Here is a 72089-nt window from a genome sequence, read left to right as displayed (position 1 = left end):
CAATGGTGAAAATATGAGAAACAATTCTAAAAAATGTCATGCAATTACAAGGTCACGTGTCCTTGTTGAGTGAGCTGCCACAAACTGAATTTTTATAGTTTGAAAACCTCACTTGCAAGGTTAAGTGGTACCAAAAACAAAAATGTGTTAAAATAATGAAATAAAACATCCTCACCCCAATCCAATGCCTTCACTATTATATTATGAAAGATATAGTTGTGAGAATATTGATATAAACAAAAATGTGTGATATTAACTAGATAAATGCAATTTCAAGGTTAAATCTGAAAGAATTAAACATGTTGATAATCAACAGTACATTGGTATTTACAACAGATTACATACACATAAAAAAAATTACAATAGATTACATATACCTAACAAGCATGAACATAAGTATAAACATATGTTATAGATACGTCTACATAAAGATGATGTAAAACTAATCATTAGACATATTCAATATGGTGTAACTAAAAATAATCGTAACTTGAACTTAGATATGGATTTCAAGATTGAATTTGAGAGCTTTATTATGATGAATTTGAAATGACAATATCAAATTAGTTATTTGAAATCCTTCATGCTAATGATTATAATGGCAAAATATTTGTCTTCTTGCTCTATTTTATCTTCCATTTAGTTGGTCAATCTCTCATTGATTTTTATAAAGTTTAATAACCTCAAATGCTTCATTTGATATCCTTTTATCGAAACAGGAACCAAGTGTAAGTAGAGCAATAGATAAGCAATGTTATCATAGTTATGCATTCAAAAGATTGAACTCCCTCTAACATTTTCTAGTAGTAGTGTTCATATATTTTAGATCACAAAGCATAAAATATTGAAGTGTGATTTTTATATAAAAAAAAGATAGATAAATCTGAACACCCTTTTAATTGAATGGCTAATCTAGCATTAAAAGAAAAGGATTGAGGGGAATGTAGGAGAACACATTCTAGACAAAACCTCTAACGAAGTAAGGAGGATTAATGATCCTACTAAAAAGAAACCAACCAAAAACGTAGACTAATTCAAGAAATTACGAAGAAAATAAGCATTAAGTAGCTAGAGTACAGATTGTGAATTTAACATATCTTTTAATCTGATGATAATGAAATTAATTCCAGATTGACTAAACAGAATGAAGCATAGGTAATTGTTGAATCACCTGCAACATCCTGGCCATCATAAGTCCCCCGGTACACGGTACCATATGTCCCATGAGCTATAGCATTTTTTATATCCAATTTAGCTAAATCAATTTCCCACTCTTCTCTCTTTGAATGAACTTCCCTGGCTATGACATTTCCCAGTATTTGGGATCATCTTCAATTGCCTAGCTTATCACCAACACAAAGAAAAATTTAAATAAAAATAAAAACTTCAATTGCCTGAGAAGAAAAATTTTTAATAAAATTTTATTAAAAAAAAAACTCCAAAAACTGACCTAAAAATATTGTTCACAATATAAATAGCTAAAAAAATCTACTTGATAGGCTCCATTACTAGCCAGATTTCCTAAACAATGAAGTAAGAACCTAGTCTAGAGTCTCAATTAGTAATTACATATTTGAAATGGTGCATGCGTATCTGCTGAACATGATAAACAGACAATGAAGTTCAAAGAAAAAATTAGACAGTTTTGCACGGTAACTATGAGACCCAACCAGACATTTAATTAGTAGATGTGCAATCAGCAATCTTACCATAACGTGCTATGAACTTCGGTGAAGTATCAGAAAAAATTTGCTAATAAAGAAAAATTTGTACCTCAAAGTCGTTCCGTTGCGCTTCGGAGACCTTAAGTGCTTTGACATCAAAGGAATCGATCCGAGGGCCTGCCAAATGAGTCTTTGCTCGGAATTATCATCGTCGTCCGAATCCATGCCTATTCGAGGTGTCAAATCTTCATCATCCTCCTCGTCCTCGATCTCTGACTTGTCCTCGTCCTGAAATACCGATCGAGATTCAATCGAATCCATTCCCGTTCTCTCTCTCCGATCCATCCTCCACCATACTTTCTCTCTTTAGATTCCAAGCTGAGGCTGAGATCGATTAAAGGCCGCGTCTAATCTGTGAAAACTGATGCTCCATTTGTGTGTGCACAACTATGAGTGTGGAGATTGGAACCCTAGAAACTGGTGCAAAGATTGGTGCAAAGATTGGCGATTGGGAGAAAGAGAGAGGGTTTTCTATTCTAATATTTTAAACTTTTTAGGTGTTGAAAATTTCTTATCTTCTAATTTGGCGCTTATTAATTTTCATTTTGGCGCCTTGGTTTTTCTGGTCACAAATGAAAATTTGAGGGAGCTTTTGATAACGTTTACTTTTTAGTTTATGTTTATAAAATTTTTATAAATTAATTTTTGTTTATTTTTAAAAAAATATAAATTACACATGCATTTGGTTTGAATAAAATATTTATAAAAAATTAAAACATAAACAAAAAAATATATTTGTCTAGGCTTAAAATATTTTTATTTATTTTTATTATTATTCATGACAATGAGATCATTCACATTATAATTGGAAAAAAAAAAATTGATTGGAAAAAATTAATTAAAAAAATTAATTGAAAAAAAATTTATTTGAAAACAAAAATAATTAAAAAAATTTTGTTAGTCAAATTTTTAAATTTCTATTTAAAAACTAACATAAACAAATGATTTGACAAAAAAATTAATTGACAGAAAAGGAGTAGTGGTGGCGGTGGCGAAGGAGATTAGTGATGAAGTTGTGGTAATGGTATGGGAAATGGAGTGGCGCGCGGTAGATGAGAGGTAATAGTAGTAGTAGTGGTGATGGTAGTGGCAGTGGCAGTGGTAGTGGTAGTGGTAGTGGTAGAGGAGATGGGTGGTGAGACAGAAAGATGAGTGAGAAACAGATAAATGAAAGAGAGAGAGAGAAAGAGAGACGCGGGTTGCTGTCGTTAAAAAAATTTATTTTTTATTAAAATAATTTTTTTTGTAGTTAATGAAAAAAATTTCATTTTCTTTTAGTTACTAAGATTGAAAATTTATTTGTTTCATTTTTATTTTAATTTAAAAAAATATTATTATTATTTTTTATTTGGTAGAAGTAGGGGTAATATTTTAATGAAAAATATTCTCCACTAAAATAAAAGTTTATTTTCTGTGGTCAATGAAAAATATTTTTCTACGGCCTATTTTTTTTGGTTAGTAAAAATCATGAATTATTTTTTTGTGGTAGAGGAAAGGGAGCGACATTAGTGGTGGAGGTGGTGGATAAGAGATGGTGGTGGTGGTGGTGGTGATGGCAAAAAATATTAGTGGTGAAGTTGTGGTAGTGGTAGTGTAGATGGAGTGGCAGGGGTGAAGGAGAGGTAATGGTAGTAGTAGTGGCAGTAGTGGTAGTGGAGTGGTGGTGATGGTAGTAGTAATGGTAGTCGTAGAGGTGAAGTGGCGACAGTGGAAGTAGCGGTGGTGGTGGTGGAATGACGTTTGTAGTAGTGGTGAAGGTGGTAGAGGAGATGGGTGGTGAGAGAGAGAGAGATGAGTGAGAGACAGATAGAAGAGATAGAGAGAGAGAATAGAGCGGGAATGGAAAACAAAAACAGGCGGGAATAAAAAAATATTTTTTTTTGGTCAGAAATGAAATTTAAATAACAAAATAATGACGTTTAACTTTCTTTTTTTTTTTTTGCGACGGGAGTTGCCGTCGTCAAAAAAAATATTTTTTGTTAAAATATATATTTTTTTGTAATTAATATATATATATTTTTTGTAGAGGATAGAGAGTGGCAGTAGTGGTGAAGGTGGTGGATAAGAGATGATGGTGGTGGTGGTAGTAGTGGCGAAGGAGATTAATGGTGAAATTGTGGTAATGGTAGAGTAGATGAAGTGGCAAGGGTGAATGAGAGGTAATGGTAGTAGTAGTGGCAGTAGTGGTGAAGGTGGTGGATAAGAGATGATGGTGGTGGTGGTGGTGGTGGCGAAGGAGATTAGTGGTGAAGTTGTGGTAGTGATAGAGTAGATGAAGTGGCAAGGGTGAATGAGAGGTAATGGTAGTAATAGTGGCAGTAGTGGTAGTGGTGGCAATGGTAGTAGCAATGGTAGTCGTAGAGGTGAAGTGGCGACAGTGGTAGTAATGGTGGTAGTGGAATGACGTTTGCAGTAGTGATGAAGGTGGTAAAGGAGATGGGTGGTGAGAGAGAGAAAAATGAGTGAGAGACAGAGAGAGGAGAGAAAGAGAGAGAGACAAAGACAGAGTGATGAGCGAGAGAGAGAGACAAAGTGGTCGCTAAAAATGCATTTTCTTGTAGTGGATAGATAAATCGAGAGGGAGCTCAGTAAATAGAGAAGACAGAAGGGAGAGAGTGAGCAACGCGAACATAGTGGTAGAGAAAGAGAGAGAGAAAGAGAAGAGAGAGAGAGGGACAAAAAGATAGAGAGTGAGAGACAGAAAAAAGATAGAGAGAGAAAAAAGATGAACGAGAGAGAGAGATAAAGAGAAGAGAGATGAGCGAGAGAGACATAGAGAGAAGAGAGATGAACGAAAGAGAGAGAAAAAAGAGATGAGCGAGAGAGACAGAGAAAGATGAGAGAGATAGAGAGAAGAGAGATGAGCGAAAGAGACAGAGAGAGAAAAGAGATGAGAGAGATAGAGAGAAGAGAGATGAGCGAAAGAGACAGAGAGAGAAAAGAGATGAGAGAAGAGATAGATGAGTGAGAGAGAGAGAGCGAGAGAGACAGATAGACAGAAAGAAAAGAGTGATGAGTGAGAGAGAGAATGAGAATGAGAAGAGAGAGAGGAAGATGAAAAAATGGGTGAAAAGATATAGACAAAGAGAGAGGGAGAGAAAAAAAGAGCGAAAAGAGATAAACGAGAGAGAGACAGAGAGAGATGAGCGAGAGAGATAAAGAGAAGAGAGATAGAGAAGAGAGACAGAGAGAGATGAGAAAGATAGACAGAGAGAAAGATAGAGAAAGACAGACAGACAGAGAAGAGTGATGAGTGAGAGAGAGAGAGAGAGAGAAGAGAGACAGAGACAGAGAGATAGAAAGATTAAAAAATGGGTGAAAAAGTTCCGTGTCTAAAGCCTCATTTTCTAGTAATGAGTCATCTCTATCATTCATGGGTAGAATAGAGGCGCGGATTTGGGAATTGTATATTTTATATAAAAATCAAATTGAAATATTTTATACAATCACACCTATTTAAGGAGTGTGATTAAAAAGTAGTAATATATATATAATCACACTTTAATTAAAATGTGTGATTAAAAATATATATATATAATCACACTTATTTAAAAAGTGTGATTAAAAAGTAGTAATATATATATAATCACACTTTAATTAGAAGGTGTGATTAAAAAATATATAAATAATCACACTTTAATTAGAATGTGTGGTTAAAAAATATCTATATAATCACACTTATTTAAAAAGTGTGATTAAAAAGTAGTAGTGTATATATAATCACACTTTAATTAGAAGGTGTGATTAAAAAATATATAAATAATCACACTTTAATTAGAATGTGTGGTTAAAAAATATCTATATAATCACACTTATTTAAAAAGTGTGATTAAAAAGTAGTAGTGTATATATAATCACACTTTAATTAGAAGGTGTGATTAAAAAATATATAAATAATCACACTTTAATTAGAATGTGTGATTAAAAAATATATATATAATCACACTTGTTTAAAAAGTGTGATTAAAAAGTAGTAGTATATATATAATCACACTTTAATTAGAAGGTGTGATTAAAAATATATATATATAATCACACTTAATTGAAAAGTGACATAAAAAATAAATATTATCACACTCAATCAAATTAAGTGTGATTAAAATATCAATCTAATTTTTTTTATCACACTTTCAATAAAAGTGAGATTTTTTTTTTTGTCAAAGTGTGATCTTTAACTATTTTTGTAGTAGTGAACTATTCTCACATTAGTCTCTTTTGATAAAAATATAAAATAAGCCAAAACAACCTTAGGGTTGGTTTGGGAAGTGGGTTGGCTTTTTAGCTTTTTGGCTTTTTTGGATATTTTAGCCTGGGCTAAAAAGTTTGGTTTGGGAAGGACTTTTTCGCTTTTTAACTTTTTTTGTGAGAGAAGAGTGTAATGATTATGGATTAGATGTGATGTTTTGTTTTTTGTGGCTATTTTGTTTTTTGTGACTAAAATAACCAAAAAAAGCCTCAACCAAGGCTTCCCAAAAGTTTGAAAATGTTATTTAAAAACAAATAATAAAAAAACTAGTTTGATCAAATAAATGACAATAAAAGTTACTTATTATTTTTATCAAAATCATACCTATTTTTTTGAAGAAAAAAATAAAAATATATATTTTGAAAACTTAACTAAATATACTATTAATTTTAATTTTGAACCTTACTACAAGACCATCTATATAGACAGATGATATCAATATTCCAATCCAATCTAGCTAAGATAAATCCTACCAAAATCCCACTTGTCCAACAAAATTGGCTTTATCTATATATAATTTTTTTAATTTTTCTCTATCCTCATCCCAACCATGCTAATCAGAGACTTTTTGTGGTTTGGTATCCTAATTAACAATTTTTATTTTTTTATTTTTTCAATAATGAGTTTGTTTAAGGATGATCTTCTATAGGCTTCTCTTTTTATTTTAATTTGGCAAACTCATCTTGACAAACAGAAGTCTTTGATTTATTTTTGTTTTTTTTTTTTAATTCTAATCTTGACAAATTGCTATTTTTTTGTTTTCTTTATTTTCATTTGACAAGATTAATCTTAACCAGGTTTATAATCAAAACTAATGGTTATAAATAGTATTCGATTGAGTTTTTATTTTTAATACAAATCGTATTTGATTGAGTTTTTATTTTTAATTTTTTTTTCAAAAATAGATATTACTTTAATCAAAATAAATACTAACAAAATTTAAGTTTGCTTTAAAAATAAAAAATATATATATAAAATGATGAGTATTTTTATTTTTATTTATTTTACCAAACTCACTTTGTTTTTAAATATAATTTATAGGTTACTTTGGCTTATTTTATAATTTTTGTCAAAAGAGACTGATGTGAGAATAGTTATTCCTGTCACTAAATATTTGTTTAGTCTTTCATGATGGGTCCAATTAATCAACGTGTCAAGCTAAATAGGCATTCAGTCATTCCTTCGATCGTTTCTTAGGATCATAGCATTATTGATGTCAATTTCAAACGCACCTGGGCAGAGAGAGAGTGATTGAGACCGAAAGCAAAATATTCTTAGTTGTTGAAATGGTGAAATTAAATAAATAAATTATGAAGAAATCAAATTATATATAAAGAATATATGTTGATAATTTCAATTAAATTTCAACAGAAATACACAAAACAATAAAAGGGTAAAGAGACGAAATCGAAGCCTGCACGGAAGCAGTTTCTTTAAAACAGATTTCGTCGCCTCACGGGTCGAGTGCTTGAGGAATCCCAGCGTCTGTCTCTCAGGATACGACGGTCAAAACCAGCTACGGCAGAAGCACTTTCTGTCTAGCTTAGCGAACAAGAACAGTGGTAGCACTCTCTCAATGTAGAAACTTTCTGGCAAACTGACTTATAAAATGGAAGCAAAAATTTCTATATTGAAACTTGATAGGAGGGTCTCAATTTATACATGTAAAGGGGAGAGAAGAAGAGCCTCCAGCCTTTAAGGCTAGTCATTAAAACACCAAGCATCCATAGCCCCTTTTCAAAATATGAAAGTTTAAATGTCCAAAGGATTCACACCCTTTAGTCAAGAAAAAGGATTTAAATACTCTTTAAAATTCTATTCATGAATCTAACATCATGAGACAATTTCTTGACAAATTCTCATTCAAAATCCAATGATTTTTGGCTCACTTGAACCTGACACAATAAAAAGTTGAGACCCACTTTAATATTTAATTAAAATCACCACACTTTAATATTAAATTAAAATCACCAAAAATCATTTTTTCCAACAATTCTTACATCATGCCAATGGCTGAATAAGTTTTTGACCACTCCTTTTACCTGGCTAGCATAATTTGAGCATGATTTATACATGGAATTATTAATATTCCTTTTTCTAATTTGCGAGACTAAGAGCATCTCCAACGGTAGTAAGTATTTTACCTATCTAAATATTACTATAAAGTATATATCTTATTTTGCCTATCAACTGTTTTATGTTTTTACTCCAATCATACTTTTTATTTTAGCTATTTATCCAAACACTATTAATTTTATAGAATGTCACGTCAACAACAAAGATGGAGGGAAATGATCCTAATGATTGAATACATTTTGCCTAGCGTTGAAGGCTAGCTACATGTAGCTAGTGAATATGAGTTGAGCCAAAATGCCTAATCATATGCCTAGTGCATTGGAATTGAAAAAAGTAAATCACACTGGACATTTTAACTAACAAGTATTATATGCCTAGTGTATTGGAAATGTTCTAAACAAACGAATTATAATTGAGAAGTTACGCAAGTGCAGAATCATTGCAACCAATAACAGCAAAGCAGCACACATTGCTCTGAGTCACAGAAAATAAAATAAATCAATGAATCACTAAGCCATTTTTAGCACTAGCAAGGGCAACACGTCATATTTCTCAAATGTGAAGGCTACTAAGCTTTTATTTATGCAAGCATGATATTTTATGACATGAAAATAAATAAATAAATAAATTCATGAAAAAAGCTGAAATGCCCATGAACCCATATAGATGCAATGTAACCATAATGCACTTTAAAGCATATGTTGGGCTTCCATTCCGTTATATTCTAGCTACAAAATCCCATTACAAAATAAGGCATCCAACGACTACTTTAAATCATAATTGTCAAATCAGAATTCGTATCATGAATCGAAATAGTCTTGTACTGAATCGCGAATCGAATCGAATCGTGAATCGTCGGTTACTTTTTCTAAATTATTTAAAAACATATATCTACACATTTAGATGCTAAATATATCTTATGAATATAAAATATTTAGACTTAAATCAATAAAAATGTTATTTTGAATAATAATCACGTAGTTTAATAGGTAAAAAGTTAACAAAGGTTCCTATGTAAAATCACCATATTATCTTTTTTTTCTTTTTTAGATATTTCTTATCAACCATTCTTAATAAAGATGTATTATCACCATCTTGCCTTTTTTCTTTTTTAGATATTTTTTATCGGCCATTCTTAATAAAGATAGTAATCAAATAGACAAACTATCAATTTTCAAAGTAACAATAATTAACAACAATATTGATATTTGGACAATAAGCATATATATTTTTTTAAGTAACAGTGAGCAAATAATAAGAATGAATTATTTAGAAACTTTTATTTTAAAGCCTAAAACATTTTAAAAAGTATAACTGACCTCACACATGTAATATTTAATTTAATAAAATAGTAATAGATAATTCATAGTGTAACTTTAATCTTAAACATCTTTAGAAGATATATTATAATTTTTTAAAAAGAAAAAAAAATGAGAAAAAATGTTAAAAATATGTTAAGTCTGATTGAATCTGATTGGATCCTATTAAAAACTCTATGATCACTAAAATAATAATAAATCATGTATATATGTTGGTTATTTTGGTATTGAACGCTATTAAAAGTTGTATTATGTCATTTTCACTAAAAAGATGGAGAAAAAAAGAGTCGAAAATATGTCGTACACAACAATTTCAAAAATTACATGAATTGTAAAAAGTGAATCGAATTGTAAATCAATTGTGAATCGTGTGATTCACTAAATATTCACTTCCAAAATAGATTCACTCATAAATTCGTATCGATTTTGTAAAAATTACAAATTGAATCGTAAATCGAATTGTGAATCGTAAAACAGAGTTTTGAATGCTTTCCTTGGAGTTGTACCAATCCAAAAGTTTTACTGTATTTAGGACTGTGTCAATTAAGGCATAATCACAAGAAGCCAACTATTTATTTCTGGAAATACTGTAGTTAATCAAGGTAAATGAAGACTTTGAGGGCAACATATCTTGGCTATCACACATTATCAATCTAGGTGATAGATTTAGGTTTTATTCCTCCCAAAAGGGACACATCATGGCTTCCTTCCACATTATAGACACCATCAAATCTTTCTTCAAGATGATATAGTAGTTTCCGTATATCAAGGTAACTATCTACAGAAATTAGGGCTGTGTGTGGACCCAGAACGGTTAAAAGTGGTTTCTGCAAATCAAAATTTCCGAGTTCATGGTCGGTAGTGATTTTGAATTGTATCCACCCGTCGAAACCACATTTTTAAGAAGCAAAAGATAAAACAGTTGTTTCATTATCTTGGCTGATGCGATTGTAGTTATTAACATTCATGTCTAAGTGGGTTTCATGACATTAGTTGTTGTAATTGTTGTTGAAAATGATTGGAAAAATTTTGAGTAAAACAGAAATTTTTTCTTAACTTTGGTCTAATATTTAGGTGGAACCCTTACGTCGATTTTTACGGCTCAAAGTGGTAACACGTTCTATGACGCGTTGTGATTCACGTGGTATATTTGGTTACTCAAAACCATTATCGAGTGAATAAGAAATTGAAACCAAAGTGTGCTCCATGGAAATGGAGTTTAGTGGAAAATCCTTAGAGGTTGAAAAGTGGCGTGTCCCACATTAATTTGGTGGGAAGTTTTGAGTGAATTTATAAGGTATGGGATTGGAACTTGGGGTGTGCCCCAAGGGGTACCCAAGTGTTGTAGGGAGGGAGGCTATGAGAAAAATGGGCTAGACCCATTGGACCCAAACGCGTGCGCCGTCGTCGTTCGGTCGGGCTGGCTAGGGTTGGGCTTGTTTGGCCCAATACTAATCTTTTTGGACCAAAAACATTTGAGTTTATTTTGAAATAAAATCTATCCGTTTTTTATTTCAAAATTCTGGTTGGAAATTAAATTCAAATTTTGTAATGCACCTCTTCAGAATTTCTATCCAAACCGAATCTATTCCACCCGAACAGATTTCAAATCTGTTTAATTTTCAAATTCAAACAGATTCGGTTATCTGTCCAATTCAAAACCCAACAGGTTCAGCACCTGTTCAAACAGGTTTGCACCTGTTTAATTCAAAACCAGCAGCCACCAATCCATCTATAAATAGGCAGCCCTCATTTGATACATTATTCACAATTTTCGTCCATAATAATTCTGCTATTATTCTTACATATTGCTGCATTATTTTCCTGTGAGAAAGAGTATATACACTTAGTGTGTTCGTCGTACGATTAAATTGTAGTGCTGCATTTATTCGTTGTTAGATCATTTTATCCTGAGAGATAAACGTCCACATTCTGAAAGTACCGTGGAAAGGACGAATCTGTCTTAAGAACACAGTGTCAAACACTAGACTTGATCAAATTATTTTTCAAGAATTAATCAAGTAAGTTATTTAATTTATTTTCGGTGTTATTATTTATTTAAATCAGATTTTAATTTTGTTTTTGTAACAAAATAAAATCTGTTTTTATGTATTTATTTTTATTTCTAGTTTGATTTTTTGTAATCAAACATTTTCTCTCATTTCTTATTTTCTTTATATTCTGTTTGTCATTTAGTACCCAAACAGAATAAATTATTTTAAATACAGTGAAGATTGTCGAACAATCTTAAGACAGAATCGTGTAGATCTTTATTGTATTTAATTTTCTGTGTTTTCACAAAGTGATATTCTGGTTGAAAAATACAAATAGCATTTATAAATTATTTGACAGATAGTAGTAATATACTGTCTATTTTCTTTGACAACTAGTAGTAATATACTGGTGTCATTAACAATTGCAGAATACTGTAGTGTTGTAGAAAATTATTATGGTATTTTATTTTTCTGGTTTTAGTAAGAAGGAAAATAAAATTATTTTGTGTTATAATTTATTTTCTGGTTTTAGTCACTAAAAAATTAATTTGTGGTTTCTTTTTCTGATTTTTGTAATCAGATATTATGGCTACAGCAACTGAAATTGCAACTGGAAGTGGTACTCCAAATGTTATACCAACACCAGTCCCTATCCAGAAACATGTTCAAGTACCAATAAATCATGGAGAAAAATCGAAAAAATTTAACGGTACTGAGTTTAAGAGATGGTAGCAGAAGATGTTGTTCTATCTTACAACTCTAAATTTGGCCCGGTTTCTCCATAAAGAGGCTCCAGCACTTAAAGATGGTGAAAGTGATCTGTAAATTGTTGCTGCTGTAGATGCTTGGAAACATTCAGATTTCCTATGCAGAAACTACATCCTCAATGGCCTTGATAATATGTTGTATAATGTTTACAACCCTCTGAAGTCAGCAAAAGAATTGTGGGATTCTTTGGAGAAGAAATACAAGACAGAGGATGCCGGCACGAAGAAATTTGTTGTTGGTAAATTTCTGGACTTTGTTATGTTAGACTCCCAAACGGTAATTTCTCAAGTTCAAAATTTTCAAATAATTTTGCATGATATTCATTCAGAAGGTATGTCTCTTAGCGAGTCTTTCCAAGTCGCTGCTCTAGTGGAAAAGTTACCACCGGCTTGGAAAGATTTCAAAAATTATTTAAAACATATACGCAAGGAGATGACCATAGATGAATTGATTGTAAGATTGAAAATTGAGGAAGATAACCGAAAGGCTGAAAAGAGGAATGGGAAAAATCCTACTGAGTCCAAGGCGAATGTGGTTGAACAAGTTCACAAACCACATAATAAAAAGAGGAAGTTTACTAGAGATGGTCCTAAACAAGGTGACAACAATGACAACAAGAAATTCAAAAGAAAATGTTATAACTGTGGCAAGATTGAACATCGAGCTTCTGACTGCCGCCGCCCTAAAAAGGATCACATAAGTACAAGCAAGAAAACTACAAATCAGGCCAATGTAACTGAACTAGATTACATCTCTGACGGGGTGAATGACATCAACCTCATTGCTGTGGTGTCTAAGACTAATTTGGTTGGAAATCCCAAAGAGTAGTGGATTGACACTGGAGCAACTCGTCACATATATGCGGACAAGAAGATGTTCACTACCTACAATGAGGCTGCAAATGGTGAACAACTTTTCATGGGAAATTCTTTTATTTCTACTGTGGCTGGACAAGGAAAGGTGATCTTAAAGATGACATCAGGGAAAGAACTGACCCTCAACAACGTACTGCATGTACCTGATATCCAGAAGAATTTGGTTTCTGGGTCTTTATTAAGTAAAAATGGTTTTAGACTTGTATTTGAGTCTGATAAATTTGTATTATCAAAGAGTGGTATGTATGTTGGTAAGGGATACATGAGTGATGGTTTCTTCAAATTAAATGTAATGACAGTTGTACCAAAAGTTGTTATGAATAAGAATAACACATCTTTTGCTTATATTCTTGAGTCGAATTTATGGCAAGGTAGATTAGGACATGTAAATTTTGATGCTTTGCGTAGATTAATTGGTTTGGATTATATACCAAAGTTTGAAATTGATCCTAATCATAAATGTGAAATTTGTGTAGAAGCGAAACTAACTAAGGCTCCATTTAAATCGGTTGAAAGGAAAACCAAACCTCTAGAATTAATTCATACAGATGTATGTGATCTTAAAATTGTTTAAACTAGAGGAGGTAAAAAGTATTTCATAACATTTATCGATGATTGCACAAGATATTGTTATGTTTATTTACTTAGAAGTAAAGATGAAACCTTAGAAATGTTTAAACTCTACAAAACAGAAGTTGAAAATCAACTTGGTAAAACCACTAAAATGGTTAGAAGTGATAGGGGTGGTAAATATGATGCACCATTAAATGAATTTTGTGCACAACATGGCATTATTCACCAAACTACAGCACCCTATTCTCCTCAGCAAAATGGAATTGCTGAAAGGAAGAATAGAACCCTAAGAGAAATTATGAATGCCATGTTACTAAGTTCAAGCTCACCACAGAACTTGTGGGGGGAAGCAATATTGTCTGCTAATTATGTTCTTAACAAAATACCCCACAAGAAAACCAACAGCACTCCTTATGAATTGTGGAAAGGTCGACCACCTTCCTACAAATACTTAAAAGTGTGGGGGTGTTTAGCAAAAGTTGAAGTTCTTGTTCCTAAAAAGACTAAAATTAGACCAAAAACACTAGATTCTGTGTTTATTGGTTATACTCAGAATAGTAGTGCATATCGATTTCTTACTTATAAATCAGAAATACCTGATATAAATGTGAACACTATTATAGAGTCAAGGAATACTGTGTTTTTTGAACATGTCTTTCCTTACAAGAAAAGACAAGAATTAAGTTCACAGAAAAGAACTTATGATTGTACACAAAGTCAAGAGACTAATGACAATCAAACACAAGAGTCAAGTAATGGTCTCGACCAACAGGATTTAACTGATGATGAACCAAGACGAAGTAAGAGAACGAGAACATCAAAATCCTTTGGTCCAGATTTTCTGACATACCTGTTAGAAAATGAACCTCAAAGCTTTAAGGTGGCAATGACAGGTCCTGAAGCACCTTTGTGGAAAGAGACTGTTAATAATGAAATTGAATCCATTATGCAAAATCATACTTGGGAATTGGTGGATCTTCCACCAGGATCTAAACCTCTTGGATATAAATGGATATTCAAAAGAAAAATGAAAGCAGATGGTTCAATTTACAAGTATAAAGCAAGACTTGTAGTTAAAGGTTACAAACAAAAGGAATGTCTGGATTATTTTGACACATATTCTCCTGTGACAAGAATAACATCCATTCGCATACTTATTGCTATAGCAGCGTTGTTTACTTTAAAAATACATCAAATGGATGTTAAGACAACCTTCTTAAACAGTGATCTAAATGAAGAGATCTATATGGAACAACCCAAAGGGTTTGTAGTACCGGGGCAAGAAAGAAAGTTTGTCGGCTTGTAAAATCTCTTTATAGATTAAAACAAGCACCTAAGCAATGGCATGAAAAATTTGATTATGCAATGCTTCCTAATAGGTTTAAGATAAACGAATGTGACAAATACGTCTATGTTAAAAACATTGACCAAGGATATGCCATAGTTTGTCTTTATGTGGATGACATGCTTATCATTGGAAGCAGTCAAAACATGATCAAATCAACTAAGCAAATCCTTAACAAAAATTTGATATGAAAGATATGTGGGTCGCAGATGTTATATTAGGAATGAAAATTACTAAAACATCTGACGGATATGTATTATCTCAATCACATTATATTGAGAAAATTCTTGGTAAATTTATTAAGGATGATATAAATGTAGCAAGAACACCTGTAGACATTAGTCTTTATTTATCGAAAAATAAAGGTGATGCGGTGTCTCAGTTAAAATACTCCCAAATCATTGGAAGCCTAATATACCTAATGAATTGTACTCGTCCTGACATAGCTTATGCAGTCAGTAAATTGAGTAGGTAAACTAGTAACCCCGGAGAAGACCATTGGAAAGCGATCATTCGGGTTCTTTGTCACGCCCCACTTTTTATTACTCGAAGTATTACCAATTTCATTTACTTAATTCCATTTCAGAGACAACATGCAGAAATAAACTCATATATTCAACTCGTAAAAGTGAATAACATTGCTCTCATTCGTATGCAAGTAAATACAACATGAGTATAATAAATAAATTGCCCTTGGGCTTACATCATTAATGAATCAAGAAGAAGGGTGCAACCCTTTTACGCATATGGCATTCCACCAATACAAGAGAGGCCCCGTGGCTAACAAATAAGAAGATTCAAATCTTGCAGCACATTCAGCTCAACACCTGAAAAAAGATTCAACAACGTGGGATGAACATATAGTCCAGTAGGGATCTCAACATGGCCCTTAATAATAACAACTTACAGATAGCTATGATCATGAATGCCCAATCTCATACTAGAATAGTAATGTGACAGTTTATACAAAATATATATAAGTATGAACTTTCTTGAAAACAGCCATTTCATTCAACGCTTTTCCTTTTTCATTCATTAACTCCAATCCTTCATAACATTAACAATTACTTAGGAAATAATCTCACTAAGCCCATTACTCTCTTCCATTTTCCAAATGACAAATTGACATTTTGGTTTGTTCCCAATACAATCATAACTATACATGCATACCTTTATAAAAAAGGAGATAACAACTCATTAACATGTATATAATCAACCAATAAGGTAACTTGGCCCTCCGAAACTGTAACCAACCAAATCCATGATATCCTTAGATACAATGGAACAATAACAACAAAACTTTGCTATACCAGTTATATGTGTAGTAAGCCAAAGATACACCTCTCACAACAACATACCAGTTTACCAGGCGCTAGCTGGAAGGGTGTGGTACCTTAGATTCTCAGCGCAGTCAGTTCTCCAGGCGCTAGCTGGAAGGTCACGGTACCTCTGATTTTTAGCGCAAGGTATAACACTACCAACCAAAACACAACAGGGCATAACTAACATGCATAACACATATACATAAACCATCAAGATACAAGCAATGTGTTAAAGTATATAAACACATAATTAATTCCCCCCGAGCAAGTATACATATATAATGTATCTCAGCACTTCCTTACATACAATGTTCAATCAACAATGGTATAATGCATACACGACAATTCAACACAACCATGTCATCCTCCACCGATGACCAAGAACAAAACTTCTAGATGCAAGTATTTAGTACATCTATTAAAAGACCCAATTATCATGAGATCACAAACCCAACAACAACGTTAACATAGTAGTTAAAGATACAACCCCCACATGTGTGTTCAACACTCGAGAGACAACAATCCAATTTTCATACTCATATCAAAGATACTTTTCTCATTTCACAAAACAAATTCCATTTCCTTTTGTTTTCACAAAACCAACTACATCCCTTTTGTTTCCACAAAACCAATTCCGATGATAATAAAGCCGTAACTCACATTAGCCCACTACATTCATTTCAAAACCATTCCAAAGCCAAAGTTAACCCCTTAGGCATTAACACCTTCACCCAACTCACATTAACAATAGAGATTTACAACATAGTTAACTACCCTCCATTTTAATATACCAAATCAAAATATAATTTAGGATTTTTTCTTCTTTCAACTATAACATGCTAATTTACACTCCAATTAGCCCAAAACAACCATCAATGATAAAATAACCATTTTCAAAAAACCAACCCTAGGTTCCTTCTCATGATTTCAAACAAATCCAACATGGATATGATTTTCATGCAATACAAAATTACCACATGTCTATCTATACGCGAAGTATTGAAAAAGAACAAGGAAATCCCTACCTCAAATGTAGAACCCAAGGAGAAGAAGAGCAAAACTCGGAAGTGCTCCAAATCCTAAATTTCTTGGATCAAAACGAAGCCCTCGACGATCAACACACTTTTTACAAAGGCCCAAGGTGAGGAAAACACTCCTACTAGATCAAACCCTAGAGAGAAGTTAGGTTTAGAGTGAGGAGCTCTCAAAAATCGATTTTGGGAAAGTAAGAGAGAGAAAAGAAAAGTGAAAAGTGATTCAAAAAGTGATTTCACTGACTGATATAAAACATGTCCGCTCGAGCGCCGGATGCACCCTCCCAAAATTTTCTGCAGACGACCAAAATGCTGAGAGAAGGAAATTCACGCTCGATCGTCCAAACTGCCGCTCGAGCGAAGAGGCAACAACAAATGCCCGCTCGAGCGTCAAAGAGCCGCTCGAGCGGAGAGACCAAAACCTGGGCAGAATTCTAAGTTTTAAAACACAACCAACTTATTCCCAACTTGCCCAACACAACCCAAAACTCTAAAACAAAGAGTAAGGGATAGAAATGAGGATAAGACAACAGCAAATCTACGGAACCGAGTCTGGATTATAGTTAAACAACAACAGGGAATACCGGAATCGCTATAACCTCCCCCCCTTAAAGAATTTCATCCTTGAAATTAAGGATATGCCAAAACACAAGGCCAACGGATCACACAGCACCAACACCCGAGTACTAGGAGAAGAACTATTCTCCCTACAAACCTTCGATTCACTCTTACCAAGGAAGAGACTAACCAAGGGAACACGTTCCAAATGACAACACTCAAGCACGAAAAACTGCAATAAAACCAAACCTTCCCGAAACAATTTACCAACATCTGACTAGCGCTTCAAGCTAAGTCACTACTCAACAACCATATTTTTCAATAAAAGGGTAATCAAAGCAAATCTTTTGCATTAATATAAGGAAAACATTTTCTTATTCATGAGACATTTCACAAAGATAGTCAAATTTTCAATGTTGACATTCTGAAATAAACCTTGCATTTTCCATACGAAACTCAGAAGTTTTGTAAACATTTTTCACAAATACGGTGTTATCCAAAACACATAACCATCCACAGTTTATTTTCCAAAAAGATTCATTTGGAATTCCTCAAAACCCTTGAATTAAATCAATTTCTCAACAACGCCTTTAGGTGGCCCAAACACTAAGAAATTTTGTTTTCCATATCCTTTCAAAACAATACTAGCAACGTTCATCACTCACACAGTGAGGCCAAAACCAACACAAAACATAACATTTCTATAATGATAGTTAATAGAAATAACAGCAGTGCTATCAATACGCAAGGCATAAGAAATTCATGATTTTACAATTTCATTCCACCTTCATTTACTTAACCAATTTAAAATCATAAACATGGCTCAGAACCTGGCCAATAATTAAAAGAGACCACATCTCATATCAACAATACCTCCTTAATACACAAATGATACACATTTTGGTGATGTATCAATATAACATAGAAACACCTCTATACTTCACAATTGATAACGATATACATTTTAGTGCTATATCAAATCAAACAAAATCTGGTTTAGAGGTCCATCCACCATCTTCCAATAAACCGTGGAGTACATCCCCCTCTCCTCCCACATGCAACAATGTATATAAGCAATTAACATATACAAGTTCAATCAATCAATACAAAACTTGATGTATTATTCCAACCGTCAGATTCAATGACATAACATGTTAGATTAGTTTCAGTTTTCCCTAATCAAAATACAAGTCTACAACAAATGAGACTAATCTCAAGGTGACAGATGTCAATCCAAAACCCGATACCAACAAGCTGATTAATCAACTTAATAAACTCCACACTCAGTAATCCACACATTGATGTGCCAGTAACCCCAAACATAGAGTTCTCCACACAAACCCCCAAATTTTGGAATCTCAACGGATCTCCTAAAATCGAACCACATCAACACTGTGTCTAAGGGAATCACTATCCCCCCCCATGGCTACATAGCAAGCCTGCTCATCTCCTCTACCGAAGACCGACATGGTAAACCTCAATTACAACAACCCAATCACAAAGGACAATTTGACCAACGCTATTCTCATCACCCTGGAACACAACTTGTTCTTCCTCTTAAGAATGCTGCTAGAATCCACTCATAAACCATACCCAACAATTGATAGCCAATCACAATGCGAACACTACCCCTATACAACCGATGGGGTCACCACAGACTCATTAACTAGCAAAGTCCAAAACACTAATCAACTTACAGATATCATTCCCGCTAACCCGAGATACAAATCTCACATAACTTATCAATACTACACAATTCCCGAAACCATCACATCAGTCACATTCACCCATGGGTTCCCGATCTCAACAAATAATCTCTAAAAGTGAACAAGGCCCACAGGTCGTCACCAGACTATCTCAACATACAGTACCAAGCATGCAACAACATCAGGATCATTGATCCCATTAACAACTTCTCAATAGATATTATAGGGGTTTCAAAATTCCATACATACTCCCCAATACATGAGGATTAAACAAACAACACTATGCATACATACATAAACATGGTGCCTCAGCATCCAACAGTACACCGGTCAACAACAAAATCATTCACATGATACACCACCGGCCAATAACACAAAAATCCCCCTCCAGGGTAATACCATAGGGCTAACTAATAAGTCGCCCCTCGCGAGGCTCTCGAAGTCTGGCCTGCCCGTTTCTAGTACCGATATCGTCCCCGACTGGACGGGTACAACTGAGTCTGACTACGTTTTGAAACACCCGAAGAATTTACACGCAAAGGACAAAAACGTCTACCATGGCTCAGCTGACCACAAACAAAACAACCACCAAACCCCCTACTCTGAGACTGGTCTGAAATCTGCATCTCCCCGGACCCCCCAACAGAAGAGTCCGAAACCCCAGGCGAAGGAAAGGAATTAGCCCCTGACTGAGCGTGTTTCCACCTCCACCCCTTACTGAGCCTAGAGCGCTTAGGAACCAAAGGACTTACCGAGATGGTCTCTTCCCTATCCCAATCATCACTCACAACCATGGCCTCCACATGGGCCGCTGCCTCGACTAAATTATAATAATCCTTCCAAAATGATCTAGCTACCTTCTCCCGAATATCGAAACACAACCGCCTTTCAAACTCATAACAACGACGCTCCTCTGTTGCCACTAACTCTGGAGCAAATCTCGACAAACTAGTAAACCGCATCTCAAACTGCGCCACAGGAGTATCATCCTGACGCAACTCCAAAAACTGATCCCTCAACCTTTCCCGAGCAGAATGAGGGAAATACTTGGCCCAAAAGGCCTCGGTAAAAGCAACCCACGTGCTATCTACAGTATTCTTAGCATACTTCCACCAATAACTCGCATCGCCCTTTACTTGAAAAGTCACCAAAGAAACCCTCAACTCCTCCTTTTCGACTCTGAGCATATCAAGAGTCTTGGTAATCTGCTCCAACCAACTCTCTGCCTCCAACGGTTTAGCCTCCCCCACAAACTCTGGTGGGCCGGAGCGGAAAAACTCCTTAGTAAGCTTGAGAGCATGCCCGCTGCCGCCCTCAGTGCGAGCTAGGACATCTTGCACTGCTCTCACAATCTCACGTGTGACATCCTCGCCGACAGCCGATGCTGCAATGGCGGGTGCTAAAGGAACTGATGTGCCCCTACCGACACTCCTACAACTCAATCGTCCTCTACTTCCTTGTGTAGACATCCTATAAAGCACAAAAGCAAATACCATGCTTAGTACACAACACAATAGCCTTCTCCGAGGCACACACTACTACTATTAAGTCACAAGACTCACTTAGTCACAAAATATACGTCTCTATTGCATATACTCATCTAAACATGTAAACACATAATCGAATCAAGTCTACAAAGATAGCCACTCATCCTGGAACTCTCAAGGAATTCCTATCAGAAACCACGTTGATCAGGCATGTTTTCGAAAGGACCTCAAAGCAAGTTCACCGGCTATGAATACTACCCGAGAGACTGAATCGCATGCTCACATAAATGCAACACACAAGTCCTAACTTCATGATATCTATATACAACGTCCTCACTATACGTAGTAAACCCACTGTGGTAAAAATCACTTCCCACGAGCCCAAAGTATTCAAACCCGGCTCGCTCTAATACCAAGTTGTCACGCCTCAGTTTTTATTACTCGAAATATTACCAATTTCATTTACTTAATTCCATTTCAGAGATAACATGCAGAAATAAACTCGTATATTCAACTCGTAGAAGTGAATAACATTGCTCTCATTCGTATGCAAATAAATACAACATGAGTATAATAAATAAATTGCCCTTGGGCTTACATCATTAACGAATCAAGAAAAATGGTGCAACCCTTTTACACATATAGCATTCCGCCAATACAAGAGAGGCCCCGTGGCCAACAAATAAGAAGATCCAAATCTTGCAGCACATTCAGCTCAACACCTGAAAAAAGATTCAACAACGTGAGATGAACATATAGTCCAGTAGGGATCTCAACATGGTCCTCAACAATAACAACTTACAGATAGCTATGATCATGAATGCCCAATCTCATACTAGAATAATAATGTGACAGTTTATACAAAATATACATGAGTATGAACTTTCTGGAAAACAGCCATTTCATTCAACGCTATAAGCGATTCATCTTTCCTTTTTCTTTCATTAACTCCAATCCTTCATAACATTAACAATTACTTAGGAAATAATCTCACTAAGCCCATTGCTCTCTTCTATTTTCCAAATGACAAATTGACATTTTGGTTCGTTCCCAATACAATCATAACTATACATGCATACCTTTATAAAAAGGGAGATAACAACTCACTAACATGTATATAATCAACCAATGAGGTAACTTGGCCCTCCAAAACTGTAACCAACCAAATCCATGATATCCTTAGATACAATGGAACAACAACAACAAAACTTTGCTCTACCAGCTATGTGCGTAGTAAGCCAAAGATACACCCCTCACAACAACATACCAGTTTACCAGGCGCTAGCTGGAAGGATGTGGTACCTTAGATTCTCAACGCAGTCAGTTCTCCAAGCGCTAGCTGGAAGGTCACGGTACCTCTGAGTTTTAGCGCAAGGTATAACACCACCAACCAAAACACAACAGGGCATAACTAACATGCATAACACATATACATAAACCATCAAGATACAAGCAATGTGTTAAAGTATATGAACACATAATTAATTCCCTCCGAGCAAGTATACATATATAATGTATCTCAGCACTTCCTTACATACAATGTTCAATCAACAATGGTATAATGCATACACGACAATTCAACACAACCATGTCATCCTCCACCGATGACCAAGAACAAAACTTCTAGATGCAAGTATTTAGTACATCTATTAAAAGACCCAATTATCATGAGATCACAAACCCAACAACAACGTTAACATAGTAGTTAAAGATACAACCCCCACATGTGTGTTCAACACTCGAGAGACAACAATCCAATTTTCATACTTATATCAAAGATACTTTTCTCATTTCACAAAACAAATTCCATTTCTTTTTGTTTTCACAAAACCAACTACATCTCTTTTGTTTCCACAAAACCAATTCCAATGATAATAAAGCCGTAACTCACATTAGCCCACTACATTCATTTCAAAACCATTCCAAAGCCAAAGTTAACCCCTTAGGCATTAACACCTTCACCCAACTCACATTAACTATAGAGATTTACAACATAGGTTAACTATAGCGATCCCGAATTGACCCTTGTTGTACAGTGATCCGGACATGTGTCCGTGGATGTTGGTAGTTGATCATTATCTTGTTTACATCATTTCTTACTTTGTATTTGAGTTATAGGATGTGTTGGGCAGGTTTGTTATAGGTTGGTTGAGTCTAGAAACCAAAACTAGTTGCCCAGATTTTGGCCTGTCCGCTCGAGCGGGTCTTCTTGCGCTCGAGCGGGGATTGCACTCCACCAGTACTTCGTGTCTCTGCAAAACTTCTGCAGATGTGATTTTTACGCTCAAACGGGTTTGTTTACGCTCGAGCGGTGGAGCTCGAGTGGGTTGGTTGGCGCTCGAGCGGGTAGTACTTTCTGGGTGTAAGTTCTGGGAGGTGGAAATCTACGCTCGAGCGGATTGGTTTTCGCGCTCGAGCGGAAGTGCTTTATTCCTGTGTCTTGGCGCTCGAGCGGGCCTTATTGCGCTCGAGCGTGTTCAGATTTTGTTCTTGGCGCTCGAGCGTTATGTTATCCGCTCGAGCGGGTCATACGTATATGAGTTATCCGCTGGGTGATTTCAAATCACTTTTTGCTTTTCTTTCTCTCTCCTACTTTTTCTAAAAGCCATTTTGAGAGCTCATCTCTCTAAAATCTTGCCTTCTCTCTAGATTTTGATCTAGCTAGGGTGAGTTCCTCACCTTCGGCCTTTATAAAAGTCGTGTTGATCGTCGAGGGCGTCGTTTTCATCCGAGAATCTTGGTCTTTGGAGCATTTTGATTTTGGTCTTCATCTCCATTGGAGCTCAAACTTTGAGGTAGGGATATCCTACTCCTTTCTATGAGCTTTGTCTTTAAATTTTAGTATTTTGAGATGTTGGGGTTGGTTTGGTAATTTGGTGAAAGTTTGGGATTTTTGTGTAAATTTACAAAGGTTGGGGTTTTAGCTAAGTAAAGCCTAGATGCATGTTTGGCATGGAAAGAGTGGAATTAATGATAAAACATTAATGAAAATGGGACCTAAGGGTTGTAATGTTAATTATGAAAAATGACCTAATTACATTGTTTGATTAATTGGGATAATTAATTGTGAGAAATGAGGAATTGAATTGATGATATAGATATTGGAAAGGGAAGTGATTAAAGGGTGTAGTTGGATTATCTATCGCTCACCTAGTTGAAATGTTGATTATATATCCATTGTTGCATTTATTTTCTGTATAGAAATAACTGCTTTGGGCTATCGGTGGAGGATAGTCGTGATTGTTGTAGACAATGCATGATGATTAGGCCAACTGAAACTAATCATTGGAATGTGTCATTGAGATTGACGATTGAAAGAATACATTAAATTTATGTATTGTGTGGTGATGCGTATAATTGTCATTTATATGCATTGTGTTGTGTTGGAGGAGATAGGGGATGTACTCCACGGTTTAGGGGGAGATAGGGGATGGACCTCTAAACCGGATGTGTTGGGAGGAGATAGGGGATGGACTCCGTAGATAGAGCTCATATACTTATCTAGTGATGTATTGACAGAGCTCATATGCTTGTCATTGGAAGTGTGATAGTGCCCATGTGCATATCTGTGGAAGTCATGATATAGCTTGTATGCTTATCTACTGTTGTGTGATATAGCTAGTATGCTCATCTAATATGAAATGGGAAGTGTTTGATATGAGTTACTGTCTCATATGAGTTGTTTGGCCAGGTTCTGAGCCATGGTTGAAATTTGAGAATTGAAAGGAATTGGAAAATGAGTTGTAATATGAACTTGTATATCATGAAAATGTAAAGTGTGATAAGGGAAAGTATCAGTGTTGACCATCTATCAACTGTTAATCTTTTAGTCATTGTTCATATTTGGTTTAGTGTATTTCTACTAGGCTGTGGCTCACCCTATATGGGAATATCATTTTCAAGTACAGGTAGCATGCCACCTCCAAGGACATAGCTTGGGAGGCTAGAGGCGGACACACTTTTGTCATTTTATTTTTGATGTATTACATGTAAATTCAAGCCAGGGGCTTAATGTGTAAATGAGTTAGTACTCTTTTGTTGTAACCAAGTGTTAACTTGGAAAGCTGTAAGCCTTTAGGGCATTTGCTTTTGTCGTTAACATATAATACTTTTTTGTATTGAAACTCTGATAAATTGAAGAAGGTGGAACTTTTATATATCAATGCATGTTTATTGATGGGTTTAATGTTATTTTTTTTTTAGGGCGTTACAACTTGGTATCAGAGCGTACCGGGTTCGAATACTTTGGGTACGTGGGAAGTGGTTAGTATCACAATGGGTTTGTCTCACTTGATAGAGACTTAGATGTAGTGTCACATGCTATGTGTTTAATTGATAACATGCTTATGTGGCTACGTGGGTATGGGATTTAGTTTCTAGGATGTTGATTGGATCCTTGGGTTGCTGGGAGTCTTGTTGGAAAAGCACTTGATCAATGCTGTTTCTAACCGGAACTCTAGTAACGCCTCGGGACAATCATTATCCGGAAACAAAATTCGTAAGTGCTTATGTGTTTATGTGCTTACGTGGAGTGAATTACTGTTGTCCATGCACTAGGACGTAAGTGTTTAGTTTCGGCACATTTGTGAATGTGCTAACGTTCTGTATTACCTTTATTAGGATGTCAGGACGAGGAAGAGGTGCTAGGCGTGGTAGGCCTGCGAGGCAGGAAATACCGTTATCGGAGGAGGTTCCGGTAGTACAGGAGGGAGTTGGTCAGGCCAACATGGCCGAGCCAGCGGGTCAACAGGCTATGAGTGCCTTGGCACGAGAGATAGCAGGAGCTTTGGGTATTCTCAGGGCTGGGAATCAGGTGGCTGAGGCAGGGCCTTCTTTCTTGAAGAGGGAGTTCTTCCGGTCAAATCCGGACGAGTTTGTTGGAGATCCTAAGGAACCACTGAAGGCTGACGAGTGGTTGGAACAAATGAGTAAGACGTTCGAGATGCTTGGCATCGAGGACGGGGCGCTGAAAGTGACCTTGGCATCCTTCCATCTGAAGGGAGATGCGGGTCAATGGTGGAAGTACGAGAAGGCTCGTGTTGGTGGTACGTGGGAGGCGTTTGTAAATGCTTTCCAGGAGAGGTTTTTATCTGCAGTGGCTAGGGAGAAGTTGAGGGATCAGTTTAGCCGGCTTAATCAGCAGGGCATGTCTGTGGCAGATTTTGAGGCCACTTTCACTAGTTTGTCCAGGTTTGCACCTGAGTTGGTGACGTCCGAAGAACGCCGTTGCTATGAGTTTGAGCGGAAGTTGAGGCGGGGCCTCAAGTTGAGAGTTAGTGGGTCTTACATCCGAGAGTATAGGCATTTAGTGGATGCTGCAGCTCATATGGAGCTCATGATGCAGGAGGAGGATGAGGGGCAGAGAGGCTCCAAGAGGAGCCAAGATGGCTAGGGAGATGGCAGGAGGCAGAGGGGTTCTAACCCTCAGCAGTCCCAGGGTGGAGTTGCTAGATCGACCTTTCCGGTGCCGAGTGCAGGTTCGGGAAGAGGTAGTCAGGGAGGCCTGACTTGTTTTGCATGTGGCCAACTGGGTCACAAGTCTTCAGTTTGCCCGCAGAAGGGAGGGGGTCAGAGAGCTGCTTCTTCTTCAGCTAGACCGCAGAGTCAGAGTTTGGGCAGGGGGCAGCCCTTGTCTTGTTATCAGTGTGGTCAACCAGGGCACCTGAAGAGGTATTGCCCACAGTTGAGTGCCACATCGGGAGCGTCTGGTTCTAGGCAGACGCAGGGATTTCAGCCAGCTCAGTCTGTGCAGGCCTCGAGGGCCAATCCGGGAGCTTCGTCATCCCAGTCAGTGCAGCAATCGTATGCTCCTAGAGGTGAGCAGGTGGATCAGAGGCCTACAGGGCGCGTGTATGCTGTTACCACGCAGGATTTGGTACCGGCTCCGTCGGTAGTGAGAGGTACTTTTCTGTTTTGCAACTCGGTTGCTAGTGTGTTGATTGACACGGGTGCATCTCATTCTTTTGTATCTGCTGCATTTGCATCTGTTTTATAATTGGAGTTAGCACAGTTAGCATCTCCTATTTGTGTAGTGTCACCTCTTGGTGGTGAGTTGATCCTGAAACAAGGTGTTAGAGGTTGTGATATAGAGGTCGCCGACCATAGGCTTCCTTTTCCGTTTGTTGTCATGCCCATGAAGGGTTTTGATGTTATTTTGGGTATGGACTGGCTATCGTCATACCAGGCTGTTATCGATTGCTACCGCCAGAGGGTCACGTTATGTACCTTGAGCGGGGAGTGGTTCCATTTCTTGGGAGACCGGGTTGGTAGTGTTTTGCCACCGGGGTATGATTTGCGAGGGCGAAGTGAGCTTAGTGGTCTACTTGCTAGCTTTGAGAGTGGTGAGTGTGATGAGACCCAGATTGTATTGCCGAGGGTGGTTTGTGAGTATTCGGACGTCTTTCCCGAAGATCTTGTTAGTTTGCCACCTCACCGAGAGATAGAGTTCTCTATTGATTTAGTGCCGGGCACGGCGCCAATTTCTATGGCACCTTATCGTTTTGCTCCAGCAGAGTTGGTTGAGTTAAAAGTTCAGCTCTAGGAATTGCTAGATAAGGGTTTTGTTCGCCCCAGTGTTTCACCATGGGGAGCACCGGCCCTCTTTGCTAAAAAGAAAGATGGTGCCTTGAGATTGTGTATAGACTACAGGAAGTTGAATCGGGCTACGGTCAAGAATAAGTACCCTATGCCCCGTATAGATGATTTGTTTGACCAGTTGAAGGGTTCCTGTTGTTTCTCCAAAATAGACTTGAGATCGGGTTACCACCAGTTGAGGGTCAGGGAAGAGGATATTCCGAAGACGACATTCCGTACGCGGTATGGCCATTATGAGTTTCTGGTGATGCCATTCGGGCTTACCAATGCACCGGCAGTCTTTATGGACTTGATGAACCGGATCTTCCGGGAATTCTTGGATCGATTTGTAGTCGTTTTCGTGGACGACATTCTTGTTTATTCGCCTTCTGAGGAGGAGCACGAGGAACACTTGAGAGTGGTGCTTGAGTTGCTTAGAGCCCATAGGCTGTATGCCAAGTTTGGGAAGTGTGAGTTCTGGCTGAGGGAAGTCAAATTCTTAGGCCACGTGGTATCCGGGGAAGGAGTGTCTGTTGATACATCCAAGGTAGAGGCAGTGCAAGATTGGGCCCAGCCTAAGAGTGTGTTTGAGATCCGCAGTTTTCTGGGATTAGCTGGGTATTACCGCCGATTTGTGAAAGATTTCTCCAGGTTAGCGTCACCGTTGACTAGGCTGACTCGGAAGGGAGTCAAGTTTGTGTGGAGTGAGACTTGTGAAAGTCATTCCAAGAGTTGAAGGTTAGACTGACCACCGCTCCGGTTTTGATTATTCCGGAGAGAGGGTTGGGTTATGCGGTTTATTGTGATGCCTCACGAGAGGGTTTGGGTTGTGTGTTGACGCAAGAGGGGAGCGTCGTAGCTTATGGCTCACGTCAGTTGAAAATACACGAGAAGAATTACCCTACACACGACCTAGAGTTAGCGGCTGTGATCTTTGCCTTGAAAATCTGGAGGCACTACCTTTATGGTGAGAAGTTCGAGGTGTTCTCGGACCACAAGAGTTTAAAGTATCTGTTTACACAGAGAGACTTGAATTTGAGGCAGAGAAGGTGGATGGAGTTCATTGAGGATTATGATTTTGAGTTGCATTATCATCCGGGAAAGGCCAATGTTGTGGCCGATGCCCTTAGTAGGAAATCCATTAGTGTTGTAGCTAGTATAGCCATCCGAGAATGGGAGATGTTGGGTACACTTGGCGAGTTTGATTTGCTTCTGGGCGAATCCGTTGAGGCTGCGGTCTTGTTTTCTGTTGTTGCGCAGCCTACACTTGTGACTAGAGTGTTAGAGGCACAAAGAGGTGACCTTGAGGTAGAATCCCTCCGAGAGAAGATCTCCAATGGGAAAGTGGAGAAGGGTTTGACGGTGTATCCCGACCTGAGTGTGAGACACCGAGACTGTTTGTTCGTGCCGGAGTCTTGCCGAGAGGAAGTACTCCGAGAGTTTCATCATTCGCGCCTTGTGGTGCATCCGGGAGGTACTAAGATGTATCGGGATTTGGGTCGCCAGTTTTGGAGGCAGGGTATGAAGAGAGATGTGGCTGTTTTCGTATCGAAGTGCCTTACTTGCCAGCAAGTGAAGGCCGAGCATCAGAGGCCAGCGGGTTTGTTGCAACCCTTGCCTATTGCCGAGTGGAAGTGGGAGCATGTCACTATGGACTTCGTTGTAGGTCTTCCGAGGACTCAGCGGGGTAGTGATGCTATTTGGGTGGTTGTAGACCGGTTGACTAAGTCGGCGCACTTCATTCCTATGCGCGTGAGAGATCCGGTAGATCATCTATCCGACTTGTATATTCGGGACATAGTGAGATTGCACGGGGTCCCAGTGACGATCGTCTCAGATAGAGATCCTCGTTTTACTGCTAGGTTGTGGCAGAGTTTGCAAAGTGCCTTGGGCACTAAGTTGACCTTTAGTACGGCTTATCATCCGCAGACTGACGGGCAGTCCGAGCGTACTATTCAGATCCTTGAGGATATGCTTCGGGGTTGTGTCCTTGACTTTAGTGAGACGTGGGAGAGGCACTTGCCATTGGTGGAGTTTGCCTACAACAACAGCTTTCAGTCTAGTATCGGTATGGCACCGTTTGAGGCCTTGTATGGCCGACCGTGTAGGTCTCCAGTGTGTTGGGCCGATGTGGGTGATGCACCTTTGTTGGGTCCGGAGTTGGTTAGGGAGATGATGGAGAAAGTTGAGCTTATCCGTAGGAGGCTTGTTACAGCCCAGAGTCGTCAGAAATCGTATGCTGACCGTAGGAGGAGGCCTTTGGCATTTGAGGTAGGTGATCATGTCTTTCTGAAAATATCACCTAGGCAAGGTTTGATGAGGTTTGGGAAGAGTGGGAAGTTATCCCCTCGGTTTATTGGTCCTTTTGAGATCCTTGAGAGGATTGGCGAGGTTGCTTATCGGTTAGCTTTACCGCCGCAGTTGTCCGGAGTGCATGGCGTGTTTCATGTGAGTATGCTTCGGAAGTATGAGCCGGATCCATCGCATGTGTTGGATTGGACCGATTTAGAGGTAGATGAGGATGCCTCGTATGAGGAGAGACCGGTTCGGGTCTTGGATAGGCGGGATCAGGTCCTGCGTGGCAAGACCATTTCTTTGGTGAAAGTCTTGTGGAAACATCACGGAGTGGAGGAAGCCACTTGGGAACGTGAGTTGGAAGTCCGCGAAAAATATCCGGACTTGTTTGTTGATATGTAATCTTGTATTTAGATTTTGAACTATTATTGAACTTAAGAGCTTTTATATATGTCTTAGGTTGTGAAACATTGAAAATGTTTTGGTTTATTGGAAGTATGTTTTGGAACTTGCCTCATATGGAAGTTGAATGTAACATTATATATGTTGAATATCTTGTTGAATTTGGAAAGGAAATGCGTAATGGTGATGCATGTTAAAAGTACATATGTTGTTTACATATTGTGAGATGCCCCTTGTTAAAGGGATGGAATGATCGGTAATGGATCGGATTGTTGTATGTTAAAATGTAACATTGTTAAAATGGAGGAAAACTTGTTTTTTTTGAAAACTTGTGCTTAATTTCGGGGACGAAATTCTTTAAGGGGGGGAGGTTATAGCGATCCCGGATTGACCCTTGTTGTACAGTGATCCGGACATGTGTCCGTGGATGTTGGTAGTTGATCATTATCTTGTTTACATCATTTCTTACTTTGTATTTGAGTTATAGGATGTGTTGGGCAGGTTTGTTATAGGTTGGTTGAGTCTAGAAACCAAAACTAGTTGCCCAGATTTTGGCATGTCCGCTCGAGCGGGTCTTCTTGCGCTCGAGCGGGGATTGCACTCCTCCAGTACTTCGTGTCTCTGCAAAACTTCTGCAGATGTGATTTTTACGCTCGAGCGGGTTTGTTTACGCTCGAGCGGTGGAGCTCGAGCGGGTCGGTTGGCGCTCGAGCGGGTAGTACTTTCTGGGTGTAAGTTCTGGGAGGTGGAAATCTACGCTCGAGCGGACTGGTTTTCGCGCTCGAGCGGAAGTGCTTTATTCCTGTGTCTTGGCGCTCGAGCGGGCCTTATTGCGCTCGAGCGTGTTCAGATTTTGTTCTTGGCGCTCGATCATCGTGTTATCCGCTCGAGCGGGCCATACATATATGAGTTATCCGCTGGGTGATTTCAAATCACTTTTTGCTTTTCTTTCTCTCTCCTACTTTTTCTAAAAGCCATTTTGAGAGCTCCTCTCTCTAAAATCTTGCCTTCTCTCTAGATTTTGGTCTAGCTAGGGTGAGTTCCTCACCTTCGGCCTTTGTAAAAGTCGTGTTGATCGTCGAGGGCATCGTTTTCATCCGAGAATCTTGGTCTTTGGAGCATTTTGATTTTGGTCTTCATCTCCATTGGAGCTCAAACTTTGAGGTAGGGATATTCTACTCCTTTCTATGAGCTTTGTCTTTAAATTTTAGTATTTTGAGATGTTGAGATTGGTTTGGTAATTTGGTAAAAGTTTGGGGTTTTTGTGTAAATTTACAAAGGTTGGGGTTTTAGCTAAGTAAAGCCTAGATGCATGTTTGGCATGGAAAGAGTGGAATTAATGATAAAACATTAATGAAAATGGGACCTAAGGGTTGTAATGTTAATTATGAAAAATGACCTAATTACATTGTTTGATTAATTGGGATAATTAATTGTAAGAAATGAGGAATTGAATTGATGATATAGATATTGGAAAGAGAAGGGATTAAAGGGTGTAGTTGGATTATCTATCGCTCGCCTAGTTGAAATGTTGATTATATATCTATTGTTGCATTTATTTTCTGTATAGAAATAACTGCTTTGGGCTATCGGTGGAGGATAGTCGTGATTGTTGTAGACAATGCATGATGATTAGGCCAACTGAAACTAATCATTGGAATGTGTCATTGAGATTGACGATTGAAAGAATACATTAAATTTATGTATTGTGTGGTGATGCGTATAATTGTCATTTATATGCATTGTGTTGTGTTGGAGGAGATAGGGGATGTACTCCACGGTTTAGGGAGAGATAGGGGATGGAGCTCTAAACCGGATGTGTTGGGAGGAGATAAGGGATGGACTCCGTAGATAGAGCTCATATGTTTATCTAGTGATGTATTAACAGAGCTCATATGCTTGTCATTGGAAGTGTGATAGTGCTCATGTGCATATCTGTGGAAGTCATGATATAGCTTTTATGCTTATCTGCTGTTGTGTGATATAGCTAGTATGCTTATCTAATATGAAATGGGAAGTGTTTGATATGAGTTACTGTCTCATATGAGTTGTTTGGCCAGGTTCTGAGCCATGGTTGAAATTTGAGAATTGAAAGGAATTGGAAAATGAGTTGTAATATGAACTTGTATATCATGAAAATGTAAAGTGTGATAAGGGAAAGTATCAATGTTGACCATCTATCAACTGCTAATCTTTTAGTCATTGTTCATATTTGGTTTAGTGTATTTCTACTGGGCTGTGGCTCACCCTATATGGGAATATCATTTTCAGGTACAAGTAGCATGCCACCTCCAAGGACATAGCTTGGGAGGCTAGAGGCAGACACACTTTTGTCATTTTATTTTTGATGTATTACATGTAAATTCAAGCCAGGGGCTTAATGTGTAAATGAGTTAGTACTCTTTTGTTGTAACCAAGTGTTAACTTGGAAAGCTGTAAGCCTTTAGGGCATTTGCTTTTATCGTTAACATGTAATACTTTTTTGTATGGAAACTCTGATAAATTGAAGAAGGTGGAACTTTTATATATCAATGCATGTTTATTGATGGGTTTAATGTTTTTTTTTTTAGGGCGTTACATTAACTACCCTCCATTTTAATATACCAAATCAAAATATAATTTAGGATTTTTTCTTCTTTCAACTATAACATGCTAATTTACACTCCAATTAGCCCAAATCAACCATCAATGATAAAATAACCATTTTCAAACAACCAAACCTAGGTTCCTTCTCATGATTTCAAACAAATCCAACATGGATATGATTTTCATGCAATACAAAATTACCACATGTCTACCTATACGTGAAGTATTGAAAAAGAACAAGGAAATCCCTACCTCAAATGTAGAACCCAAGGAGAAGAAGAGCAAAACTCGGAAGTGCTCCAAATCCTAAATTTCTTGGATCAAAACGAAGCCCTCGACGATCAACACACTTCTTACAAAGGCCCAATGTGAGGAAAACACTCCTACTAGATCCAACCCTAGAGAGAAGTTAGGTTTAGAGTAAGGAGCTCTCAAAAATTGGTTTTGGGAAAGTAAGAGAGAGAAAAGAAAAGTGAAAAGTGATTCAAAAAATGATTTCACGGACTGATATAAAACATGTCCTCTCGAGCGTACAACACCCCGCTCGAGCGTCAGACAAAGGTTCACGCTCGAGCGTCCAAAGATCCGCTCGAGCGCCGGATGCACCCTCCTAGAATTTTCTTCAGACGACCAAAATGCTGAGAGAAGGAAATTCACGCTCGAGCGTCCAAACTGCCGCTCGAGCGAAGAGGCAACAACAAATGCCCACTCGAGCGTCAAAGAGCCGCTTGAGCGGAGAGACCAAAACCTGGGCAGAATTCTAAGTTTCAAAACACAACCAACTTATTCCCAACTTGCCCAACACAACCCAAAACTCTAAAACAAAGAGTAAGGGATAGAAATGAGGATAAGACAACAACAAATCTATGAAACCGAGTCCGGATTACAGTTAAACAACAACAGGGAATACCGGAATCGCTATATCTTAGATATCTAAGATTTACCCGTGATCATGGTTTGAACTTTACTCGATATCCAGCAGTACTCGAAGGTTATTGTGATGCGAATTGGATATCGGATACTAAAGATTCAAAATCCACTAGTGGATATGTCTTTACTCTGGGAGGTGCTGCTGTTTCTTGGAAGTCCACGAAACAAACATGCATCGCGCGATCCACAATGGAATCCGAGTTCATTACTTTAGACAAAGCAGGAGAAGAAGTAGAATGGCTTCGTCACTTCTTAGAAGACATTCCAATGTGGCCAAAACCTGTGCCAGCTATTTGCATTCATTGTGATAGTCAATTTGCAATAAGCAGGGCACAAAATCATATATATAATGGTAAGTCACGACATATTCGTCGTCGATATAATACCGTAAGGCAATTGCTCTCAAATGGAATTATCTCAATAGATTATATAAAATCTAAAGAGAATATTGCGGATCCGTTAACAAAAGGTTTGACAAAAGAGCAAGTGTATAGTTCATCGAAGAGGATGTGATTAAAGCCTATTACATAAGAGTCGTCATAATAGTAACCCTACTTATATGACTGGAGATCCCAAGAACTAAGTTCAAAGGGACAACTAAGTTATGTGTGACTCGCCAGAAATCACCAAGGAATTAAAATTCCTTACCCATTCCTATGGTGAGAGTGATATCTGCAACATGTATTGTCTGCAGGGATACAAGGATAAGTTTTGCTTTTAATGATTACTTATATCTTGATTTAGGCATAAAAATCAAGACGAGTATAAGGAGATACTCACAATAATAATCACCTATATGAGTGTCGAACCGGGGCTAGTTCTATGAGAATGAAGAGGCTAAATTCTCTAGAAGCACTCATGAAAACCAGGAACGTTCAAGGCCAAAATGAACACAACAGTGAAAACCACGATGTGTTAGAAGATATTTTGTGTGAAATCTATTGTCTTGACTTACACAAACGGCTGAACAATTCAAGGCATCGCGTCCATTGGTTAGCTAGTAAGTCCGATAGGTTATCACTAGGGAAGGTTCAAGTCCGAAAGCTACCTATCCTGATGCAAGATATTTTCGATTTATACTCTTTCGACAAATTCTGCATATTGTTGCATTTCCGTTGTCGTGAAATTCCATTCATGTGGGGAATTATTGGAAATGGTTGGAAAAATTCTAGGTAAAACAGAATTTTTTTCTAACTTTGGTCTAATATTTAGGTGGGACCCTTGCGTCGATTTTCGCAAGTCAAAGTGGTAACGCGTTTTATGCCGCGTTGTGATTCACGTGGTATATTTGATTGCTCAAAACCATTATCGAACTAATGGGAAATTGAAGCCAAAGTATGCTCCATGGAAATGGAGTTTGGTAGAAAATCCTTAAAGGTTGAAAAGCGGTTTGTCCCACATTGATTTGGTGGGAAGTTTTGAGTGGATTTATAAGGCATGGGATTGGAACTTGGGGTATGCCCCAAGGGGTACCCCATGAGTGAGGTTATGGGCAAAATAGGCTAGACCCATTGGACCCAAAAAATCACCACACGCGCTTGCCGCCGCCGCCATCCAGTCAGTCGGGAGGGCTGGGCTGGGCCTGGGCTTGGGCTTGGGCGCGGGTGCGTGGTGTGAGATTGGGTTGGGCTTGTTCGGCCCAATACTAATCTTTTTGGGCCACAAACATTTGAGTTTATTTTATTTATTTTGAAATAAAATCTGTCCGTTTTTTATTTCAAAATTTTGGTTGGAATTAAATTCAAATTTTGTAATGCACCTCTTCAAAATTTCTGTCCAAACTGAAGTTGTTCCACCCGAACAGATTTCAAATCTATTTAATTTTCAAATTCAAACAGATTCGGTTATCTGTCCAATTCAAAACCCAACAGGTTCAGCACCTGTTCAAACAGGTTTGCACCTGTTTAATTCAAAACCAACAGCCACCAATCCATCTATAAATAGGCAGCCCTCATTTGATACATTATTCACAATTTTCGTCCATAATAATTCTGCTATTATTCTTATATATTGCTGCATTATTTTCCTGTGAGAAATAGTATATACACTTAGTGTGTTCGTTGTATGATTAAATTGTAGTGTTGCATTTATTCATTGTTAAATTATTTTATCCTGAGAGATAGACGTCCACATTCTGAAAGTACCGTGGGGAAGACGAATCTGTCTTAAGGACACAGTGTCGAATACTGGACTTGATCAAATTATTTTTCAAGAATTAATCAAGTAAGTTATTTAATTTATTTTCGATATTATTATTTATTTAAATCATATTTTAATTTTGTTTTTGTAACAAAATATAATCTATTTTTATTTATTTATTTTTATTTCTAGTTTGATTTTTTGTAATCAAACATTTTCTCTCCTTTCATATTTTCTTTATATTCTGTTTGTCGTTTAGTATCCAAACAAAATTAATTATTTTAAATACAATAAAAATTCTCGAACAATTGTTATTATTAATATTCATCTATGTCATTAGAATAAATGTAATACTGCTCCATGGAGAGAGATTCCTAACGCTTAACAGCTCTCAACTTTCCGTTTCTTCCATAAAAAATAAAACTCTTTGTTTCTCTTTCCTCAAAAAAAAACTTTGGTTTGTGTTTGTAGAGTAGTTTTTTAGATAAAAAATACGAAAACTTGTTTGAATTGCCTTTTTTCAGAAATGATTTTGGAAAGTTGTTTTGGGAAGAGAGTTTTAAAAAAAGTGATTGATTTGATGTGTATGTGAGAAAGTGATTTTGAAAAATAAGTAACCAAACAAAATTTTGAGATCTTTTTTTAAAAAAATTGTTTGGTTTGATTATTCTTTAAAATTTATTTGTAAAGAATTTTTCTCAAAAATTTTTCTGAGAAACAAACCAAACAAGGCCTTTGTTTCTCTCTCATATCTCACCTTTTAACCTTCTCTTTCTATTTACCTTCAATCAAACCTCTGACCTCACTTAACCCTCCTCTCCTCTTCTCGCCCCATCTCATTTGCCTCACCCTTACGTCTTAACTGGCCATACTCATTTTCATTTAAGCGAATCTGACTCTTAACAGTGACGGTGAAAGAGTATGGTCTGATCTTCCTTTACAAAGCAATACAATGACAACGATAATGTCGACGAAGGTTTCAACCAAATCTGAGATCTCAATTGGTGATTTCCTTTTGAGATCTTGCTTCAAATATGATATGTATTTTTTTTTTTTTAATCTCTCAGGTCTGTGTATATCCCCTCTAAAAAAAAAATTATGCACATATATATATATATATATTAGCGGTTGCCACACGCAATGCGTGTGTAATTCAAATAAATAAAAATAAAATAAAATATTTATCATATATTGTGTGCTAGTTAAGTGGTAAGAATTTTATTCCTTTGACATAAGTTTAAGGTTCAAATCCTCTCATCTATCTAATTTTTTTTTTTAATTTTAAACAAAAAAATAGACACGTGGCAATATAAGAAACAAAGGTTTCAAGACATCTTAAGAAATTTTCACTTTATAATAGTATAGATAGATAGATAGAAGATATATATTAAATTCTTGAGTTTCACCAATCGAGGATCTGCTCGAACCCGCCCGCCAACTAAATTGACATGAGCAGTCAATTTCGAAATTACAAACGGTCGAGATTGGCTTGAAAAATTGTAACCCGATCATGTTCGGTTAGATTGCGGGTAAAGGGAAAACCCAACCCGACCCGACACGTGCACAGGCCTAACAGAGATCAACATCAAAGCTTAAGGTCCTAAAAGATTATAAAGACGGAATATCCTTGACAAAGACGATGAGACAACCTATCTGTTTTTTCACTTTCTCATGGCTATAAATAGATGATCATATTCCTTTGTGCTCTTTTATCATGAAGGATTTGTAAAATATGATTTTTCAAATTATAAACTTTCCAGACAAGAAAGTATGGAAAGAATATCATATCATGTTTAAATATATACACCTCTATATGCATGCATATGTGTACTAGATCAGAACGAAAGGACACTTTCTTCTTCGTTCCTTACAAGTGCACACCCCAAACAAATAGAATAGGAAGATGACCAAATACCCTCATCTCTTCAATGTGAAATTATATATTTAGCCATCTCAAAGTCAAAGGGATAAGAAATTTTCACCAACAGCAAAGCATTCTCAAGTCCCTGCGTGAGAAACCCTATGTATTACCATCAAAGTTTTTAAAGGTGAAAGCCCAAGGCGAGGCGTTATACCCCTCACGGGTGAGCGTAACCCTTAAGACGTTAAGGCATAAGCTTTTTGATTTTTAATTTTTAAAATAAAATATAATTAATTAAAAATAGTATAAAAAGGAGTTTAAAAAAATTACTAAAATTTATAAAAAGCCATTCCAAACAACACAATGGGAGCTTTTAAATACAGAGACAATTTTTTTCTTCTCACCCACTACATGTATCATCACTAAAGACATTTGTATATATTGGTGTACAGAGATATTGTGTCTTTTAAAAAGAGGCCACCACCATGGGAGAGTAAATTGAGCAACAAAATCGAGTATTACAAGAGAGAGAGAGAGAGATGAAGGGACATGGATTGAGAGAAACAGAGAGGATTACCTGTTGGGCTGTTGCAAATCTGAAAATCTGACTTGAGAAGCAACAAATTGAAGGTGAAAAAGATCAATCAAAGCTAAAAATCGTTTCATAGATCAGAAGCCAATTAACTGTTGAATCAAAACCCTACATTTGCCTTCTTGTTGTATTTCTGAGATGCCTATTACTTTTCCACATATATATATTTTTTAATATAAATTTAAGCCTCAGTACTCGTTAGGCTTGCGCCTTGACCATTGAAGCGCAAAAGGCGTGTCTGAGGCAAACGCCTAGGCCAAGATACATACGCCTAGTTGGTGTCGAGCATAAAATTGAACGCCTTGAGGCATTCTTGCCCCGCCTCACCCTGATGTGTGACTAAACTTTGCCTTTGAAAACAATGATTATCATAGCAACAAGTTCAATCAAATATGGTCTAGATGAGCTAATAGCATTCTGTCACACATAAACATTGCTTAAGCCTAATCTTATATAACAATTTTGCAGCCAAGTTTTTTCTTGCAACCACCTCCCGGCCTTTTCAACATTTCCAGTCTGAAGTAAAAGCACTAGGCAAAACATTCTACTTCTGTTCACCTAACAGATCTTAAATTTCATCGTCTAGATATATTGTAAGGTTTAAAACATAATATCTGAGTGCACTTTTACATGTACAAATAATTGAACAGATGTTACTCTAACATCCTCATCAAGGAAAACATGTTCACCAGCTAGACAATTTATATAATGCTGAATTCAGGTCTAAGTTCCATCTTCTGTTTGTACTACTAACAAACAATCATATCATATTTCGATCATCCTCGGAGCCATTAAGACGTCAGAACATAACAGGTTCCCATAAAATCAGTGCCAATCAATTAATACAAGCACCAAGCCTCCCAAATGAAAACAGTTCCACAATCTATAAGCAATATTCTCCAATATTTCCAAACAAATCATAATTAATAACACTGAAACACAATAGCATCAGAAACTTGCAGAATGCAGAGTTTTCTTCACTATACGGTGGTGACATATATTAGACGTTTAAATGACGTCAAAGCCTATAAGTTTGGGGACTTTAAAAAAAGCCAAAAAGCCAAAAAGTTACTCAAAAAGTTAAAAAGTTAACACTATTCACCAAAAGTCAACAATTACGGCTGCACAACTCCCAATTCAAATTTTTCCCTACAAATCAATTTTTACAATTTTTTATTACACATTTTTCAATAAAAAGTCAAAAAGTTAACCCAAACATCCATATTTTCAACCTCAATTTTTTAGTCCAAAAAGACAAAAAGTGCACTTTTTTAGTCTTCCCAAACTTTACAAAGAACCAAAATAACATTTCACTTGAAAGCAAGGCTATCTCACAATCCCTTCCCACTTTCTCATCCCACCCTTCCACCATCATCTTTCCTCTAAATTAATAACAATCAGTACCAGTCCTTCAACCCAAAATATCTTTATCTTCTTTGTTAACTATGCCTCTGCTAGAATTATTCAGCTAAGTCTTGACACAAATGCTTTTGTAACTAAAGATCTATGATTGTCCTCAACAAGCTTATCTCATAACTACTATAAATCAACACAAAAACTTATCCCTAAACACTAACTCATTTTGCAATTTTTTCACATGATAAGCAAGGAAACCTTGCATGCCTTCCAATCCTCAAAAAAAACAAACTCCACTTGGACAGAAATATTTTGAAACTGCAACCTCCACTTTGCCCCCAGGATTTATTGAAAAAACAGAAAAAATTTAATCTCAAACATAATCTAATTACTAAATCCTTCAGTTTCACACTGTTCAAAATTCCACCAAATTCCTGCTAAATTTATTTAGTGATTTCAAAAAAACAAAATAAAGATCAGATCAATCTGAAAAGGCTAGCAATATGATTGGCATGAATTAGATCCTATGAAAAATTAGCATCAATTAAATAGATTGAGTTTAGAGCAAATTAAAAAAACAAGAACAAATTCCATGAAAATCAAAGAGTGAACAGATTTCATGAAAATCAGAGAGTTCAAACTAGTGAATCAGGTCCACCTACATAATAGGAAAACAATTGTCCTTACAAAAGTGCATCAAACCAGTCCAATTTGTTTTTCTTTTTAAGGTCATGTAAGAAGCTTTTGCATGCCGTCCCCAACAAGAAGCCTCTTAATCACCAATGATTTAGGGTTGAGTACAGCACATATATTAATATCCATTGAGTATTGAAATCACTTTATCACCACCTTCCAAGTTCAGGGCAAGTTGGCAACCTTTTGGTCGATGAAAAATTTTGGAAGATAATTATTGGCATGAGAGGCATGCCAACACCACTTGCAACTTGCAACTTGCAACTGAACCATATACTCAAGTCACTAAACCAGGGAAAGAAGATGCAAAAGGCATAAAAGGTGGACCTGTTATGCGTGATGTGTGAACTATTTGGAGGGAGAGGAAAATGAGAACTTTTGAGGAAGCTAATTTGGGAATTCAGACTGAAATTCTACATTTGTTTCACTTTGGTTAAGAGAAAAGCTGTAAGATTTTATATTTTGCTTTTGTAGGTTTTACAGGATGTGCTAAATTAAGTCAGTTTTTTTGGCTAAAAACAAAAAGTCTATTTGTCATCGGCTTAAAAAGCCAAACGTCCCACCAACTTTTTCACTCACAAAAAAAGTAACTTTTTAGCAACTTCCAAAACAAATGAACTTGTTTTAGCTTCTAAAAGAGGCAAAAAGCCACTAAAAACCCAAATATCAAACACCCTCTGGGGTGGTTTTGGGAAGTTGGTAAAAGCTGGCTTTTGACTTTTTACCAAACTTTTTAGCTTTTTTGAAAAGTGATTTGCGAAGTTGGTAAAAAGCTGACTTTTGACTTTTTGGTATAATATTTGTTTATAGTGTCAAATCAAATTAAAATGACCAAAATACCCTTACTCAACATAAGAAATTTACTTTTTTACTTTTTTGTCGTAGGCCCCAATTTATAATTTTAACACTTGTGTTTTTCTCTCTCCCCAAATGAATTTTTGTTGCGTTTTTTGCTGCTAGCTTTTTTCTCCTTGGATAAAAAACGTGACTTTTTACAAAACTTCTCAAAACGGTATGTGTCGTTTTGGGAAGTTATACTGTTTTGGGAAGTTTTGTAAAAACCCACGTTTTTTATCCAATGGGAAAAAAACTGATAGCCAAAAACGCAACAAAAATTCATTTGGGAAGAGAGAAAAACGCAAGTGTTGAAATCACAAATTGGGGCCTATGACAAAAAAGTAAAAAAGTAAATTTCTTATGTTGGGTAAAGATGTTTTGGTCATTTTAATTTGATTTGACACTATAAACAAATATTAAACCAAAAAGTCAAAAGCCAACTTTTTACCAACTTTCCAAATCACTTTCCAAAAAAGCTAAAAAGCTTGGTGGTTTTGGGAAGTTGGTAAAAAGCTGGTTTTTGACTTTTTACCAAACTTTTTAGCTTTTTTGAAAAGTGATTTGCGAAATTGGTAAAAAGCTGACTTTTGACTTTTTGGTATAATATTTATTTATAGTGTCAAATCAAATTAAAATGACCAAAATACCCTTCCCCAACATAAGAAATTTACTTTTTTACTTTTTTGTCGTAGGCCCCAATTTGTAATTTCAACACTTGCGTTTTTCTCTCTCCCCAAATGAATTTTTGTTGCGTTTTTGGCTGCCAGCTTTTTTCTCCTTGGATAAAAAACGTGACTTTTTACAAAACTTCTCAAAACGGTATGTGCCGTTTTGGGAAGTTATACTGTTTTGGGAAGTTTTGTAAAAACCCACGTTTTTTATCCAAGGGGAAAAAAACTGATAGCCAAAAACGCAACAAAAATTCATTTGGAAAGAGAAAAAAACGCAAGTGTTGAAATCACAAATTGGGGCCTATGACAAAAAAGTAAAAAAGTAAATTTCTTATGTTGGGTAAGGGTGTTTTGGTCATTTTAATTTGATTTAACACTATAAACAAATATTAAACCAAAAAGTCAAAAGTCAACTTTTTACCAACTTTCCAAATCACTTTCCAAAAAAGCTAAAAAACTTGGTAAAAAATCAAAAGCCAACTTTTTACCAACTTTCCAAAACACTCGTATATGTTGGCCCTGTTTGGTACAGTTTTTTTTCAGCTTATTTCAGCTTTCAGCTTAATTTAAGTTATTTTGATGTGTTTGGTTTAGTTTAACAATGCATCTTATAACTCTTTGTAAGTCAGAAATCAGCTTATTCTTTGAGTGGGGTAGGAGAAACTTAATTTATAAGTCAGAAATCAGCTTATGTTCATAGTAATAAGCTATAAGCTGTTAAAGCATAAGCTACAAGCACTTTCCCACAGCTCTACCAAACAGGGCCGTTGTATAGTTGAGTTTTGAGATATCTTTTCATAAAATCTTGGTGTACACAAATAGAATTGATTTCTCTAAGGAAAAACATCTCTTCTTCTCCAAGCGCTCTTCTAACATAGATGACTAGTTCATTCAACCTCCTTTAATTGATCCCTTTTTTCTTTGATGAGAGACGAAAATAATGCATTTCATCCACTACGCACCAAAAAAACAAAAAGAAACATAATTGAATTACAGTTAACCACACATATCATAGTAAATTGTAATGATTTGATCACAAGTTGAATCACACAAATCAATTCATTTTTCAATACAACAGCACAATTCAAACCTTGTTGGTTGAAACTTGTATTGATTCGCCAAAATTTAATTTAATTTTCATAATGCAAGAAACAATGTCATTTACACAAAAACAAAATAAAAAGATAGATCAATTAATTATATTCTAAGAAGCACATACATGGATACGGCTGCAGATACGAGACACGGCGATTTTACAAAAATGAAGATATAGACACGGCGGAGACACGACAATAAAATATGTTTTCATATATATATATTGCTATCTAGATTAATATTACATCAACAAACAATCAATATTAACAAAAACTAACTCTAATTATATTTTTTTATTTAAAAAAATACTTTCAAATTAACACTTATAGTTTATATATTTTTTATGGATGATCTATTAAGTATTTAAATTTAAAAAAAAAAAAAGAACATTCAACATTTATCAAAAGCACTAAATAAAATGAGAGAAAAGACAACCTAACATGTCCCTAGTGTGTTCCCTGGAAATAAATTAATGAAATAAGAGGACACGCCGTGTGTGTCCCATACGTATTTCCGAAGTGTCGGCTTGTCCCTAAAACGTCTGTTTGTCCAACACGGATATGGCACTTGTTTTGAAGTGTCAGTACTTTATAGATTATATTGATATACGTGACTTTATAACTACACACACACATATATACGTATATGCAATTTAGTTATATTGATATTTATTTCATATATAAAATTATATATTATTCACTATTTTAGCGAAACAATTCATGAATTGATAGTTGACTTGATGACAACGCTAAGAATATTTAAATAGTTAACCAAAATTACAGCAGGGAGGGATTACCCCTCTTCACGACAATTAAACGCTACCCGTCCCATTACGAGTGGAACGGGTTAGGCAGGTTAGGCAGGAACACAGTCAGCCAATCGGTTGATCTTTCCATCCCTAGGAAGAACCTATCCATATTATACTGGAATCTTATTTTCTTTCCTTTTATGTCGTAAAAAGAAGTAATGGCAGGTGCAATAGAAAGGGGTATTGGTGTAACAAGTGCAGCAGCTATCAAGTTTGCCTTTTTCATTCCCCAAAACAGAAAACCTATCATTGGTAACATTGCTAATGGAAACAACTTAAACATGTTTTCTTCCTTCTCTTCACATAAGCACAATCCAAAGAAATATGCTAGCATTAAATTTTCATTTCCAAGAACAAACTTCATTTCATGAATTCCAGCAAGTAAATATAAAGTAAGAAATTGGCCAGAAATTCAATGCGATAAATCAAAATTCATGAGTTTCTTACTGAAGAATGCAATCAATCAAAAACAAAGTTCACCTCAAACTTGCATTATCTAACACAAAAAAATCCACATTATCACATAAAAAAGCTAGCATAACAAAACAATAAGATTAACAATAATCCTCCAAAACTCAAATTCAGCAAAAACCCTAAAATCAAAATCAAATTCAAGAAACAAACCATAACCTCAAATTGTTTTAACTCTCAATCTTCCGGAACCTCAACATCGCCATCGGAGATCTCCTGCTGCAAATCCTTAGGGTTTTTACCATCCACAGTACATCCAACAGACACACAAGTACCCAGAATCTCCTTCACAGTCCCTTTCAATTCCTTGGCCATGGACCTAGGCTTCATAACCTTGGCAATCTCGATCACATCATCGAGAGAGATGTTGCCAGTGTGCTTTATGTTCTTGGTCTTCTTGCGATCGCGCTCGGGCTCCTTCAGGGCCTTGATGACCAGCGCCGCCGCGGACGGCACTACGGAGACCTTGGCCTGGCGGTTCTGCACCGTGAGCTTCACCGTCACTCGGAGGCCCTTCCAGTCCTTGGCGGTCTCTTTGGCGATGTCTTCTCCGATTTTCTTCGGGGAGAGCCCGAGTGGGCCGATTTTGGGGGCGAGTGAACTCGCCGCGCCGACTTCGCCGCCGGTGACTCGGACGTAGACATCGACGACTTGCGATGGATCGAACTTGGGCGGCATTGTGGCGGCTCTGGAGACCTCAGGAGGGTTGTGAGTGCCGCAGTGAAGAGGACAAATGAGGAAGATTTTTAGGGGGTTATACCAATCTAGGGTTATTTCAAGAGACTGCACATGTCAAATTGGAGTAAATTTTCTTTAATAATTGAAAAAAAAAAAATTGTGTAAAAAAATTATTGAAGAACAAAAGGCCAAGTAAGCCAACTTTTATTTAAAAAATGGTTTAAGCATTTTTACATTTTTCTAAAACTTTCTACTTATTAATGTTTAGGATTATTTAGTCTAGATACATTTAAAAAATTAAAATATTTTGATCCAAAGTTAAGGCTGTGGTTTCTCTCTGGTTCAAATCGGATTAGAGGGTGCTATTGGGTTTTTATGGGCTCATTATGGAGTCCGCATTGATAATCCGAATAATGTTTGAGTGGCTATATCGATATCTAACGTAATTTTTTACAGGAATAAAATATTTAATAAGGCTTACATATTGAATAATTCGGATTATCGACGTGGCCTCTGTAGCGGGCCTATGGAGGCCCAACTGGAGAGGAGCCTCTCCCCAAAGTTAAAAGGAGTACATTAAAGACAAAAATAAAGTGATAAAATAAGCTAATATTTGATAAAACTGAAAATTAATTTTTGAAATTAATTGAATTTTTAACCTGAAAATTTGTTTGGTATTTATTGAAATTTGAAATTTAAAGTTTTTATAACAAAAAGAAAATCTTAGACTCTTTATATTTGTAGTGGTGGGCTAGTAGCTACATGATGGTGGTGGTGTAATACGGTGCGAGTAGTGGTGATAAAAATAGCAAGATAGTGGCAACAATAACAATAGTGGTGGTCTACTGGTTGTGTGAGGTAAGATAGAGTTAGTGGTGGTGATGGTGATGATAATGACAATAGTTGTAGAAATAAAATTATGGTATTAGTGGTGGTGATGTTATAGTAGCGACTTCATGGTGGAAATAAAGGGATGGTGACGAGATGACAATAGCGATGGGGCGACAATAGTGTGGCAATGTTTGTGGTAGTAATGGTGAGAGTGATTATGTAATGGCGATGATGGTGCAACACTTGAAAATTTTAAATTTTAATTAATTATAACTAAGAACCTAATTATTTGTTTAATTACTTTCTTAATTAATTAAGTTCCATCGGTTACTTAAACATCATGCATGAACGCTTTTCCGATTTGATTTAAAATTAGATAGATAGAATCTTCGGATTTGGTATAAATCTTTCTGTATTAATATTATTAGAATGAGAGATTTGAAAATGTTTCAAAATTGAAAAAAAATATATCATGCCTTGTTTGGTTTGCTTTTCAGAGAGTAATTTTGAAAGAAAACAATTCAAAATTTTGTTTGGTTTAGTGATTTTTCCAAAATCACCTTTTCTCTCTTCTCACTACAAGAATTTACACATTTGGCGACCACTTTTGCCGACCAAATATTAATTAGTCGCGAATGATCATTATTTTTGGCGACCAAATATTATTGGTCGCAGAAGGTTATATTTTGGCGACCAAAAAAAGAGTTGGTCACAGAAAGTGGTATGCTTTTGGCTACCAACTACAAATTTGGTCGCAAAAGGTGACATTTTTTTGGCGACCAAAAATTTGGTCCCCAAAAACTTATTTTCAGCAACTAAAAAAAATTAGTCGCCAAATTATCACTTTTAACGACTAATATTTTAATCGCCGTTGATTGAGATTTGGCAACTAAAAAAATTTGGCGGCGAAGGGTACATTTTCTGCGACTAATCTAGTATTTTGGTTGCCAAAAATTTGGGAGGGAAATTTGAAACGTTGGGGGGGGGAATTGAAATTTTTTATCTTTAGAATCTGTTAGCTCACACATTTTCATTTTCTCCTCTCTCATCTCTCTTTGAAACCCTTTTATTCGTAGTTGCTTCTTCCTCACCGGCTTATTGTTCTTCTGATCTGTGAGTTTGTCTCTCTTCCGCTCTGTTTTAGTCTTTTTTTAGTTAAGCCCTAATTTCGTTCAAATACCCAAGTGAAAGGCGAACCAAGTACTAGCAAAAGAAGGAACATAGCAGAGAATGATGTTGAAGCAAGTTCGAACGATTCTGAACCTGAACTTGTCGCCAAACACAGAGTTCTTCGATCTCGATATCTCGCTGTTCAGACCCTAATTTCTGGTAATTAACTTTCCTCTTAACAAATTCTTAATTTTATTTGGTTATTATTATTATTATTTTTTGTTTCGTTTCTGATTGTTGTTTGTTGTAGATGAGAGAGATGATTTATCAAGGGTTGATTCGGACAAGTTCAATTCGATTATCAATGAACGATTCTGGTAATTAACTTTCCTCTTGACAATATTGCTTTCTTTAATTTGGTTTTCAGTACAGAAACCTAGAGAACAAGCTGCAAATGCTGAAGCTCTGTTGAACATCACAAACACGTTGGTTACATCTGTTAAAGCACACAGTCAAGAAGGAATTACCCCTTTTAGACTTTGTAAACTGTCTGCTCAGAGATTTCGGGCGACAAGGTCGGGCAAGTACCAGCGCAGAGGATGGTAGGAACTCTATAGCTTGGAAGGAATTATGTGTTTTTATTTTTTGTGCTACCTGTTCTACATTTCGAAAGCATAGCACAAATTGACTTAAAATGGAGTGAACAAAAATCAAAATCCACAAATTGTCAAGAGATATGCATGTCAAAATATTACGTTAGTTTCTTATCCTTATTGTGTAATGTAGTTGTTTCATTGTTTGTTGATCATGTTTTCTCCTTGACATGTTTCAAAGTCTTTAATATTGCGGTCATCACATGTAACTACAAAAGCAATCAATAATTTTAGTGAATGCAGTACAGAGCTGTCAAACCCTCAAAATTTTTTGTGTGCCTACCACTTCCATGAACCACAACACCTCTTAATCCTATTCATCATAATTTATTTAATTCCAAGTTTAACAGTTGCCTTTTCTAGAAAATTGTTAAATTGAATGTGATGTGTTTAGTAGAGCTAAGGTGTCAACCCACTGTTTTGATGTGTGATATGGATCAATCATATAAACCTTGATAGACTGATAACTGTGGGTTGGTTCTAGTGTTTAAAATGGAGGGCCGAATGCATCATAAACTAATTAAACTTACGATTTTCAAATAGAAAATGCATGCATAAAATGGTTTGGGATTGGAGTTGTTCAACAACTATTTTTTTCTTTTTTCTTACTTTGGTTGCTTGGATAAACAATTTGATTAAGGCCAGCTTCTCTAGTTATAGTTACAGTTAAGGATCAAAATTTAATTTGAAATATCATCTACACTAACAGTGAGTGTGCCATTTAAATAGCAATGACATGTACTCTGCATTTTAAGCTAACTTTTATCTGTGCATGTTTAATAACACCTAAAGTGCTAAAAAACCATCTCCAATCCTTTCATCAAATCAAGGGAGAGATTTTATTTATTTTTTTAATGAAATTGAGAACTCATCAAATTTGAATTTGAAAATATAAAGCATTGGAGAAGAGACAAATTTTTAAAAGATTTTGATGAAAGGATTGGAGTAGTTTATATCAAATCTAGTTTTTTACTCAAATTTTGAATAAATTTAGATGAAAAATTGGTGAAGGGTTTTAGATGCTCTAACAGAAGTTGTTAACTACCAAATACATAACTACCCACTGCCTTTTGGGTTACTCCATTTCATTTTGTGATCACATGTGAAAATTAGCTGTTTATGTTGACATTTCTATTTCTTGCTCTTACAGTTCCAAAGTTTTATAAAAGTGGTGCCTTTGGTTTGGGTTTTTTTATTTTTTATTTATTATAAGTATATTGCTTTGTGCCTCTCCTGCAAAGGCATCAGTGTTTGTTCTGCTAAATGATTTCCTGCCTGGTACTCTTTCTCAGGTCTTGAGGATGGCAATATCCCATTTGGTTCAATGGAAGGTACTTCACTACAAATCGACTTATCATAGCATTTCGGTACAATTTTTTTATCAAGTTAAGAGTGCGCATCTCATTTATTTGTTGCCTTCTAAAATGATTTCCTTTTTCTTCCCCCAACTCCACGAAAAGGAAAAAATGAACTTTTACATATTTGAGGATTAATTGTTTTATTTATAGAATCAGATATTAACATGTTGACCCCAACCACACGAAATGGTTGCCTATTACACAACTCACTAACCCTACCAGGAGTTGGAAGGATGCAGGAAAGAGTGATGCCCACATTAAATCGATTGATTCATCATGGGAACATCACGTCTATGTCAACACCTTATTACCATATTATGGCTAACATTCATGGATTACTTGTATGCCAAAATGAATGTCTATCATTATATAACTAGAGTTAATTTTCAATTTTACCTTGAATCTGCTAAAGAGTAGAGGATGTATTGTTTCTACTACTCTCTGTGTATTTTTTTAATTGTCTACTACTCCACTTTGATACCTAGGCTTGTTTTAATCCCATAATTTTTGTGTGAATTGCAATGCAGCTGCTTGATGTAGTGGTGGGTTTATAATTTGTTGTCAAAATGTCTATCTGTATTCAGGAATTGGTCTTTGGACTTCTAATTCTTACCAGACATTGATCTTTCATTATTTTGTTTAAGAGTTTGTCTCCATTTCATGCTCAGTTCTCAGAGTGCAATAATAAATTGTATGCATGGATCTTTAGCTGATGAAGTTAATTGATGTCCGGGGAAAAGTATGATTTGATAATTTTTATTGTGGTGTTTTGGATCCATGAAGTTTGTTAATTCAAATAGTGGCTTCATGATACCTTTTGAACAAAGTTTATATGCAGTCCCTTTGTCTTCAATCCATCAGGAAGCTGATGCAGCATAGTTGATGTGGGCTAGGACTTGGAAAAAGACAACGTGCATATTGTTCTTGTTGGACTCCTACTGATTTGATACTTGAGTCCTATTAAGTTACGATATTGGGCAGGAGTGAGTGGTTTAGAAGGTTTTCATATGGTGATTAGATTTGATGAAGCCTATAAATTGGCTCTATCTCTGCAAAACAAGATTAGGCTCTCAAATATGAATAAAATGCAGATCTAATGTATATTACATGTACTAGGATACGAGTATTGGGTATGAATGTTTGTCAAATCTTCCTAAATCTAAATATTTGGTTATTGAGATATGTATCCAAAAGTTGATTATGGGTATGTAGATGCATCTAAATATTATACAGGTTTTGGAAACATATCTCATATTCTTATTCTTGTCATATTCAATGAACATGGGTACATTGGGAGGAACAATGTATTATACAGTTGAGTAACAATTGCTGTAAGTTTTTCCATAACAAACTTCAAATAGTTTAGATTTAATGCTTTATTGAGTAAGAAAGTATATGTCTTAACAATAAAGATGATCATTAATCTTAGTAGTTATGACCATAGGAGCTTGTGTGCATTATGGACCTGTTTAATAATTTTTTTATTATATTAAATTCAGTGACTCTTTAGCTTCTTACAAAAAAAAAACTCACTAGTTGGTCGTGAATTGCCATGGCATTCAATCTTGTAATTTTGATCAATGATCATGTCACTCTTGTACATGGTTTAATTTCAAGATGTTAAAACTTAGCCTTTCCTTTCATTTGGTTTGTAGTAGGTAAGTTGCATAATTTCTTTGGCAATTTTTAACTTTGAATTGATATGCTGCGCTACTGGTTCATGTGTTTCTCTAATTTTTCTGGCTTGTGTTTTGCTCTGTGTTTAGCTAGTGGCCGGTCAACGGTGAACCTTGAAAGATCTTTAGATCATGATGGTGACCCGCTTGCCATTACCATAGCTGATGCAGTTGCAGCCAGTGGAGTACCCCCTTGGAACTGGAGAGAAACCCCTGGAAATGGTATCTGTCTAATTTACTTCTCTTTAAATCTTACTTTTTCTGGCAAAGTATGTTTAGACATTTACTTCTTCTTAATCATTTTCACAAAAGTATCTTCTTTTTTTTTCTTTTTTTCTTTTTTTTTGTTGTCATTCAACTTGGAAAAATAATGACTTTAGTGGTAATTGAAAAATATTTTTCAATGGGTAAACAAGTCCCATATATTTTTGAATCACGAGTGACTTATCTTTTTATGAATGTTGCTGCGATATCAAATGGTGCACTTTCATTTCTTTGGAAATTGGAACTTTTCAGTATTCACCTATATGAATGTTGTTTGTAAATAAGAAAAAGGGCAAGCAAAAGGTTTCCAAAGAATCTCATGTTTCGGAAGCTCTTGATAAGCTTAGAGAGCAGACTAGGGAGGCTGTCAGGGGACTCGAGCTTGTCACGGGCTCGAAACTCCTTGCAGACGATTTCGGAAAGGATCCAATGATGGAGGATTGGGTCAAGCAGTTTGAGGAGCTTGGTGGGTCTCAGGTATTTGCTTCAATTTCATGAAATTAGGGTTTAGGGTTTCGTTTATTTCTTTGGTTTTTGCAGTTATTTGTTTGATTAGTATTTATTTATGTGTTGTGGTAACAGTAGAATTGTGAATTCACTATGTGCTTTTGGGATTTGATTGAGTTGATAATTAAGCTTTTGCTCAACAATCATTTTCCAATTGGATTAGCAGTGTTACCAAAAAACACTAACCCTGGCGAAATGTGTTATAATGCTTGTAGAAATGTGTTGTAACATGATTAATTTCAAAAAGAAAAGGAAAAAAAAATAGAAATTTTGTTGGATGTCTAATTGTTAAATTTTTTTTGATTTAGAAGTATTTTAAATTCTAGTAGTGTAATCTAAATAAGGGTAATGAAGTTTGACTAGCTACTAGATTAGCTGATGTGAAATAGAATTGTCAGGTCATCCATAACACTAGTCAAAACAAACAACAATTCATTTTGATTGAATCAGTTAGTTTTGTGTAATGAAGTTTGATAATAGAAGGGAACGTTGACCTTACTATGACTTTCCCTTTGAAACTGCTTGCATGTTCTTCTGTGAATTTTTTGGCTTCACTATATGTTTGTTCTGATATTATTCCTTCATGGCACCCTAGTAACTACATGGGAACCTTTTAGGAGGCAAAACTAGATGGCAGCTACTTGTGACAGTTTCAGCACTTTGCGACAGAGGTTGGGTTTACTTGTTGCAAAGATTTCCCTTAAATGTGCAGAATCTTTATGAAAGTTTTACTTTTTCAGGACTCAAAATCCTAGCTGATGTGGCTCATTATCTTTCCATAGAATACAATTGGTAATCAAACAAAATGATCAAACCTTTTTTTCTGATCACTTGATGTCATTTGCAAGTAAAATTTAATTATTGAATCTATTATATGCAAGTGAACTTTATTGTTTTTCGCAATTGAGTCTATTATATGCTGTATTTGTACAGCCTTTTTATATATGGAGAAGTTCTTTAATTTGTCTCAAAGAACCTTGGATGTCACCAGACCTATCACTGTTCTTGTTTGTGGTGATTGGTTGCAAAATGCTGTCCACCCTTGAATTTGGATAGGAAGGCCAAATCGGGTTGTGCTTAAACTTCAAATGAGAAGATGTAAATATTTAGTTGAAGACATTAAATTTGTGGGAGAAGGTTGTTGTTTCATTTTATTTTCTTGTTAATTAGGCTAAGAATTTTAATGTTTTTTCTAATTGAAGTTCAGATATTGTGAGCAAGTAATTAAAATATGGAAAAAATAAAATAAAATAAAATTCTGGGTTGGCCAAATTGGTGATACAGTTAATATGAGAAGTTTCATATTGTTTGTTAATTATTTGTGTATGATGGATGTCACTCAAAGCTTTTATGGAGTGAAAGGACTGGTTTGATTAGTTGCCTCATCGAATCCCCTCTTATTGCTATTGATTGCATGATTTCATGTCTCCACCTTTGCAGTGGCATTTATGTTGTCTTTTAATGGACTTCTTCGGTAGTAGGACCACATGTGGTATGAAACTATTTTTTTTATGTAGTGGAGTCAGAGCAATTGAGATACTTGAGATGAGTTTTTTTCTCTTTTTTGAGTCAGTCTCGGGGTTAAGGATGAACATGGCTAAAAGTGTCTTGATTCTTATGGGAGAGCTGCAGGATATAAATGACCCTGGCTAAGTATTTGGGTGGGTTTCATTCCCACTTCGTATTTGGGACTTCCTATTGGATCCTCTATAAAGCCATATTATTGTATATTATCCTCAACACCTACAATACGAAAATAATTACCAAATTAATGCTAATTAAATAGAGAGGAACCCTAATCACTAAAAATAACAAAAGTACAAAAATACTTCTAAACAAAATATGACATATGAAAACATCCAAGAGAATCTTTTTCACAAGTTCTGCTAAGTATTTTTTGGTAATCTGATAACTGCAAGGTCTGAGGTTCTACTTTTGGCAACAAGACGGTAAAATTGTTCATGCTTTTATTTTTTATCCATTTGCCTATTCATGTTTTTATCTGAAGGCAGATTTGTTTTTGTATTTTCTAACACTTGACAAATTAGTGCATTGAATTTCATCTATTAGTCAAATTAATTCATATGAAGTGGACTTTGGTGGGATTGTTGCAAGGAAATTCTAGCAATGAAGTTGTGCTTCTACATAGATAGGTTTCAAATTAACAATCATGCACTGCTGCATAAATTAGTAACTTGGTGGCATGTCTGAAAATATGTCTCTGTATGTCTTGTGGGGTTATGGGAACATAACCTTTTTAAAGCAAATTTAGTGTCCTTGGGATAGCAATAGTGCAATTTCAGTGAAACCTTTTCTTTGATCTCTTTATCTTTTGCTTGTGGTCTTTTCTTTCCCCATACTTCTAAATTTTATCATTGCTTCTGTTGATGAAGAAATCAATAATTGCACATTTTCATAATGAAAAGTTCAAATTGTATATCTCCTCGAGTTCAAATGGCATTGTTCTTTTACTTCAATCTATTGGTTGTTGTGTTGCCATTCCCTTTGATTTTTGTTTTGATATTGACTTTCAGTGGAGTTATTTGGTGCTCTTAGAGGGCGCTTATATAACAGCAAAATAATTTTGATAATGGCAACTCTCTCTACTATTGGTGCTATTGCATCTGCAATGGGACTTGCAGTTGAGAAGTCTAGCAAGGTTGTTTGCTCTAAACCTAAATTTCTTTCTAACTTTGTATTCTATTGTCCTTTAAATTTGACTTTAATATTGGGAAGTTGTTTCTTGCAGGGTATACTGTCACATGTTTTGAAATGCCTTGGTGACAATAACAAACATATGAGAGAAAGCACTCTGACTACTTTAGATGCTTGCCTTGCTGCTGTTCATCTCGACAAATAGTTATGTTTCAAATTGTTATGCTAGATGGGTGTGACTTGTGAATGAAAACTTAGAATAGTTGTATTGCGTCGAATGTTAATGAATTATGTATTGTGTCGAATGTTAATGATTCAGTTAATTTGAATGATGCTTTAAAATTATAAGTTTATTATGGATTGAATGAATTATTAAGAATTACAGGTGTATTGTTTTCCTGCTTTGGCGCCAATTTATTAGTCGTGACAAATAAATAATTTTTTTTTGCAAAAAATGACAATTGCCGACCAAGAGTTTTGGTCGCAAAAAATACATCTATTGCCGACCAAAATAGCTCTTGGTCGTGGAAAATCACTTTTGCCGACGAAAAGTTTTGGTCGCGAAAAGTAACAAATGGCGACCAAATTTTGTGGTCGTGGAATGTCACAATTGGCGACCAAACTTTTTGGTCGTTGAATGTGATAATTGGCGACCAAATTTTTTGGTCGCGAAATATGTCAATTGGCGACTAAGATATTTGGTCGGAAAAATATCACTTTTTGCGACCAAAGTGTTTTAGAGACAAAATGAATTAGTCGCGGTAATTAAATATTTAGCGACCAAAAATTTAGTCGGTAAATCCAACTTTTGCCGACCAACCAAAATTTTGGTCGCGAATTACTTTTGCCGACCCTCAATTGGCGACCAAAGTAGCGACCAAAAAAATTGGTCGCGGGTAACTTTTGCCGACCAAAAATAGACTTTTAGCGACCAATTTTTTTGTTGCCAAAAGTGTGAATTCTTATAGTGTCTCTCTCATTTTCAATCACTTTTTCTCTCTTACGAATCTACTCAACAATAACAAAATATCAAATCATCCCAAACTACCATACTCCAAAACTATTTCGAGAATATACAACTAAACAAATTAAAAAAAATTCCAAACTCTCTCCCTAAATTTTTTTTTGAAAATTTATTTCCCAAAACCAAACCAAGCACACCCCAGTCTCTTGAAATTGAGAATTTTGGTTGAAATTTCTTGATATTTGGGATTAAATTTACATTTTTTGGTTAAAAAATTCGCATTTTTAGGTATGAATTCTCGTAGTTTTGTATGAAGTTGCCAATTTCTCAAAACTGAGAAATTTCTTGAATGAAGTTCCCTATCGCTGGTCTGTCTATCTTGTTCCATGGATGGCTATTTTATGGCCATGTTTGTTTGGACAGATTGAATTATGTTAGATTGATATTTCTATGATTAATAGTTTTAGAACTACGAATCATTGGGATGTATATTCGATCTTATGTTTGGATTGAGTTAGGATTGTAAGGAGAGATTAATAGTTTAGACTTTGACTTAATCCTCCAATTTATATTTCACTTTGGCTTAATCCTCTAATTTATATTTCACTCCTCTGTGGGATTGAATAATCCATCGTATGTGGAATACCATATCCAAATGAATTGTTAATCTGTACTTTAATTATTTAATCAAATATCAAATTAATAATTTTATTAAACTATTAATCCAATCCCAAATTTGTGCCATTTTTGGAACATAGTAAAAAGCTACGTTTTTGGACAAAATGTCCAAAAACGCAAGTGCCAAAAACGCCAGAAAATTAGTTTGGCAAGTGCTAAAAATGCAGGTGTAAAATTACAAATTAAGGCCTATGAAAAAAAAATAAAAATAAATTATGTTGGGTAAGGGTATTTTGGTCATTTTAATTTGATTTGACACCATAAATAAATATTAAACTAAAAAGCAAAAAATTAGCTTTTTACCAATTTTTCAAATCACTTTCTAAAAAGTTAAAAAGCTTGGCAAAAAGCCAAAAGTTAGCTTTTTATCAACTTCCCAAAACACATTTTTGTATCCAACCCCGGTTGGTAGCTCGAAAATCCGTGGGTCGAATGGGTCGAAAAAGCAAAACGACGTCGTTTTGCCTCTTTTTTTTTTTTTTTTTGGGTCTTCGTCTTCTTATCAGAAGTAGAAAATCAGAGGAGGAGGGGAAAAAAGGAGAAGAAGAAGAAGGGAAGGGGGGAGAAGAAGAAGAAGGGTGGAGAAGAAGATCGGGAGGAGGAGGAAAGAGGGAGGGGAGGGGGCCATAAAAATCGGCTGGAGGAGAAGGCGGGGCTGCGGCGAGGCTGAAGGACTGGACGAGCTCCTCGTGGCGTCGGTACAGGCGGCGAGGCGACGGCGTCGGCAGAAGCGACGAGCGGCGAGGCGACGGCGTCGGCAGAGGCGACGGCGTCCTCCTCTCTCCCTCTCTTCTGTGCTCTCCCTCTCTTTTTCTCCCTTTTCAAATTTCGGGCCATTCGACCCTTAAATTTTCGAGCTACCACCCAATTTTCTTTTATATCTACCCAAACAATATGACCTACATGTATTACCGTTAGTGTTTGCAACGAGCATGAGGTTAAGTTTGGCAACTCAAAAATAATCTATTTTTTTATTTTTTTATTTTTTTTATCACATTACTTCTCTACTTTTTTATATATCTTTTTATCAAAAGATAAAAAATATATTTATTTAATTCATCCCAAACCATTCCTGAGTGTGAAATATTTTATGATGAACGGTAATGGTATTAGTCCATTTATATTTTCAAGATCGGATAAGTCGTGACTTTGTTCACATGAGAGAAGGTATAGAGTTAACAAAATTGTGATTTAGGCCTCGTTTGGGAACTTTCTATTTTAGTTAAAAAGTCAAAAAGTTACTAAATTAGCCAAAAAGTCAACAACCCTTATCAAAAAGTCAAAGATTCTTTTTTCTCTCTACTTTTTGCACATCTTTTCGTAAAAAGCAAAAATTCATCCCAAATATACTAGTTTTTTTTAGCTCATATTTTAGCCAAATAGTCAAAAAGTTACTAAATTAGCTTGTTCCTAAACGAGGCCTTATTTTAATTGATGGACACATGACAGTGAGATGGAACAGACTTTTGGGACAGATGATTTGAGTGCCGTTTATTTTGGGAGTTAGGTGAAGTGAAATTGTTAGTGAGAGAATTAAAAAAAATTATATTTATTTGATAATTAATAAATTAATAATAATTTATGTTTATTATAAGAAATATGAGTGGGATTAAGTATGTAAAACTTTAAAAATATTTTTAGGACATGTTTGTTTAGATGGACTGGATAAAAGGAGATTGTTATTATTTTCGAATTATTTAGTTGAACTGGATTTGTATTTTATATTTGTTTAATCATGTGATTAGATGTCTGGATTAAACTATTCTATTGAATTCTATATTTGTTTGGGATATTATGGAAAATGATAAATGTTCAATAGACTATTTTGTCATTATGAATTATTTAAGAATATTAAATCTGAATTATAAATTTTATTTAATTTTTTTACTAGAGCTTTGAAAAATTAAATAAATAAAATATTAATAAAAATTACATAAATTTATTTTAATTTATAGTTGAAATTCTAAACTTTATTTTACTTTAAGTATAATTAATACCATATGATTATTAAAATAAATAATTTAATAAAGTATAAATAATTTAATAAATAATTTTTTTTAAAAAAAGATATTAAGGGGTCGTTTGGTTTTCATTTGGGACTAAAAAATCACAAAATGACAAAATAAGCAAAAAGACAAAAAAAAAATACACAATTCCAAAGTCAAAAAAGCCAAACAAGAATACCAAACGACTAAAAAGTCTTAAGCTAAAAAGTCCAAAAAGCCAAAAAGCTAACTAAAAAATTCATTGCCAAACGAGCACTAAATAGTAGAGGGTCAAAAATGTAATTTCACTACCTAATTCCTTGGGGCGAGTTATCCTATGAATTGTATCCCATCCCCCCCCCCAACCCAAAAAAAAAGGATAGAACAATCCCATAGATTTGGGATTCATAGTCCGGCACAAAAATTTTAAATGAAACAACGGATTATTAGTCCGGATGAACTATTAATTTTATCCCATGCTTGAATGTTTGTTTGAGAGGATTGAAGGATAAGATAGGACTCCATATTCATTCTATGTAATAATTCAATATTTGATTCAAAAAATATGAGTTGTACTGTCATTCCCTTATTTGTAGGATTATTGTGTCCCATGGAAGATGTGGGATACAAAATGATGGGATAACTCCTCATTCAGATTAGAGGAATAATTGATATTTTTGGCCCTCCGAATTATCATTGTACTTAGTAACATAAATAAAATAAAATTTAAAAATTTCAATTAAAAATTAAAATAAATTTATTTAATTTTTATAAATGTTCTACTTATTTAGTTTTTAAAAGTTCTAGCTAAAAAATAAAATATAATTTATAACTCAGATTTTATATTTATATTATTTAATAAACAATTCAAAAGGATAAAATAGTCTTATGAGCAATTATACTTCTTCATAATATTCCAAACAAGCATATGATTCAATAGAATAGTCATTTTCTGACATCTAATCCTATGACTAAACAAATATGGGATACACATCCTTTTCAATCAAATAGTTCAGAGATTGTATCTCAGAATTAACAGTTTGATAGATTACAATCTCATTTATCCAATCTGTCTAAACAAATATAATCTTATTGCATTACTACTCAAAAACCAAAATTAAAAAAATAGTGAAGTATCCAACTATCAATAATTTTTTACTAAATGTTAATCTTTTTTTAATATTAAAGAATTCAACTATCAATGAAATTTTACTTAATTAATGTTATTCATTCAACAAAACCCATTAACTGGTTATGTTTAATTATTTCATAAAGAAGAATATTAATTATTCATTCAAAATTATTTCATAAAGAAGAATTTTAATTATTCAATTCATATATGTTCTAAAACCATCTCCAATAACGTCGATCACAAGTCATCCCCAAAAACGTGGAGCAAATCACAAAACCAACCCAAAAAAGTGTTTTGAGTTTGAGGGGGCAGAGGACCCAAATCATTCTGTTCAAAAACAAAAATAAAAAGAAAATAAAAAATAAAAAATAAAACAAAACAAAAGGACCGAAATCATCCTCAAAAGTGGATCACAAACCCCCGAAATCATCCTCAACAAGGACTCGTCAAAATCCATAAAAATGAATCAAATCACGTATCACAAACTCAAAAAAATAAATAATAAAATAAATCTATTCGCAAATCGCAAATCGCAAATCGCAAATCATAGAGAAACAAGGGGAAAATTGGGGTAAAGGAAACTCAAATCAAAACCCATTCAAAAAAAAAAAAAAAAAAAAATTCAAATAAATTGATAGCTTGGTTAAAAAAAAATGTATTACCAATCTCAGTTGAGAGTTGTTTCTGGAGCTTGTCTTATTTGCCTGTGCTGCTTCAGAAATGAGGAGGTGATGAAAGTGATTACAGCTAAGACAACAACATTATAGGGTAAAATAGTCAATCTCGCTCTAATACCAATGGCTTGTTTTTGTAATACCAAGTCTGGTGGTACAAATCCCAACAATGAAAGCTGTAGACTCGACTTTCTTTGCGCGCCCCCCTTTCGGAGAGGCGCGAATTGGTTCTACAGTTCGGACTTCTGTCACGGTTCTGAATCTAATCTCACAAAGTGCAATATGAGACTGATAAATACCAAAAAGTCCAATCTGACAAGTCATTTTGGAAAATCAGATTTTAAATCAAATATTGTCAAAACTGGACTGTTTTGCCAGATTACAGAGTCGCCACCTAAATATTTTATTTTTGAAAAATTTAGGAAACCCTGACTCATGCCAAAGGCCACGTGTCCGTCATCACCAAAGTTGCCTCGGCTCGGGAACTTGGGTACGAGAGGGGAAGGTCCTGAAATGAGCAACCCCGCTCGCCCCATCAAAAGATCGGCCTCTACTAAGCATGATATGTTATTTTATAAACACATGTGTTCTTATTCCGGTTATTAATCTAACTTTACTATGTGATGCGCACAGTATACAAATATAGACTAAATCGCAAGAATTGGAACAAAACAATTTATGTTTGTTTTCGAAAATGGTTTGAAAGTGCCACCCTCAAATGGGCTAAAGCGCAAATTTGCCACCCTCAAGTGGGCTTAAAACATGATGATTTGTCACTTCGCAAAATGGGCTTAAAAAAACTCGCATTTGATGAATTGTTCTAATTCAAGCAATGAAGCCTTCGTCCACAGGCATTCATGCAGTTAATCATTTAAGCAAATAGCCTCATGGTAAGCATGCGATCATGGCATCACTCACACTCATGCAAGTATGCTAAAGCATAAAACTTACAGTGTACTTGTAACAAGCCCGCGGGGGACCTCGCTACAGCTCGGACTCGATTTGTAGTCACGGTTCTAAGTCTGAACCAAAGAGTCCAAATCCGGCAAATCGTTTTGAGAAAAAACAGATTTTTTGAAAGAAGTGCCAAACATAGACTCCTTTGCCAGATACAGAGTCGCCACCTAAATGTTTTTTAATGGGAAATTTAGGAAACCCTGACTCGGTGCCAAAGGCCACGTGTCCGTCATCACCAAAGTTGCCTCAGCTCAGGAACTTGGGTACGATTGGGGAAGGTCACTTCGTGAGCACCCCCGCTCGCCCGATCAAAGATCGGCCTCTACTAACCATGATATCTATTTTTGAAAACTTTGTATGCCCTTATTCCGGTTATTAGCCTAGGTTACTATGTGATGCATACAGCATATAAGTATAGACTGGGTCGCCCGAATTGGAACAAAACATTTCATGCTTGTTTTTGAAAGATGGTTTGCTACTCGCAAGTAGGCTTAAAATGCAGATTTTGCCACCCTCGGATGGGCTTAGAAAAGATGGTTTTGCCACTATCTAGTGGGCTTAAAACTCACAGTCAATGATTTGTTCCAATTTAAACAACCCAACCTTCACCCACAGGCATTCAGGCAGTTATATCACATAAGCAATTAGCCTCATGGTAAGCATGCTATTCATGGCAGTCACTCACACGCATGCAAGGATGCTAAAGCAAAAAACTCACCGAGTACTCCAAGCCAAAATAGAAACTACATTAGAAATCATGCATGATCCTAAGTATACAGAAATGCCTAATGCAACACATGCAAGAATGCAAACTATAGCAGGCTCGGCTATTCTAAACATGGAATATGGAATGTGGCAACTAACATGTATTCAATTTGGAATTGAAAGTACAATGCAGTTAGTATGATGCGCCGAGCCCGGTGCATGCAAAACAGATGAATGAATGCAAACATGCTATCATACTGTATGCTAATTGAAACATGCCCTAATCTAACCAACATAAGCGGATAAATAAAAGGGAAGAAAGACGTGGGGTTGGAAGACATACAACACACACACGCACACTTATTACAGCATTGCCCTCGCGCAGAGGGTCCGAACAAATAATACAGTCCCGAATGAAAGAATATTACAGTCCAAATATTATACAAATTCCTAATTAATTAACAAATTAACTAAGAAAATAAATAAACTGGCATGCAAGCCAGGGACTGCCTTACTTCTGATGGATGATGCATGTCCAGGTTGTCTTGCGCGGAAATCCACCGGGATGCCCCAATTAGCCTCTGTTTAGCAGTTATTCTTGGAAAGCGTGCCAGACTGCGAAAAGTTGTTGATTCCTCATTTTGCTGCAACAGAGAGCAGAAAAGGGGCATAGCAATGTATTTTCATAGATATATGCATGCCTCGATCCTCGTGCCACCAATCACGCATACCGAGGCATGATGGCCGAGGAGTCGAATTGCACAACTCAATATAGGATGAATGCACATGAAAACACAGCTAAAACCTAACTCCATCATGGATAATCCGGAGTGTCGGTGACTAGGGAATTGAGACACATTCCGTCACTCGGAGTACGAAATGTACCTCGTTTCCTGTGCCCGGGCTAACTCTTATCCCGGATACGATGCAATATGTATGATATGCATGAAATGCGACTAAGATACAATCCTAACATACACAATGCTATGAAAATGAGATGTCTCGAAATGCGTGCATACGGGCACGCAAATCGAGAAAAATGACTGAATGCGATCTAAGATACAACCTAGTATGCACTATGCTGTAAAAATGAGATGCCTCGAAATGCGTGCACACGGGCACGCAAACCGAGGCAATGACATACGCAATGCAATGGCATATAGAATGCAAGATGGACTTATACTAACATGAGAGAGCCTCAGCCACACTCATATAAGAGGCCGATGGATGAAAATGAAGTGCCTCGAAATGCGTGCACACAGGCACGCAAACCGAAGCAATGGTATATGCAATGCAATGGCATGGAAATGGCATATAGAATGCAACATGGACTTATACTAACATGAGAGAGCCTCAGCCACACTCACATAAGAGGCCGATGGATGAAAATGAAGTGCCTCGAAATGCGTGCACACGGGCACACAAACCGAGGCAATGACATATGCAATGCAATGGCATGGAAATGGCATATAGAATGCAACATGGACTTATACTAACATGAGAGAGCCTCAGCCACACTCATATAAGAGGCCGATGGATGAAAATGAAGTGCTTCGAAATGCGTGCACACGGGCACGCAAACCGAGGCAATGACATATGCAATGCAATGGCATGAAAATGGCATATAGAATGCAACATGGACTTATACTAACATGAGAGAGCCTCAGCCACACTCACATAAGAGGCCGATGGATGAAAATGAAGTGCCTCGAAATGCGTGCACACGGGCACGCAAACCGAGGCAATGACATATGCAATGCAATGGCATGGAAATGGCATATAGAATGCAACATGGACTTATACTAACATGAGAGAGCCTCAGCCACACTCACATAAGAGGCCGATGGATGAAAATGAAGTGCCTCGAAATGCGTGCACACGGGCACGCAAACCGAAGCAATGGCATACGCAATGCAGTGGCACGGAAATGGCATATAGAATGCAACATGGACTTATACTAACATGAGAGAGCCTCAGCCACACTCACATAAGAGGCCGGTAGATGAAAATGAAGTGCCTCGAAATGCGTGCACACCGGCACGCAAACCGAGGCAATGCAAAAATGCGAACTATGGCATGGGAAATGATATGCAAACATGGTAATAGAATTTAAGCACTGAAATGTGGGGGAAAACAGCCCCGAAATGAGGCGAAAACACACCCGATGCAAGGAATGGTCTCGAAACATGAATTTTGGGACCCGAAATGGCCTATGGCTATACCAAACATGCACAATATGGATATGCAATGAATAGACAGTAGCAAGGCAGCCCCAAAATTAGCATTTTACCAGCACAAATCATGGCCAAACAGCAAGCAAAGATACGGCAACAATGGCATGCAAAAATGGCCTTAAACATGAGGTTATGAAGCAACTCACAGCTGCTAATTCCAAACAGGTTAGGGCCCTTCAACAACATTCAAGAGGGACCAAAAATAAGCATATTTTCAGAACTGTAAAAACCCTAAAAACAATCATAGACAAGGCTAAGTTCTTATGCAAGAAAAAGGGCCAAAAGGTGGCCAAAGAGGCAAGTGGTATGTGAAATGCCCAAACTGAAAAATTCCCTTCTACAACATTGAAGAGGGACCAAAAATAAGCATATTTCCAGAACTGTAAAAACCCAAAAACAGTATACAAACATGCTATAAATGCAATGCAAAATGAGGCTCAAAAGTGGCTACAACACAAAGTATGCAAAATATTCCACAAAAAGCCAAAGACCCTTAATGAAACATGTTAAGAAGGTCAAAATAAGGCCATCTCTAGGCCTGTAAATCGTCCAAAAATGGAAGCATAGTGGGCTGCCAAAGCATGCAAGAATGGGGACCAAAAGAGGGATATTGAAGCAAGTGCAAGAAGGAGGGCTCAAACAGGGTTGAGCCCTTAATGAGACATGAAAATGAGCTCAAAAAAATGACCTTTTCAGTTTTGGTCGGAGCTCAAATATTCAAGAAAGAGAGGCTAAGAAATGATGCAAAAATGAGCTAGAAAAGAGGGAAAATGGACTCACCTTTGAAGATCAATACTTTTGTTGCTTCTTGGACCAAATTTGTTGCCTCTTAGCTGTTGGAATTCCTCTCCTTGCTGCTGGAATGGAGTGGTGGTGGTAGAGCTTGGTGGTGTAGAAGAAATGGTGGTGTAGGACTTAGGGTTTTTTAGGAAATGAGAGAGATGGAAGAGGAATTTGTGTATCAAGGCTTGAAGGCAATTTTTCTAACCCCTCTCACCAATGCCACCTGCTGGTTATATAGACCAAAAGGAGGGGGAGCATGGAAGGAAAGGGTGGGGGAAAAGGACCAAGCCTTTCCCCCACCAAAATATCCCCCGGATACAGATCTTTTCTGGGGGAAAAGGCTACACAGCTGTAAAGTGTATCACACAAGGAACATGGCCGGCCCATTATTGGGCTTGGAAGTGGCCGGCCGGCCACCCCCCCTAGCCGGCCGGCTAGGGGTCAAAAGGGTCAACTTGAAATAGTAGCCGGCCACCAAATAATGGTGTCCTCCCATGCCTCCTCATCACAACCCTGTGGTTCGAATTTGGAAATTCTAAAACAGGAGAGAGAACAAGCCAATTTTAGGAGGGGTTCAAAAGGGTCAAAAGGAAATAGTGGCCGGCCATATAATATTAGGATCCTCCCATGTGTGTACAACACAAATATGTGGTTCAAAGTTCAAGAAAAAGGGCCCAGGTTGTTCAACATTGGCTCGGAAGGAGGAGTTCAAAAGGGTCAATTGGATTTTCTGGCCGGCCATGAACTTTTAGGGTCCTCCCATGTGTGTACATCACAAGTATGTGGTTCAAAGTTCAAGAAAGTGGCTCCAAGGTGTTCAACATTGGCTCGGAAGTGCGAAAGGCGGGTGTCGGAGGGCGAAAATGGAATATAACTGGTTGCCAAGATAATTGCTGGCCTCCCACCCTCCAATGACCTCCCTGGTGATGAAACAGAGGCACCTTCCAAAAATGAACAAGAACCGATGCAAAACGAATGCTCGGGGGCCAAAACACGCAGTTCGGGGTCCCGAAAATGGGCTGTTAAGCACCGAAAGTGGCGTTCGGCCACGAAGTGGGTTTCTCAGACCCCAGTGTCCCTCAAAAGGGAGCAAATAAGATGTATGCCAAAAACCAGAGCAAACGGAGATGGTTAGGCGGTCCCGAACCGAGGCACACGGCCAACAGTCCCGAAAACCGGGAACCGGGCTCCGAAATGGGCAAAATGGCCTACGGCCACCAAATGTAGCCCACGGCCACTGAGAGATGGTCTACTGGACCTCTCCCTTCCCTCAGGAAAAGAAACTGAGAAAACCGAGTCTGGTTCGCAAACCGAGTCAAGGCACAAAAGAGGGTTCGGAAGTCCGGAGGCAGGGCTCACGGCCGCAACTCTGAAACTTCTGAACGAGCACATTATGCAACATCACCAAGCGCTCAATCAGTGACGTCTGAGTCTCAATGTCGGTCAAAAATGGGGTGTCTACAGTACTCCAAGCCAAAACAGAAAACTAGTTAGAAACAATGCATGATCCTAACTATGTTAAGATGCCTAATGCAACACATGCAATAATGCAACTAAATAGGCTCGGCTATCTAAGATGGCATATGAATGTAACAATTTGATAACATGCTTTAGAACACGTATTCAAATAAGTGTATTGAAATTGCGATGCAGTTTGTATGATGCGCCGAGCCTCGGTGCATGCAAGACAAATGAATGATGCAAATATGAAAACATAAGGTATGCTAATTAAAACATGCCCTAATCTAACCATCGAAAACGGTTAAATAAAAGGGAGAAAGACGTGGGGTTGGAAGACATACACACACGCACGCACGCTTATTACAACATTACACCCTCTCGAAGGAGGGTCCGAATAAATAATTTAAGCTAAGCTAAGCTAATTAATCTAATTAAACTAATTAGACTAATTATTACAAATCAAAATAAAGAAATAGCTAAGTTAAGCTACTTAATTATTACAAAACTTAACCAATTAGAACACTAATTAATTAAATTACAGAACCATGCTAACTAACAAGTAAAGCATTAAACAATACTGCCTCAGCTCTGCTTGAAGAAGTTGAACATGCATGCATTCGGTTTTTGCCCCGAAAAGCCTTCCGATTTGCTCTTGAGAGGCTCTATTTACAGGGTTACTCCAAGAACTCTTTGCACCATTTTACCAAATCACTGTTGAGGAGTGCACCAGTGGCCTGCTAGCCATGATGGCTTGCTGTCGGCCATCTGTCGGCCAACAATGAAGCACTGTCGGCCAATGATGAAGTACTACCAGCCACTGGTGTGCTAATTCACCAAATTGCAACAGAGCATACACAAAGGAAAATTGATGGTTTTTCTAGGACATGTTTGTATTGCACCCTCTCCTTATCATCTCAAAATATCAAAGGAGGGGGGCTATTGGATCTAAAGCCACTAACCAAGCATTTTTGATGCATGATAGCCAAGGATCCAACTTGTACACTTTCAATAAATGCACAAAACCAAGACTCAAGTCCACTACCTTATCATGGATGATCAAAGGCAATGGAGACAAAGGAGATTGACTTATTTCATCACTTTTGAGTATGAAATGGACCAATCTTCCTTGTGTTCGATATAACGTCTAATTGAACACAATGCAATGCACACATAACATGCTTATCTTAGTCATGTTTTACTTGATTCGTTTTATCTACTCATTTTAGCATTACTAAGCCATTCTTTAATTGGTTTGTCCAAGGTGATTGTCCTCTAATGAGAGAGGGGTCAACCAAAAGATGGTTTAAGACATGAGAGAGATCATGCCTTTAGCTAGGAGGAACCCTCAAAAGAGAGTTAAAGTTATTGAGCACAAGCTCTATCTCAAGCTTAAACACATGCATAAGGTTAACCAACCCTCAAAACAAATCAAAAGTGAAGAAATGAGGGAGGTTGCAGAATTTCAGTGCTGAGATGGCACGAAAAAGAATGCTAAAACATGCAAGCAATACATGCACAACATGGTAAAAAGCCCAAAGCATTGAAACTAGTAAAGGGCAATACACTAGGGGCATGCATTATCAAGCTTAAATGACCAAACCAGCCCTAGATAGAGCTTAAACATGCTAAACTAGTAGCCAAAACATGCTGAAATTTAGGCACAAAAGGCAAGAAAAACATGCTCACTTGTTGGCTCACAAACAAGGCATCAAAGTACAACTTCTCAAAAGCAATGAAAGAGTGATATATGTGAGAGTGTGACAGTGATATATGCACTGAAATCACATGCTAAATGATGCTATATCATGCAAACAACTCAAATAAAGCATGTTAGAGACCTTAGAACACAAAGCTAGTGAAGCTAATTACACTACAACCATGCAAGACTAAGCTCGTATGATCAAGACCACCCAAAACAATGTTAAAGCATGCTAAATCAGTGACTAAAACATGCTGAGATCAAGTCATGAGAAGGTAGAAAAGCATGCTCACATGCTAGGCCAACTACACATGCAAACAAGATACAAGGAGGGGAGGCCACCCCCTCCTATTTTGGATCTCAAAACCAACTTTCTACCATTAAAATTCCCCTAGAATTCAGTGGTTAAAAGGCCAAGAAAAGGGTGTTTCAAAAGCTTTGAAAGATGGCTTAAAAGGCTTTACAAGCCAAAGAGCAAAGAGAGGAAACCACCCCCTAACTAAATAAAGACTCAAACCAGCATTTTAAGACCTTAAAAATAGAGTTTTTAGAAGTTAAAATCAGCCTAAAACTAGCATGCAAAGGTGGCCAAACAAGCAACTAAAACAAAGCTTTAAAAAGGGTAAGGCTTTACCCTTGATGCACAGGAACAAACAGCACAATTTCTGAGCTCAAACCAAGCTTATGACCTTAAACCAAGCTTCAAGGGACCTCAGCTCCAAGGTGAAGATGTTTGGCTAAGGGTCTTAGTGCAAATGTGTAAAGAAAACTCACTTTTAAGCACAAAATATATAGAGAGAGAATTCTAGAGAAAGAGAGGGAGAAATTTTGCTCACAAGATTTTTGTAACCCCTTACATGCAAGAGGATGGCTCCTATTTATAGAGGATACAAGAAGCCTTCAAAGAAATCCAGCCATCCACGTGCAAGCAGATGGGTCAATCTGTGCAAACAGCTGTCAAAAATATCTACAAAATATCTACTGATGCACTGGTGGCCGGCCGGCCATCAGTGATGGCCGACAAAGGCTCATCAATGGCCGGCAGGCCAAAGTGCATGGCCAGCAGTCCCATTTCATGGCTGGCAGTGCACTAAGAGAAGCATGCTGGAGGGACCAAAGCATGGTCCAAAAATGGGACATAAATGATACAGGATTTGGAAAGCTCAAACCTGTGACGTTCCGCTGCAAAATTCGAGTACTCGACGAGCAATCAAACTTGTCACCGAATGTACTTGCAAGAACATCCAAGCCTTGAGGACGGTCAAAAATGGGGTGTCTACAAAAGCCTTTCATAATCCTAAGGTATTGTGAATCCTCTTTCTCATTTTGCAAACAAACACTATATTAGTAAGCTCCACATCGATCCTAATCCAATCTCATCCCCTATAACCCAAAACAAACAGGGTCTGAAGCCTTTGATGAGTATTGCGAATGTTACAATATGGTTTTATCTTTTGCAATCATATTACATCTTAATTACAATTTCCAATTTGTGAAATTTTGATTTGAAAAGTTAAAACTTGAGACATATGTGGTCATCCATGATTTTGATTTGAAATGTATATTATGATGTCATTTATAAAATCAGACCTCCTTCCTTATTTAGGACTTTTTTACACTATATAAAGTACCATTGTACTTAAATTTCATTATGATCAATAATACAATTTTCTTTTCTTCCAATTTTGCAAAGCTAAAAAAATCAAAAACTCAATTCTTGGAAGTTCCTATTCCATTATTCAAGCTCACAAATAACCACCTCATATCAATTTACCAAAAATCTAATACATGATACTGAGAAATCACAAACCAATTTAACAAAGATTGATGCAAAAGTACCATAAAAGAAAAATATCACAACACTTGAGTCACAAAAACTCTTATTTTGTTGTAATTTCAACCTCACTTCTCTCAAAAAACACACAACACCACCACCGAGTTATGTCTTCAATCATAAAATATAAAGTTTCTCTAAGCATAGCAAGGCAAGGCAAATTCGATCAAGTAGAAATTAGAGTCTTATTCTGCAACAGCCATGAGTGTACTCATATAAGCTGGCATTTCAGTTCTAATCAATGGTGATCACAAAACGTCTCCATCAAACAATTCCAAAGTAATGAATAGGTACCGCCAAAAAGATCATCAGCCTTTAGACTAATATCTATCTTTGATCATCAACTTTAGGACTTCTCTAAAAAATAGACTACGAATAATAATCGTAACCATAATAGGGTTGATGTCATGAATGACATTATTATATACATTAACAAAATGAATGTAAAGAGTTGCTAATAAGAGTTTGATTTATTTGAGAGTCGCCATTAGGGGTTAAGTATAATCAAGTCACAATTAGATTTCTACTCGGAAAAGTTTATAGAATTGACACGAATTAAAATTCAAATTTGGACATCTTTAGTTGTTTGGACATCTAGAACAGGCAATGTTTTGAGCATTTTTATCACCACGGTTGCTTCAGAGTTTGCTTGCTTAAGTCGAGATTAGCTATACAATTTTGAAGGTAAGTAAATGAAATCAAATTTTATAACTGAAAGTTAATTACTTAGCTATTTAATTTATCTCATTTTTTTCCTTTCTCTCTCTCTTTTTTTTTTTTGGTTACTATTGAATGTAGTTGCAAAAAATTTAAATGAAGAGGTAGAATTTGTGGAAGATTTTGAAATCATAGTTATTAGATTTGAACCAATCCACGCATTTCTCATTGCTAGATGAGTATTATTACTGAACAAACATAATTGTTGATTTTTTCTATTTCGATTCCTATAAACGAGTTACTATAATTGGTTAAATATTAGAGACATGTTGAATCATTTTTCAAAGGATATTGTTCAAGTTTTTGTTAATTTTTTTTAATTACTTGAAATTTTGAACTGTTCTTCAGAGTGGGCCTTGGAATTTCCAAGCCTACCATGAGCCTTAGATGTTTATCACTCCACTTAAGTGCAACTAAGTTAGTCTAACTTGGAAGAGAGCTTGAGAGAAATAAGCACACAAAAACAAGATCATAAGAAGAAAAGCTTTCGCTAGAGAGAACTTCAACACTTACAATAGCTTATATTTTCTTTGATGGTTTGGACAATTGAGGTCTTTCCCATTTTATAGGCTTACAATAAATATTCTAAAACACTAAGGATGGAGAGTATTCTAGATACTTCTTCTCTAATGAACTATTCTAGAATGCACAAGATAATTATCTACATGTGTAGAAGCATGAATAAACCTTTACATTTCTCTATTGTTGGAAAATCTGGTTTTAAGTTTCAAAACTTGTAATTGATTAAGAATTTAAAACCAATTCAATTTCTTAACATTACAAAATTTTTCATATAAAACTCTTTTAATAGATTTTATTATCAATTCTATTATTATCTTTAAAGGCAATAAGCGTTTGAAACTTTTAGACCATATAAAACCTGATTCATTTTCATCAAATCTCATTATAATTATTATTCAATTTGAGTGTTGGAGATTCAAGACCTTCACTCCTATTTATACTCAAGAATTTTCCACAGCTTGATGTAGGAAAAAAAAACTCTCCAATTCCCCAAAAAATTATGTTCTCATTAAAAGCTCCCTTCTATGTTATTTTCTATTTGCAGGCAATTCTAGTTCGAGACGTGGTTCTTATCCTCCTGGTGTATGTGAGCATCAGACGAGGAAGGTTGTGAGCATTACGGAGTTGAATCTTCGAGTTGTTGTCGTCCGTTAACACCTTCATATAGAGAGGATCAGTTGCTTTAAGACAGTGATCACACGCCTCTCGGTTTCTCACAGGCCAGATTTACTATTAAATTTATTTTCTTTGTTATACTTTATATTTACATGCTTTAGGATTTTTTATTATGTTTTACAATCTTGCATATTATAGTCTTTTATAATCTATGTACCTTTGGTATTCATTATTTAGTTATTGTGTTAGTTTACAATTATTTAATTGTTGAATATGTTTCTTTATGCCAGGTTTGTAACATTCTAAAGCAACTGATCAAATACAAAATCAGTCAAAACAAATTTTATTATATAATATATATATAAATATAAAATATAAAATATAAAAAATAATTTTTTATATTAAAACAATTTATGGTTCTCGTTTATCAGTAAGTCAAATATTAAAAGTTTATAAAGCCTTACAATTGCCTTTGTCAGTGAACAAATTGCTTGCCCTTAGCTTTGTTAAATACCTAGTCTCATGGCCAGAATTGATGAGGCTAACACTTCTAAATTGGGAAAATTTAGTTGAGAACATTTTAGGAGATGGCAAACTCAAGTGCACTATTGGCTTACCATCTTAGGGCTATTTTTTGCTATTGACAACTCTCAGCCTAACCCTAACCAAACATCATCTTGGATGATAAAAGAGCAAATTGAATATCACTGTTATCATAGAATTCTTTTAGTGCCCTTTCAGACCATCTTTATGACGTGTATCTTAATGCTACTATAACCGCAAAGGGGCTTTGGGAAACATTAGAGGCTAAGTATGGGATAGATGATGCTAGCATAAATAGGTTTATCATTTCAACTTTCAACCATTACAAGATGTCAGATGAAAAACCTATAGGCAAACAAATTCATGAATTTCAAGAACTTTTGAGGGGTGTTAAAAAAAGTGGGACAATTTTTAGTAAAGATTTCAAAGTGGCATGTCGTATTGATAAATTATCTTCATCTTGGATAAACTTTTCCCAGTCTCTTAAGCACAAACAAGGAGAGCTTACCTTGACACAA

The 72089-nt window shown here is 36.3% G+C and overlaps 2 protein-coding genes and 1 long non-coding RNA gene across 4 annotated transcripts; 1 reads left to right on the top strand and 2 right to left on the bottom strand.

Moving 5' to 3' along the window:
• Positions 1-21577: 21577 nt before the first annotated feature.
• LOC145797001 (uncharacterized) lies at positions 21578-33264 on the bottom strand. The gene is made up of 2 exons (XR_014337883.1): positions 33136-33264; positions 21578-21749 (listed from the first exon to the last, which is right to left on the bottom strand). It is a non-coding gene; the product is annotated as an uncharacterized LOC145797001 (long non-coding RNA).
• An 11022-nt stretch (positions 33265-44286) lies between these two features.
• LOC114303556 (large ribosomal subunit protein uL11) lies at positions 44287-45191 on the bottom strand. The gene has a single exon (XM_028248690.2). It carries the CDS (start codon positions 45012-45014, stop codon positions 44514-44516), a length of 501 nt encoding a protein of 166 aa, XP_028104491.2. The 5' UTR covers positions 45015-45191; the 3' UTR covers positions 44287-44513.
• Positions 45192-46842: 1651 nt separating this feature from the next.
• On the top strand, positions 46843-54413 carry LOC145796999 (peroxisome biogenesis protein 19-1-like). Of its 2 annotated transcripts, none has more exons than XR_014337879.1 (5): positions 46843-46958; positions 47031-47174; positions 47266-47557; positions 48901-51383; positions 53948-54413. XR_014337879.1 is itself a non-coding variant. In XM_082882888.1 (5 exons), exons 3-5 carry the CDS (start codon positions 50808-50810, stop codon positions 53993-53995), a joined length of 297 nt encoding a protein of 98 aa, XP_082739014.1. In that variant the 5' UTR covers positions 46847-47174; positions 47266-47557; positions 48901-50807; the 3' UTR covers positions 53996-54413. The 2 variants fall into 2 exon arrangements, 1 of the variants encoding a protein (XP_082739014.1); XM_082882888.1 differs by having other exon boundaries at positions 46847-47174; positions 48901-50864; positions 51192-51383.
• The last annotated feature ends 17676 nt before the right edge of the window (positions 54414-72089 follow it).

This window comes from Camellia sinensis, chromosome 8 (assembly GCF_055761805.1).
Source record: "Camellia sinensis isolate YWXY chromosome 8, ASM5576180v1, whole genome shotgun sequence".
Lineage (NCBI taxonomy): Eukaryota > Viridiplantae > Streptophyta > Magnoliopsida > Ericales > Theaceae > Camellia > Camellia sinensis.
This window is presented reverse-complemented; position numbering and strand designations above follow the sequence as displayed.

Coding starts and splice junctions, on each gene's coding strand:
- LOC114303556 (XM_028248690.2), bottom strand. CDS start 45,014: ATGCCGCCCAAGTTCGATCCATCGCAAGTCGTCGATGTCTACGTCCGA.
- LOC145796999 (XM_082882888.1), top strand. CDS start 50,808: ATGCAGTTGCAGCCAGTGGAGTACCCCCTTGGAACTGGAGAGAAACCC. Junction 50,865..51,191: donor GAGAGAAACCCCTGGAAATG/GTATCTGTCTAA, acceptor TTTGTAAATAAG/AAAAAGGGCAAGCAAAAGGT. Junction 51,384..53,947: donor AGGAGCTTGGTGGGTCTCAG/GTATTTGCTTCA, acceptor ATTGACTTTCAG/TGGAGTTATTTGGTGCTCTT.